A 70,759-nucleotide genomic window follows, 5' to 3' on the forward strand; every position below is an offset into this window, starting at 1 on the left:
TGTGTCCCAGAACAGCAGACTGCTTTACCTTCCCCTTGGCTGAGGGGTGCTAAGTTCCTTCCATGTCACCGGTGTATTTGGGGGTTTAATTCTTAATAACATTAGCTGTGGGCAGGGGAGGCTAAAAGACACAGTAAAGAAGCAATCAATCAAGTCTGGAATACGGAACATTCTATAATCTGATGGTCAGTAAATAGTACAGAGGATGAAGAACGGATGATGCAAAATTTCAGTGACAAAGCACAATGCAGTATATGGTAAAACTCTTATTGACCCAAACTGGCAATAAAAACGAACATTTGAAGCTATTGGGAAAGTTAAAGATGGACAGGGTATCAGATATGGAAGAATTATTCCTGCTTTTCATAGCTGTAGTCACATCTACCTCATGGTTACATAAATAAGGAAAACTATATCTTAGGAGTGCATAATGGAATATGAACAAAATAAAACTGATAAAATGTTAGCTTTGCAGCTGGGTGTTCAGCAGTTTTCCTCTGACTTTTGTGTGTATTTAAAATTTTTAATCATTTTTAAGGCAGGTCAACTAAAAGAGAAAAAAAGAGACATAAGGAGAAGAGGGAGGGGAGGCTGTGGTCAGGATGCAAATTAATTTTTTTTTTACGATAAAAACAGGGAAATGAATTTCTTTCCCAACCCACAATGTGTGTGAATGAGAGAGAATCCTGCCCTCCTGGGGATTCTTGTTTATAGAACCAAAGTGCTATCTGGTGAAAGTCCTTGACTCCAGCAATCAATCCTGGCAACAAACTTGGGTTTATCTCATGCACATGTCCTTTGTTTTTTTGAAACACACATGAAGCACTCAGATGACTTCTCGGGGGCAGGAAACAGTGAGGCTTGTTTTTTTTTTTTTTTTTTTTTTTTTTTTTTTTCTGTTAAAAGCATTGCCCTGCCCTGAGAGTCCCACGGCCATCCATCACCACCACCAAACCAGGGCGTAGGAAGCTAGTGGTCAGCTGCCTGGGTCCTCATGTGAGAGTAACTAACTGCATGCTGAGATCCACGCAATCCCTTGTTTACCTGCAACTCCTGCGGGACCACGTGTTTATGATCACAATCTAGTAATTAGCATTGCCCTGGCTCGTAGTAAGCACTCATCTTGAAATGTGCCCTTAGAAGACAGAAGCCACAGTAACTTGGGAAAAGTAAAGTTAACCGGAAGCTTCTGGCTTTGGGGCTTTAGATGTTGGACTGGGAAAGAAAATGTGTCTACCTCAGATCTGTTTAAAATAGAGATAAGGAGGAGGAGGAGGAGGAGGAGGAGGAGGAGGAGGAGGAGGAGGAGGAGGAGGAGAAGAAGAAGAAGAAGAAGAAGAAGAAGAAGAAGAAGAAGAAGAAGAAGAAGAAGAAGAAGAAGAAGAAGAAGAAGAAGAAGAAGAAGAAGAAGAAGAAGAAGAATTTATTTATTTTACATCCCAACCAAAACCTCTCCCTCTCTCCTCCTACTCTCTCACTCTCTCCTCCCTCCACCCCTCTGCCCCTCCCAATCTACCCCTCCTCTATATTCATTCAGAAAGGGACAGGCTCTCCTGGGCATCAGCAAGTCACAGCATATCAAGCTGCCACAAGACTAAGCATCTTTCCCCATATTCAGGCTGGGCAAGGCAACCCAGCATGAGGAATAGGTTAACCAAGAGCAGCCAAAGCACCAGGGACAGCTCTTGATCCCATTGCCAGGAGTCCCGCAAATAGATCAAGCCACACAGCTGTCTGATGAATGCAGAGGGCCTAGGTCAGTCCCACGCAGGTCCCTGGCTGTTGGTTCAGACTCTATGAGTTCCCATGAGCCTGGCTAGCCTTTTCTGTGGGTTTTTCTGTGAGGTCTCTGACCCCGTGGCTCCTACAATCTCTCCTCCCTCTCCTCAGCAGGACTCCCCAAGGTCAGCCCAATGTTTGGCCATGGGTCTTTGAATCTGCCTCCATCTGTCACTGGATGAGGGCTCTCTGGTGATTTCTGACCTACCCCTCCAATCTTCCCCTCCGCATGGTCTTTTATTGGAATTGCTGTTTCTCTGTGTCCACAGTCTAAAATACCAGGAACCTTCAAACCCTCACACCTACAATGCTACCGCCATCAGGCCTGGTGGCATGTCATGTGAGAGTCCTCAGAGGTCCCCTCTTTGGTCAAAAGTACAACTCCAGCCAGGTAGTGGTGGTGCATGCCTTTAATCCCAGCACTTGGAAGGCAGAGGAAGAGAAAAGAAAAACTCTTGGCAATTTTGAACTTTCCAGGATTTTGTTAATTTAATGGTAGCTCTTAGTTTTAAGTCCCTGCCCCTAGTTTAGTGTGAGAATTGGTGAAAACAATAATCCCTAACACCTCTGTTACGTGGGGAAGAAATGTATCATAACAACACCAGGCTCTACCACTGGGGTTGATGATGCCCGCGTGGAGGTCCCTACTTAGGAGACCTCGAGACGGGAGACCAGAATAAGACAAACCTAGGAGCTATCTTGAGAGAATGCCAGCCCCTCTCAGGCTCCTCGCGACCTCGTGTGTGCTCCTGTCAGCTCCTGGACCGTCAGATTGAGACATGTCCTCAATCACAAGTTCCGACTAAGTGGCTTATCCCGTTCCCACTGGGGGAGCCTGAACAATGCCGTGGCTGCAGCATCAGGAAGCCAGTTCCTAGAAGTCACCAAACAAGATTTTGACATGAGGGGATGTTGCTCAGTAAGAGTTCCCTTCTGGATAAGATAGCAAAGACTCCATTACAGCGAATTCTTCAGAGAAAAACAAAAAAAACAATAGAAGGATGAGGGGTGTTGAGGTGGGGTTTTTCCCGCCTCTGAAGACATCTATCAGGACAATAGCGCTGTTGGCAGTGGAAAGCAGGCTCTATCTGGGGTCAAGGCCAGAGCGGCCGGCTCCTAGTCCCACTCACCCTCCTGTGCTGCACCGTAAGGTCCCAGCCAGCGCTGATACAGACTCGCTTCCTAAGAGCCCAAAGGGAATTTTTCCCCTAAGTACTCGAAGAAAGCACAAAGGAAAAATAGTGTTAAGAGGGTTTCCACTCTGTTCCTGGCAGCTGGATGAGAAAGATGCCCCTGTTCCTGCTGCTCACCTGCCTCTTCAGCGCCGTCACCCCAGGGTGGCCCAGAGGTGAGTCTTGGGTCAAGAATGTGATACCATGCACTTTTTGTTGTTGCTGTTTGCTATTGTATGCCAAATGTTAGGACTATATAATGGGGCCTTAAAAACTGACCCCCACATTTGTGTAAAAAGTCACTGGGCCTACAAGGATCTATGCCTGGAGAATTTTTGCTGCTTGCTCCTTTATCTTCCCTCCTGAGTGTCCAGACCTCCATGGCTCTCTGTTGTCGCTCAACCTTCCTGGAGCTAACTCGTTCTTGGAGCGCGCGTGGAAAGGAATTGTAATCCCTTTCTCGTGGAAACACTCGAGTTCCCACTTAAAGAATGGAAATGATTCTCTTCTCTTAGAGATGAGGGCAGGGCCTTTCCCTTAACGAATAAAAGGGGCCAAACATTCTGTCCCTGTAAAGGGCACAGATCTGGATAACATGTTCGTTAAGTTTGGCCTTTAAAACTATGAATGGCTTTTTGCACAGACCAAACAACTCTTAAGCTGTTCCTCTCAGGCTTGGCAGAAAACTGGCCAACGAGGATCCTTCTGGGCACTTCTGTTTGGTATGTGACTGGAATAGATTTGTTTCTCTGCAGTGACTTGGGCCAAGCTCTGGCACCTTTGAGTATATACATTAAAAATAAGTTTGAGCCCTGAGGAGAAATGAAGGCTACATGTAACGCCGTGTTCTGGATGGCATCCTGGGACAGGCGACGATGTAGATAAAACCTAAGACATTGTGAGCAACTATAGGCTTCAGTTAATAAGATGCCAGCCAGTTCACTGACTGGAACACAAGAAAGGAGAGGAGGTAGAACGGAAGAGGCAAGGGGTGGGGAGCTTCCAGACGCAGCAAAGATACAGGGGCCACAAAGACTACAATCTGGGTAGTGAAGGGAGGCTCGCAGGTATGCCAGTCTCTAGGATGACAAGATGGGGACACAGATGTCTGCTCACACCCTGTGGTTGGTCCTTGTACAGGAGCCAAGATGCTCCTGAGTGTCCTGAGACACCGGGCCCTCTAGAGGGGAGCCGGATTTTGAGAGGAACACATAGGGCTCTTCTCTTTCCCGCCCCGGTGTTAAGGATGGTATGAGCTAATTAGGATCAATTTGTGTAACACCACGTTCTTGGCTCCACGTTGAGACTGAAATCGGGATTTGACACAGAATGGATGTTTTAAAAGAGGGTGGAAGCATTTAGTGTTAGACAATATCTAGCGGCTGTTTGTGTGGCATTCCCTGTGGGGTTGCACAGCATATGCCAGGGCCGTTTCTCTTCTTCCTGCCGTCATTCCTCTGCAACGGGAAGGCATGAGCTTTGCAACAGTAGAAGAAATGGCATTTAGCTGTAAGGAAAACTTTAGAAATCATGGAAGAGTCATTATGAGACTTGCTGCCGATGCCGTTAGAGGTTGAGCGACTAACCATTTCTCGTAAAATATGAGCAGGGGAGGAGTGGAATGTCCCTGTGAGCTTATAATCACCTGTGGAATTGCGCTGGCAGTCTCGCTTGGCCAAAGCACCATAGCCAGCGGGGCAGAGGAGGAAATTTTTCCCTTGGAGAGGTGAGGGAATTTGAGGAGGAAATTTTTCCCTTGGAGAGGTGAGGGAATTTGAGGACATATCTTCCGCTCCAGGGAACACTGAATTGCCAGCTAGCACTCAGCCGGGACAGCTTAAGGAGGTTTTTAAAGACTTTGGGAGGAGCCGCAGAACTTGAAGAAAAGGTTGCTTGTGCCACGGACAACTCTGCAAATGTCATTTCCAGAAAGTTCAGTGTCCTAATCACTTCTTTCCCCAGACTGTCAAGTTATTTCCCCTGTCCACCTGCCAGGTTGCTGTGTATTTCAAAGCTCCGGGCTGTGTGCCTCGGACCTTTTCCCTTTCCGTGGAACGAGCTTGCCATACTCTTTATCCCGTCAGACTTCACACCGATGCAAGATTCTGACTGTCATTTTTGCAAAAGTAATTCAAGGCTTTCCTTCTTTCTCTTCTTTCTTAATTTCCCCAAATGGGATGCTAACTGCATTGCAACACAGTCTCTCACGTGAGTGGAGAGCTGGATTGAAATATGCTTTTCCATAATCCTTATCTTCGAATCAAAATGCCTAATTCCTCTTATACATGATTCTCTTGGTATATTGATTTATTTTCTCTTTCATTTGTTTATCCACTCTGGTGCTAGTGGCAATGCTGGCCCTCATACACACCCAGCTCAGCTGTAACACTACCAGGCATGGCACATACTTTTAATCCCAGCACTAAGGAGGTGGAGACAGGAGGATTCTTGGGGCTCTCTAGTCAGACAGTCTAGCCTAACCAATGAGCCCCAGGCCAGAGAGAGACCCGTCTAAAGAAAAGAAAGGAAATGGCTTCTAAGGAAGGATGCCTGAGATTGACATCTGGCTACACACACACACACACACTTTTTGTTTGAAAAAGACCGAGGTGGATGTAGCTGTTGGCACTGTGAGCTGAAACACCACCAGGTCTCTCTGAGTCCCCTTTCCTTCCCAGCCCTAGATCCCTGCTCAGCTTACATCAGCCTGAACGAGCCCTGGAGGAACACCGACCACCAGTTCGACGAGTCTCAAAGCCAGCCTCTCTGTGACAACCATATGAATGGGGAATGGTATCGCTTCACGGGTATGGCAGGAGATGCCATGCCCACCTTCTGCATACCAGAAAACCACTGTGGGACCCATGCACCTGTCTGGCTCAATGGCAGCCACCCCCTAGAAAGTGACGGCATCGTGGAACGCCAGGCCTGTGCCAGCTTCAAAGGGAACTGCTGCCTTTGGAACACCACGGTGGAGGTCAAGGCCTGCCCCGGAGGCTACTATGTTTATCGGCTGGCCAAGCCCACTGTCTGCTTCCACGTCTACTGTGGCCGTAAGTACCTTCCTCGCCCTCTTCCTTCCCCAGCAAGGCCACCGATGGCGTTAAAGAGAAAAGCACCAAATGAACCCCAGTTATTGTGACCCAAGTTTATTTTAAGTCTATTCGTTCAAACATTATCGAATTAGAAGTGATGGATTTCCAACCTTCTGAGCACGCAAGAGCCCTCTGGAGATACTTGTTGATGCGTGATCAATCAATAGGTGGACAGATAAATGCCCAGACATCCGCATGGTGCTGCTCACTGTCATTGCTTTTCAGAAATGATATTCAATGAGAAGAGGTGGTGTGATATCAAAAATACTTTTTTAAAAAATATTTATTTATTTATTTACTTATTATGTATACAATATTCTGTCTGCGTGTATGCCTGCAGGCCAGAAGAGGGCACCAGACCTCATTACAGATGGTTGTGAGCCACCAAGTGGTTGCTGGAAATTGAACTCAGGACCTTAGAAGAGCAGGCAATGCTCTTAACCTCTGAGCCATCTCTCCAGCCCCCGACATCAATAATACTTTTAAGTGAATTTCTATATCATTAATCACATCAAAATCTGGAGATTTTTTAAAAATAAAGATTTATTTATTATTTATACAGTGTTCTGCCTGTATGTCTGCCTTCAGGTCAGAAGAGAGCACTAGATCTCATAACAGATGGTTGTGAACCATCATGTGGTTGCTGGGAATTGAACTCAGGACCTCTGGAAGAACAGCCAGTGCTCTTAACCTCTGATCCATCTCTCCAGCCCCCTAAAGCTGGAGACTTTGTAAGCATCCTTGAGGGCAGAGCTCAAACCAAGGGCCTCTCAGAAGCTGGTGTCCCCAGTTCCTGTGCACATTTTGGAGAGTCCACGATGGAGCATGCCCTCACCCGTAGTCCCTAGCTCTTCCGCACTAGTCCTCTGGCCACCAGTGGGTCACTCCCACTCTAGCTGGGGGTCCGTTATCTGAACCGCTAATCTCTCTCCAGTGGGCAATGCAGCCCTGAGCCATGAAAAACGTCAGGATGGTGTTCTGGGAATTGGAGCCCATGGCTGCATTCATGAGACTACTCCAAAGAGAGAGTCCCCTGAGCCTCGCCACTCACAGCAAATAATCGTTGTCCTTCCGTAGATTTCTATGACATCTGTGATGAGGTCTGCCATGGCAGCTGCGAGGACGCCACCGAGTGCGCATGCTCCCCGGGAACCTCGCTGGGCCCAGATGGACAGACATGCCTTGGTAAGAAAGAACTACTCACAGGATGGAAAGGGGCCCTCAGGAGTGGAGGGACAAATCAGGGCCCTGCGGCCATCTCTCAGTCTCATAGCATTTGAAATTGAGCTGGTCACAGTCGGTCATAACTAAAGCGCCTTACAAGCGCCTGGTGTGGAGAGGGAGGTCGGAAACGCACTATTGTCTCTTGTGTCCGCTGGTCCCTTGTGATTATGGAGCCATTGAAAAGCGGCCAGCGTGCCTGAGGATTTGAATATTAATTTTACTAAATTTTAATATAAAAATCGATTTTTGATTCGGTCATTGGCAAACGAAAAATGCCTGGGATAACTCAAATGACTAAATTCTGTCTGTTTTTACTAACTGTAAATACAGACTAAGTGTTTCTGCTAAAAGTTGGCATCCATTAAGGTGTGGTGCATTCCTGTAACCCTAGCGCTGAGGAGACTGAGGCAGGGAAATGGTGAGTTCAAGACCACCCTGAGCTACATAGACAAAACTCTGTCTCAAAAAAAGAAAAAAAAAAGAAAGAAAAAATGAAAAATTGGACATTCAAATTGAGATGTGTTATAAAGTCATTTCAAAGTAGGTTCCAAAACGTGTTATCTCCGGCCCATAGTTCTTTTCTTTCTTTCATTTTTTTTTTCTAGTTTAAAAAGATGCTTGTACAGACTTCGGGGTTGTTCTTTTATTACCAGTTCAAAGCCCCCAGGTATCTTGACTGACCACTTTCACTGTGAGCTGTCTGCGGTGTTTTATGGTAGACCCTTGTTTAGCATTAGGGGATTTCTGTGGCTCTCTGCCCCTCCCACCTGCTCCAAGGATGCTCTACTCCAGAGCAGCTTTCCAGGCCCGACTGCACATCAGTTTCTGAGATCAAGATCTACATCCCGAGTGAGTGGGAAGTGTGAATCCATGCTGTAACCATGGCAGCACCCTGGCCCAGGGGGTCCACTGCACAGCAGATCTCTCCCTTTGGGCCTCCCAGAGGGAGCCTCCTAATTGCTACCTGCAGCAGAATTTTACCCTCGATTTTATTAAAACATGTATTAGTCCCTCTTGTTACTATAATGTAATAGCTGACACTCAGTAGGTTATGAAGAAAAAGAAGCGGGGTTCACAATTCAGGGAGGCTCAGGGGTGGGTTGCCGGCAGTGGCTCAGCTCCCGGGAAGGTCTGGTGGGAGATGGCATTCCAGGAGCACAAGCGAAGACTGGACAGGGACCCCACAAGAACCACATCAGTCACCTCCAATGGCCACTACCTCATAACATCGCCCTGGGGGCCAAACTTCCAACACGTGAACTTTTGGGTTTGCTTAGACCATGCCCAAAGCCTCAGAGGGAGGCACCTACTCTGGGGCTCTGGATATAAATGGAACTCCCCCCACCTCATCTCCTTTCCTGGGTCCAAAACAATGTTTTGATTCACTGTGAGCATTTAGCTCCAGCCCTTGGCTCACATCCTGAATCCAGGTTCCTTCCTAGGAGCTGAGACACACTTCATTCTCAGCTTCCTCTGCTCTGCAGGAGGAGGCAGGCATTTCGTGTCCATTTTGTGTGTGTGTGTGTGTGTGTTCAGCAAGAATCTATGCATAGCTCATCAGATGTTTTATAGACTAAAAATCATTTCTTAAATATAATGTGAGAATATTTTTTGAAAAAAAATTTGGGTTTTACTATGTAGCCCTGGTTGTCCTGGAACTCACTCTGTAGACCAGGCTGGGTGCCAACTCACAGAGATCCACCTGTCTCTGCCTCTCAAGTGCTGGGATTAAAGGTGTGTACCACCAAGCCCGGCTGAGAATATTTTAATTTTTAAAGTTGATTTTTGAGAGTGGTTTGCCATGCAGTACCAGAAGAGTGTCTCCCATAATGTTTTGCTAGCTATTTCCTTCTGCACTGTAAGCTCCTTCTTTGCATTAAAACAAAACCCAATATATAATCTTGCATTTAACAATTTTTCATGAACTCATTGGAGAAAGAGGGTTTCCATTAAAATGATTAAGCATACCCAGCTGACAAAAGGAACCTCATTTTCTCCCATAGTCTTACCTTATTACATTCCTGTATTTATTGTGCATGCATGCCCGTGTGCCATGCCATGCGTGTGAAGATCACAGGACAACTTCTAGATGTCCACTCTTACCTTTCACCATGTGAGCCCCAATCAAACTCAGGCTGGAGGGGTTAGCAGAGGGCGCCTGTATCTGCTGAGCCATCTTGCCAGCCCCGTAGTTTCTACCCTGAAAGATGGGAACTCAACAAGTGTTCAGATACCCTCCGCTTGGCAGAGAATGAGTAGAAGGCAGGTGAACGAACAGCTTGGCAGGGTAGACCAGGCCAGTGCATGTGTCTGTGCTGATCCACAGTAGGAGATTCAGCAGCAGCTGAGAAGGGGCGGGGATTCAGTTCAGGGGCTGGGAACAGGGCGAGGTTGCTCAGCGATGTGTCAGCGTCAGCGGTATGGTTTCCCTTCTACAGATGACAACGAATGTGAGCAGAATAATGGCGGCTGCAGTGAGATCTGTGTAAACCTCAAAAACTCACACCGCTGCGCGTGCGGGGTCGGCCGCGTGCTGAGGAGCGACGGGAAAACGTGCGAAGGTAAGACCGGATAAGGAGGGGAGGCAAACTGAGCGTCCAAAGCGAGCCGCTGGCTTGCTCTTTGGAGTTTGGGAAGGTGCCCTGTTGTTAGAGGCAGATAACAGTTTGTCAGCATGAGGTGACTAACGGGGTTTTGGGCACTGAGGGCGCTTTAGCTGTGGACAGAACTCAGTATTGATTTTGTCTTCAAGATTGAAGAGGAGGTGTTTCCAAGATGTCAGAGTCCCTGGAACTGGAGTTACAGATTGTTGTGAGCCACTATGTGGGTGCAGGGAATCAAACCCAGGTCCTCTAGAAAGCAGCAAGTGCTCTAACCACTGAGCCACCTCGCTAACCCCATTGTCCACTTTTAGTAACAGAGATATTGTGTGTACATGGCTTAGTAGCCAGAAACTTAACGACGAACTTCAAGGAATAGAGATGAAATTGTCTATTATTACTCTCACTTTTTAGTTGATGTAGTCTTACACGTGGCTATGGGGTACCAGGTATGATTCAGTAATCTGCTACTGTTTTGTGGGACTCAGGTCACGAGCTTGTCACAGCTAAAGTGGCATAGCAGCTGCTTTCACAAATCTGAGTTCCCTAACGTTCTCTGCAGAGGGCGCCGTGGAGAGGTAGATGGCAGAGTTGTTATTATTTATAGATTATTATAATTATAGTTGTTATTATTTATAGATTATTATTTATGATTTGTCCTTCAGGGGAATTGAGCTTGCATATTAATAGAGCTGTAATCTGTATATTAAAATTCATTGTATTTTCATCACATTCAAAATAATAAAATACCCTCCCAAAGAGAAAACTTATGAGTACCGTCCAACAAAGTTTGCATTATTAATACAGAACACATTAACTGGAACATTAAATTGCTGTCCTTGTAACAAGGCTAAATTATTATAAATTTTATTGAATAAGGATAATGTGTGGGATCTTCCCTAAATCTTAATAATTTTGTGTAAGCATTTTTGCATATTTGAATAGTAATAAAATAGTCCATAAAGAACATTTGTAATTATTCATGAGCACTTTATTGAGACTATCATGGTTAATACTCATATAACCTTAAAACCTAATAACTATAACTGAAAAATATTTAGCACATGATAAAAATTTTATGTGTCTATATGAGCAATACTTCAGGAATACTGTTTCTATTTATAACATTTAACTTTTACTGAAAGGCTGAATGTATTTGTTTCTTTAGTGTGGCTATTAAATGATTATAGCTTCTTAAAAAATAATTGTACTTTTAAATTTTTAAGTAAATTTTAATAGTTTGTGATATAAATAGGAAAACACAGAAGAGTAAAAGGGGCATTTGTAAATGATGCCCAATCTCTGTTGCTAGGGTATTTCCGCTTTGAACATCTTGTTCCACCTTCCCAAGGTTGAAACCCTTTAAAGCAGTTTGGGTTCTTTGGTCTGCTTTTCCTCTTGAATTTTTACAACTGAAAATGCCCATTGTGATAAGTTAGGGTTAGCCCTTCATCTTACAAATATTGAAATCACAACTCAGAAAAATAAAACGACTTTGGAAAGGTCATTTTTGCAGGTGGGGGTACCAGGGTGCTGGCTAAGTGTGGTGAGCACCTGGGTTATCCCCAGGACTGAAGAGAAGCCTTCTTTTAAAAAGAAAAACGCATACCAGTGTTGGGGATTTTTGTTTGCATGTTTGTTTGAGACAGGCCCTCACTAGGTTCCCTCAACTGGCCTGGAGCTTGATCTCAAGACCCACCTGCCTCCGCCTCCAAAGTGCTGGGACTAAAGGCGCGTACCACCACCACTCCTACTGATTTTAACACTCCCTAGCGTAGTAGCATAGTTTATATTTTCTCCCAACTTTGTTATCCATAATCTCAACTAGCCTAAAAATCTACAAAGTGCCTAAATCCTCTAAAAATATATGGGTTTTCTAGAGCTTGTGAGATGTCTCAGCGGGTAAGGCTGATTAACACCAGACCTGACAGCCTGATTTGATCTCTAGAACCCATATGGTAGCGGAAGGGAACCAACTCCCACAACCCCTGACCTCACACACTGTGGCTTTGCTAGACACACACATACACATGCACACACGCTGCATAAATGTTTTACGTATTACAGCTGGGTTTCTAAACAGTTAACAAAGATTCATTTGTTGTGACTTTATTACATTTCCTAAGCACACTGATTTGTGTGTATCAAGTTAACTTACTGCTGGCTCCACTAACATTTTTTTTTTTTTTTTTTTTTTTTGAGATGAGATTTCTCTGTGTAGCCCTGGCTGTCCTGGAACTCAGCTGTAGACCAGACTGGCCTCAAACTCTCTGAGATCCACCTGCCTCTGCCTCCCGAGTGCTGGCATTAAAGGCGTGCGCCACCATCACCTGGCCTTTTTTAAACTTTTTTTCACTAACCTGTTTTTAGTATCATCCTTCAGAATCAGCTTCCATCTCTCCCTGAGCAGTTTAGGTGATCCAAAACATCTCCTTCCATCATCTTAACTTAGAACAGGGCTCAGCAAAACTTTTCCATAATGTCCTGATGGTAAATATTTTACGTTTCATGGACCATCCAGAATCAATCAAAACTGCCCAGTTCTGCCCTTGTAGTTTAAAACAAGCAAGCAAGCAAACAAGCAAACAAAAAAGTCCAGCCATACACAATTGTCAACAAATAGTCATGCCTATGTGTGCTTTATTTATAACACTGTGTAGCAGGTCGGAATTTGACAGCCCTCAACCTAAAAGATAATGTTCAGTTCTCATAAAAGTAGTGATGGTGAAGATTATTATCATTGGCATGCTAGGGCAGGGATGGTAGGCAGACACCCTGTGACTGAGCTATGTCTCCAGCCCCAAGTCTACCCAAGACCTTTCATATCCAGAGAGAGCCCTTATTCCTAGGGAGACTAGGAGAGGGGCCAGCGATCCAATCAGTCTGCCGCAACTCTGACCCACCCAGCTGGTCCAGGTGAACTGTTACTCAATCTCTTTTTATCCACCAATAAGCCTGTCAAATTATAACATATAAATAGATTAAATGTTACAACAGTTAAGAAATGGTTGTTGGGTCTTAGCCATACATGTTCATGACCTCACTGTAAGCATGCGAGAAACAACAGAGAGATGTGGAAAACTTTGAAAGACACTCTGAAATGCCTGGAGCGCCTCGGTAAGTGTCGCTGTGGACGGACTCTTGGCAGTCACGGCGTTTAATAAATGTTTGCGGGTTGCCTCATGTTTCGCTGACCGCATAAGACCTCAGGGGTTCCGTCATGAATCGAGAATAGTCTCCAGTGATCGACGCTAGGATTCCTGCAGAAGAGGGTCTCATGGGGACTCATTTTTGTTGGTTCCCTCTGCAGACATCGAAGGATGCCACAATAACAATGGCGGTTGCAGTCATTCTTGCCTGGGCTCCGCGAAGGGCTATCAGTGCGCATGTCCCAGGGGCTTGGTGCTGTCTGAAGATAACCACACCTGCCAAGGTAGGGCGAGGTTTGACTCCCTTCGGGGTTTACACACCCTCCTCCCCTTACCTTTGCCCTCCCTCCCGCAAGACTGTCAGAGTCTTATCTTTCGGGTGCCAGGAGTTGCCTGAGTCACCATTCCGGAACCGTGCAACAGAGAACACCCTGGCCGGGGGTGATGGCTCACGTCTGTAGTCTCAGCCCTTGGGAGGTGGAGGCCAGGGGAGCCCCGCCTGAGAGCAAAGCCAACCTGAGCCACACAGTGAGACCTTGTCTCAAAAACAGACAGGAGTGGAAGAAGGTCTCTTTTTTTAAAGTCAAGAAAAGCTAACTTTCCCTTGCTGGTTGCCTCTGAGTTGTTCTCTGACTTCCATAAGCAACAGTACGGCGACCGCTCAACTTGGAAGTATCAGCACTGTCCTTATTCCACGGTTTCATGGGCCCAAACTAGCTAGAATGAGGAGGAATGACGGATCGTCCCCCATCAGCAGTGTTCGGAGAACTGTTTTCTAGTTCTTGGTGTCTGCGATAATAATTCCAGCACCCAGCAGACACCGACCAGGCGCCCGTTTCTGATTTCTTGGCGCATCTCATTGCTCAGATGTCTGCTCACAGGCGGGACTCTGGAAGTATCTAGAATCCTTCTGGGTGTTTGCAGGGTCAGAGGAAATAGACGCGGGACCGCCACAGAAAAGCAGGCTCTTTTTTAATATTAAGGTCAAGTGGAATTTTATAGTCAGCGTTTACATTTGCTGAGGAGCTCACGGACAATTTGGAAGGCTTCCAGAGTGCGGGAACACTGTTTATTACCCGGTTAATGGGGCAGTAACTAGTGGTCAAAACCCAGCAGCGCTGTTGTGCCGCTTAGACCCGTGTCAGCTGTGTCTTCCCTGTGTTGCCAGTCAACCGTGCTGGCGCCAAAGTTCATCCTCGGGGTGCCTCACTCCATGGAATCATGCCAGCTGCACCTCGGGCTGGCGTTTGTCGAGCTGAAGCTTGACCCCACTGTTAAAAGGAATATGTGGTTTGAGAGCACCAATCTATTTGGCTATAATCTTGGGAGCTAGGGATCCTGGTGGTGTTCATCACCTTGCTTCGAGCCCTTTCCTGGAGGAAAGAACAAAAGGGCAGGCTGTGTGGAGGAGAAAGCGTCCCCCTGGGACTTTTGTAGCCTTTTCCCCAAGCCGGGTTTCATGTTCTAACCGAGTCCCCTTTCTCACAGTCCCCGTGTTGTGCAAGTCCAGCGCCATCGAAGTGAGTGTCCCCAGGGAGCTGGTTGGTGGCCTGGAGCTCTTCCTGACCAACAACTCCTGCCGAGGAGTGTCCAATGGCACCCACGTCAACATCGTCTTCTCCCTCAAGACCTGCGGCACCGTGGTTGACGTAGGTTCCCTGGCGGATACGTAGGGAAGGTGGTTCACAGAGGGCAGAAGGACGGTGTGGCTTGTGTTGGTGAGATAGATTCACAGAAAAGAACTGAGCTCAAAACACCCTGTGCCCCGCACCAGGGTCCTGGAACACAGGGAATGGAATGAAGAATTCAGCCGTCCCTGTTTTCACGCAACCTGTATGCAAGGTGTTTTCCTACACCATCCCCAGCGGTACCAAGAGGCAGATGCACCCACTGTAGTTATTTGGAGACTGAGGATGATAGGGACCAAGGGGCTGGTGGTTCATTTGTGACGAGTGAGTGAGTTCAGGCATTGATCCAGGCTGAGGTTAAAAGGTGGTTTTTGTTTTTGTTTTCCCTCAAACATGCTCACACCCCCATGCTGGAAACTCAGACAGGGATCTGGAATAAGATAGCTGCCTGTCAGCAAGCACACAGCTGTACTGAGATAACAATACATAAAATGTAAATAAGGTCTGGGCTGTCCTCTAGGAGGCCATGAAAAGGACGCCTCGCTTAGATGTGGGTAGAAGTGTGTGTGGCTCACACAAGCAAAGAAGCAAGGAGCCTTTTGGCTGGGGTTCAGGAGCAGAATCTTAAGGGATTCTCCAGGTCATGCTAAGTAAGGTAAATTCCTCGCAGGCTGCCCTGCAAGGAATCCTCACCAGAAAAAGACACTGGAAAGGACACAGGATAGAGATTGCTTCCGAAGGTCCCGCGTGGGTGCTAGGGAGGGCTGGGGAGACAGCAGGTTTGAGTCCACAAAGACGGGATTGAGCTGGGAACTGTGGTCCCACAGTGTGCAAGATGGATGCTGTACAGAGGACTGGATACAGGTCCATGAAGAAGCCTTAGTGATCATGTGTTTATGAGTCCTGAGAAGTGAGTCAGAGGGTGAATCACTGTGGGTGACAATCGAGGTAGCTACAGAAGAGCAGGGCTTCCCCATTTAGGCAAGTGGTATGGATTGTTTCTATGGAGAGCCTGATGAAACAGCCTTGTAACTGCCTGGTACCTCTCCCTGGTGGTAGAGTAGAATTGCAGAGGGGGGCGCGGTAAACAGCTGAAACCCCTTGGCACCTATGCAGGTGCCGATTTGGGATGGATCCAGGATTCCTTAGAAGCAGCGGCATCCCAAATCTGGTATTCCTGCCCAGAGCATATTGTGCTGTCCTCTTCCGGATGCCAGAGCTTGGGATTTGCTGAATATCTCCCTAGATCAGGTTTCATGCCTAATGCACTAGAGGGATGCCTGTAAGGAAGCCTTCTGGCTCGCTCGGCCTGTCTTACTAACCGACAAAGAGAAATCTGCTTAGGCAGATTTACTTGAGGCCAGTTCAGGCCAACCTGGGCAAGATAAACAGCCCCCATTTCAAAACACTCTCACTCAAGCCCAAAGTCCCTCTGGTGCAGGAAATGAAATCCTGATGATGTTCAACATACCAGGTGTTTGGAGGATGTTAAGGTAAGAAGAGCGATAACTAGAAATAAATCTCACAGTCTCACTTCACCCCGGACTGGCGCAGGTGGTGAATGACAAGATCGTGGCCAGCAACCTCGTGACGGGTCTGCCCAAGCAGACCCCTGGGAGCAGCGGGGACATTATCATTCGGACCAGCGAACTGCTGATCCCTGTGATCTGCGAGTTCCCACGACTCTACACCATCTCTGAAGGCTACGTGCCCAACCTGCGCAACGCCCCTCTGGAAATCAGGAGTCGAAACCACGGCATCTTCCCCTTCACACTGGAGATCTTCAAGGACCACGAGTTCGAGGAGCCTTACCGGGAGACTCTGCCCTCGCTCAAGCTTCGCGACTCGCTCTACTTCGGCATTGAGCCCCTCGTGCATGTGAGCGGCCTGGAGAGCCTGGTGGAGAGCTGCTTCGCCACACCCACTGCCAAGATGGACGAGATACTCAAGTACTACCTGATCCAGGACGGGTGAGTACTGCTGGCCACAGCCTCTGTGTGTGTGTGTGTGTGTGTGTGTGTGTGTGTGTGTGTGAAATATTATATATTATATTTTCAATTATATTTTAATAACAAATAATGATATTTGTTAATGTTTATTATTAATAATAAATTATAAAATAATTTAATTATTATTTTACAATTTGAGGTATGATTGGATTTAATCAAAAACGGTGAATAATTTTACACTTGAAATGCCCATGGAATGCCTAGGAAGAAGTTCAGCAGGCCACTAGCAGTGTGTGTCAGTCTCAACAAGATCAGAACTACAGGCAAAGAGAATTACCTACGTGTGACTAGGATCCACTAACTTGCCCAGAGGGACCGGAAGTCAGGAAGGAGGAGGGCTGTGGGAAGACACCGAAACAGCTAGTTTCCAGAACTTTGATAGTGGGGACTAGGAAAATGGCTCAGTGTGTGAAGTGCCTGCCACAAGAGCGAGGCTGTGAGTTCAGATCTCCAGAACCAAGGAGCTCCCTGCCCTGGGGTTAAACAGTCTGCCTAATCTTTGAACTCCAGGTTCAGGGAGAGACCTTGCTTCAAAAATTAAGGTGAAAGCTGGGCGTTGGTGGCGCACGCCTTTAACTCCAGCACTTGGGAGGCAGAAGCAGGCGGATCTCTGTGAAAGTTCGAGGTCAACCTGGTCTACAGAGTGAGTTTCAGGACAGGCTCAAAAAACAAAAAGCAAAACAAAACAAATCAAAGGTGGCGAATGACTCAGGAAGACACCCGACATTGACCTTTCTCCTCCACACATGCACGCATCTGTACCCACACGGACACATGCATACACACATATGAACATGAACATACATCTCACACATACACATACACAAAAATAAAATTAAGAAATGAAGTTGGTAGTGTTGCCAAGGGAAGAAATTCTGGGTTGATCCTAGGGAATAAATATTGAGATTTCTGTGGCATCACGGAAAGGTCCCAGACTGGGATCTGTAGGTGTGTGTGACATCAGTGAAAACCTATCTGCTCCCCTACTTTATGTCAAGATTTTGTTCTTCCTTGGCCTAAATGGCAGCCAGGTCACATCTTAGGTGATCAGGGGCTGCAGCCTTCTAGACAGGGGAAGGGAATAGTGTGTGTCACAACATTCCTCGGCTTCTTCTCTTCCCTGGTTAACCCAGTTCCCTTGGGAATTTCTAGCTTGCTTCATCTTCTTGTTTTGCTCTTACACATGTGGCTATCAGTGCCTTGAACGGTGACTCCTTGGTGCATTGAGGTCAGCTTAGAAGCCGATTTTTTTACATATTCTGGGAATGAGTCACCTCTTATCTCAATGCTGGGGAAATCGGCTTATGTATTAGTTATTTGGACCCTGGGTGAAGGACTTTTCTTTCTGTTTAAATAGTTCAAAGAAGCTGTGCCCTTTCTTCCTTGATCCTCAGCACATACAGAAGAGAAAAACATATATCTGTGTGTGTGCACTGTCGTGTACATGTGTGCACACATGCACCAAGATGCAAACTGAGTTAGAATGGGCCAAAGCACACAAAGACAGTCCTTGGCTCCTTAGGAGAAAATGTGCCTTGGTATCTAAAGTCCCAGCCTTAGCTTGTCCGATACTGTGTCCTTCCCTAGTTTACCCTGACAGCAACCTCAGAGCAATGTGTCAAACTGATCTACGATGAAAGCCACAGACTCTGTGAAATGGCAGCTTGCTGTAATATTTGGGAAAAGAGAAATTAAACCGTTTGAGGCCAGTTGTCACGCATCAAGTTTAAATGTGTGTGCAGCGATGGCTCATTGCCCTTTGTACCCCCTCCAGGAGTGTGTGTCCCCTATAGGAAATCGGTGTTAAGTTAAAAAAGAGCCTTCTCACACCAGTAAATACCTAAACCCAGACTCGAATAATACGTAACCAACGGAAAGACGACCTTACTAGCCTAAGGTCTCTCTGAAGCACACTTTGTGCTTCTAATACCTACAGCTCTTAATCAAGCAGGAAGTATTGTACTCTCTGCGGCTCCATGAATGAAGGATGGGAAGACTTGATACTTAGCACAGCTTCATGAGCTCTGGAGATGCCTTTGCCAGGAAGGGATGCCATTTCCCCTTTATTCTCCCCAGGCTGGCATGCAGCCCAGCACGCTGCACCCACTTCACATCTCCTGGCCCAAATGCCCTAGCTGGGATTGCTTTCTGCCTCTGTGGGGGCGATCGGATCTGACGTCCTATCTCTCCCACCTCCAGCTGTGTTTCCGATGACTCTGTGAAGCAGTACTCATCCCGGGACCACCTAGCAAAGCACTTTCAAGTCCCCGTCTTCAAGTTTGTGGGCAAAGATCACAAGGTAAGCAAACCGAATACCGTTGTCTCCCAGCCCCATGCCTGAGCCTGCCTTCGCGTTGTCCCGATGCGTTGACATTCTGAGAGTCTGTGGTCAGCTTCCTCATGACCTCTGGGATAATATAGTTAATCTATCAAAAAACTCAGCATCCATATATGTCACAGTTGCCTGCCCCACCCAACTCCCACATCAAATGACTGCATACAGAGAGTATTATAGGACCGTAATTTGAAATCTTTGTGGGCAAATAAGGGGAAAAGCCAGTGTTATCATCAGTTCAACCAAAGATTTAGGCAGGAATCTCACAGAATGGCAGTGATGGATTGGGAAGAGACTAGAACTCACAACACTAATCGTAGGACACAGCTTCGCAATATGGCATGCTCCACACGGAATGTAAAGGAAATGACAAATTACCAAGCTTTCAAAGCCATGGGAAGCGAACAGCAACAGTATAACTTGAGGTTTTAAAAGTAAGTTACCTGCTAGTATGCCATAATCATTAACTCAGCATGATTTTATCTAGATACATTTTTGGCAATTTCACAAGGACAAAACAGTTTGCTGGATATGTTTATAGAACATGGTCATAAGAGCGGGAAAGAGGCCCCCAAATAAACATAACGACTCTTTCAATTTAGTGCAACATTAGGCAGTTTCTTACATTGCGAACACAAGAAAAACAAACTTGAAGAAAGTGTCCTAGCAGCCTGTGTTTATGAGGGTCAGGATGGCAAGAGGCTGTCCCAAGAGGCTGGGTGACAAACTCGAGCTTTCGCTGATGTCACCAGTGTCGAAACACAACCCAAATGAAGCGGCCCTCTCTTCCACATTGCCACCAAGTGTCCTTTCAAGCCGTCTTATTGTTCCAGAACTCCAGCTCAATAGCTGAACCTGCCCTAGGCAGATCCTTCTAGAGAGGACCTACTGCTTCACAACAGAAGTACTTGGCCCCAGTGTTACTCCAGCCCAGGACAGACACGCTAATGCCAGGAGATGCCGTTTCCCTAAAGTCCCTTCAGCATGCCAAAGCTATGGGTCTAGGTTTTGAGGGCACCCACGTGACTCCCTTCCAACTCAGCCAATGTTTCTAAGTGTGTGAACTGGACAACTTCCTTATCCGACGTCTCGCCTTCCAGTCCATAAACACAAGAGTGTCACTGCCACCTCAAGTTGTTGCTGCTGTGGCTGAGATGGCACTTGGGGTCCTGTGGGGTGGCTCTCAGCCGTTGCCCACAGTGACAGTTGGTACCACAGCTTAACCATGATTCCCTTCCCTCCAGGAGGTATTTCTTCACTGCCGCGTCCTTGTTTGTGGGGTTCTGGATGAACGCTCCCGCTGTGCCCAGGGGTGCCACCGCCGAGTGCGTCGTGAGGTGGGGGAAGACGAGGACTCTGCTGGGCTTCGGAGCCAGACACTGACTGGAGGTCCCATCACCATCGACTGGGAGGACTAGCCCCACTTCCAGCCACCCTCCTCTCTGGACCATCTTCCTATGTCCTCTAGAACATCAGAGACCCTCCCAGACCACCTGGCTTCCTTAAGTCATATACTGTGAGTTTAGACAACCCTTCCCCCCACACGAAAGGATTGACAAGCTGGTTTTGTCCCTGGGTTGGTACAAATCACAGACACCACTGCTGACCCGTGTGGCCAAATCAGTTTCTGGATTTGAAGAACTATGTTGTCCTCATGGAAGGACACCTCTCTCGTTTCCTCCATTTCTTTCTAACAATGAAATACCTCGTTTATGGTATAATAGGGCCACTAAAATGAGGTGCTGGGAATAACATTCCAATTTACAAACCTAAAGAAATTAATTACTAAAACTATAACCCATGAGCTCCTAAACATATAATAATTATGTCTTAAAATTCCAACCCCAATATGGAATATTATAGGAGATTTGAAAGCTATCAATAAAATAATGTATAAGAGAAAATATAATAGGTTGGATGTTGCATAGGAATTTTCAGTGTTTTCATATTGCCTTGGGTGAAATGTTTTCACCTAAAGATAAATTCAGAAGGTGCTTGTGAACATTGGCTGCTCTTGCAGAGAATCTGAGTTTGATTCCCACATGTTGGCTCACAACTGTCTGTAACCCCAGTTCCAGGGGATTCAATAGCCTCTTCTGACCTCCTCAGGCACCAGACATGTGGTGCAGAGACACACATGCAAGCCGAGCACTCATACATATGAAATAAAATAATTTTTAAAATTATCAACATGCATGTAAGTGGTTCAGTACAGCCACTAAATTTAGCAAAACTAAATTTTGGTCCCGTGTGCCCTGAGCATTGGTATTCTGTTTCTTCATCTAGGTAAGACAATAGGAAAGGGTATAAAATTATACCATACTCTTACTTTGCAGGTGCTCGATACATTTTATTGAAATAAATATCAAACTACAAAGATAAATGTTATCTGCAGTTGAATTTGGCTCCTTGATATTCCAATTAGCTCCTGACATTATGTATGATCAACAAAGTTTTCTTTTTCTTTCTCAAAGTGGTTACAATGAATAGTTCCTTCTTTTTCTCTTTTATTACCACATGGGATGGTTGACAATTCTGGTTCAACTTAATGAAACTAGGAAAGGGATAAGGAGTGGGAATTTGGGGTCAGAGATCAGAAATGCTTCTCTATAAATGGCCAAAGGTGACGACAGTCTTAGACTGTGGGGCTTTTCAGTCTTTGTCATAACCTGTCTCTCTGATTTAACAGGGTGAGAGCAGCAAGCCAGGCGGTGGTGGCGGCGCACACTTTTAATCCCAGCACTCGGGAGGCAGAGGCAGGCAGATCTCTGTGAGTTCGAGACCAGCCTGGTCTACAAGAGCTAGGTCCAGGACAGGCTCCAAAGCTACACAGAAACCCTGTCTCAAAAAAACAAAAACCAAAACAAAACAGCAGGGCTTGAACTGAAGCTGACCTGTGTGACTTTGTTGGCTCATTATGATACAGACTGATGACCTTCTCAGGGTAATAGAATACCTGTAGACTGTCCTAAGCGGCCTAGGAACAGCCCACAGAGTCTTCTCAGGGTAACAGAATACCTGCAGACTGCCCTAAGCAGCCTAGGAACAGCCCACAGAGTCTTGGCTGGCTCCATTTAAAGGGTCCACAAGAACTCCTAATCCACAGCCAGTACTGAGGACCACAATTTAGGGAATAGCCTGTCACTCCCTGCCAGGGGTAAGCAATTCTTCTACCCCTAACCAGACACATCTCAAGTCTCCAAATGACTCACACAGCTTGGAGTGTGAGCATCCAACCGGTCAGGCCACTAGAGGGAGAAGTGGGGTGTCAGGGGCCCTAATTCTAACCCACCTTCATCAGCCAAGCCTTCATCCTTCTACCTTTGCCTCTGGAGCCCATTGGCAGAACTTACCGGGTCAGATTCTGTTTCCATTAAGTAAAATAGAACTATCGTTGAGAACGGAATTCATTCATCTCTCTTCAGGTTTTCTAAAAAGTGCACTTTATTAAATGTGAGGTGCTGACTGGCAACCGAAACAGGGGCCAGAGGAAAGTCCTTGTCTCCCAAATGTTTGGGCTCGCCCAGATTTCATTTGTGAATGGCGGGATCTGCTTGCTGTTCTAAGAACTGAATTTCCAGGCACACGTGTCTTGTCTGGGAGACCAGCGTTGGAGTGGACAGTCGTCAGCCTCGGCATCTCTTTTCCTTAACCTTCCTCAAAGGACAAGGCATGCCGCATGTCTCCCTTCTCCAATTCGCAGTCTCCAAAGGTAGACAGAGCGGCGCTTCCGTCACACGGCCGTCTCGGAAACGGAGCCGAGGAGTCACTCAGAGCCTGGAAGAATCTCGTCTTCATAGCTCTTCTTTCTCCTCCTCCGCACAGATACAGGCTGCCCGCTGACTGTTCATAAAGGGTCGGCAGCCCAGGGTCCACACGGTGTTGAACACGGTGTCAGCCAGAGAATCACAGGCTGCTTGAAAAGACGAATAGAGACAGCAGGGTCAGCAGAGGCCACCCCGTAGCACGTGAGGCCATGTATTTCCCAGGCGATCCCCAGAGGATGACAGAGACAGAGTGAAGAATTGAGAGGACCAGCAAACCTTTAAGAGAAGCGCTTTCAGAAAAGCCCCTCTCTAGTCAAGTAAGGCAGATGCACTTGCTGGAGTCTCCCGTTTGTGGTGCCCTGGGAAAAGTCATTAGAAATACTCACTCAGACTACACTACGTGTTTCCCATAGCTTGCCCTGCTCAAGCATGGGGTATATAGTCATTTATTTACTGAAGAACTGTATATGAGAGATAGGCTTATTCTTGGGGAAAAAAATACATCATCCCCCGCAACTCAAGGATATCATAGTTTGGACCAAGAGGTGGAGCAAGCAAACAGGACAAAGCTAATTATACTACACCATGAAGACAGTGACCATGAGGTGTTGGAAACTCACAGAAAGGTTCCTGTCCCTTGGGAGAAGGGGGTTGCTCTGAGGGAAGGAAGACCTCTGGCTCATTACTATAAGGGATACCAAGGACATGCCAGAAAAATTAGACAATTTAGAGGAAATGGAAATTCCGTGAACTGAACTGACTCAATGAACTAGAAAATGAATATAGATTGTTAATTACCCAAAAATATACCTCTTAAGGAAATCTACTTCCGTGCTTCAAGGGAATTTTTGCTAGATATTTAAAGAACTAATAGAAATCCCTTCTAAACACTTCCAGAAATTAGGATTATATATTTCATCTATGAGTATTATGTTGATAACAAAAATCAGACAGAGAAACCAAAGGAATAACAAACCAAGGATAAGCATCTCTCAAGACTAAATGCAAAGTCTTCAACAGATACCAGCCAACTAGACTCAGAAACACAGAAGAGGACTCACACCATCCCCACAATAGTTTATCCTAAGCATGCAAGCTCCTTTAACACACCAAAATCAGTATACCACACCACCTACCAAGAAAATAAAAGCCACACACCACATTCTGCAGAAACTCTAGAAAGAACTCAACAACCCAGGAAGAGGACTTCCACCCCTGGCAGGGGTCACCTAGACAGATGCAGGGTCAGTCTCATGCTCAGAGTGAATGCTGGTGCCTCTTCCCTTGCAGGCCAGGGAAAAGATACAAGGACATGCACTCTTAATGCTGCCGTGGGGTGTTTCAAGTTCTAGCGAGAAAGGTATCCAAGTTACAGCGGGAAAGGATGTGCTAGCGGCAGCATGTAAAGACTCAGAGATGCTCTGAAATCCTACCAGAGCTAATCAATTCATTCAGATCACAGAATAAAGCAATTGGCAGAAGCCAATCAATGGTCTTTCTGTACAGCACCGTAAATCACCTGTCAAACATTAAAAAGGCAGGAGAAAGGGCACAATGGGTAAAATCCCTTGACTGACGTGGCCTAGGTCTGTTCCTTGGAGCCCACATAAAAAGGCTTGGGTAGAGCTGGAGAGATGGCTCAGCAGTTAAGAGCACTGGCTGCTCTTCCAGAGGACCCAGGTTCAGTTCCCAGCACCCACATGGTAGCTCACAATTGTCTGTAACTCCAAAATCTGACACCCTCCCACAGACACACATGTAAGCAAAACACCAATGCACATAAAATAAAAATAAACTAAATAAAACAAATTAAAATTTTAAAAAGAAAATTAAGAATGCTGTAAAATCACAAAGGAAGAAAAAATTACCAAAAAAATGCAAGACCTATGCTATGGAAATGGTAACACCATGGAAAGAAATGAGTGGAGAGAGAAGCAAATAGAAAGACGTTCATATTCATATTTTGTACTAAACAGTATAATTTTATAAAAGTGGCAATACTGGAATTTATCCACAGATACAATCAAAGCTCTGAGAAGCACAGCTGTCATTCTTGCAGAAATTAACAAGCGGATCCTAAAATTCCATAGAAATGACAGAAATCTAGAGTGTGCAGAGAGACCTGGACAAAGAGCAAGGGTCAAGAACACATGTCCATTTCAGAGTCACTGCGATACTATGGAGCTAGGCATGCAGGGTCCTGGCGCAGGTCAGTGGAATAGAATAGGGTCAAAGGTCGAGAGACCATGTTTACACTTTACGGGTTAATGTGGAGAAAAGTGGTATTCCCAACACCAGTGCTAAATCACCTGGGAACCCACACAATGAAGGTGGACCCCATTTTCATACCGTCCACAAATAATCCTCAAAATGGATTACAAACCTAAACCAAGAGCTAAGACGATAAAATGCTCACAAGAAAAGATCTGGGCCTCAAAAAATAAATAAATAAATAAATAGAAGCTGCTGTGGTGGTGGTGGTGCCCACCTCGAACTCCAGACCCAGGAGGCTGAGGCAGGGAAATCCGCAAGTTTGACATCATGCTGGGCTATATGGAGACCCCGTCTCAAAGTGGGGCAGGGGAGGGGGACGGTGAATGCTTGTAAACCATAGATCTGACAAAGGACTAGAAACAAGGGGCTCCCCCCACTCTGTGTTGAAAGCAAATACTAAGGGGGCAATGGGCCTGGATAGACACAGCGCATCAGTGGCCAGGGAGATGCTCAGGGGCCTGTAACGAAACGATAATGAACGTTGACAAAGGCGTGAAGAAACTGGGACTTTGGGGGAACACTAAATGGTGCAGCTGTTTAAGAAGACAATTCACCAGGTTATCCAACAGTTCAACCTATATTAACCCTATATTCCATCAATCCCTCGTATGAATGTTTACGCATACATATACATATATGCAGAAGAATTAAAACATGGTTCCTGCAGATATTCGCATGTCTATGTTCATGGTAGCAGAATTAATTCTAAAACCAACCCAAATATCAACTGATGGACAGAGAAAGACAATGTGGGAAGGCATACAATGAACTATTATTTGGCCATAAAGAGGAATGACCTTCGGATGCATTCTACAGGAGTAGTTCTCAACCTGTGGGTCTTGATCCCTTTGGGAGTCAAATTACTCCTTCATAGGGTTTGTCTAAGACACAAATGTTTACATTATGGTTCATAACAGAGAAAAATTACAGTTATGAAGTAACAATGAAAATGATTTTTTGGCTGGGGGTCACCACAACGTGAGGAACTGTATGAAAGAGTCGCAGCATTAGGAAGATTGAGAACCACTGTCCTACAGCACAGACAAGTGAAAGAAATTGTTCACAGAAACCCATGTATTTTGATTCCATTATATAAAAATTGGAAAATCAATAGAGGTAGAAATTAGATTCCTAGTTGCCTTCGGCTGAGCAGGGGGAGCTCAAGGGAAATGGTTATGAGATTTCTTTGAGAGATGATGAATAGGGGTTGATTGTGTGACTCTATTCATCTGGCATTTAAACGAGTTAACTCGTATGTAAATTACATCACTGTCTTCCGTACCACCAACAAATGCTCAGGCTGTTTCCTGCAGAAGGAAGTCAAGGGTGGAAAGCCTGGGCCTTCAACCCAGGTAGATTTCAGTGCAGGGGTCCAAAGGGAGGGCTGGGCATCTGCGATGATGCTAAGGGAGTAGCTAGGGCTGACCTAGGAGAGCTGGACAAGCTGCGCTTTTAGTTAATCCATAGGGAAGAAAATATCAAGCGGCTTCAACTGTGGGCAGAAGCGATCAGAGTTTGCTGATCTTACGAGGTAGTTGCTCCCAGTGGGTGGCCCCCACTTGGCTGGGACATAAATACCGGACTTACAGCGCCCTGGTCAGTGGGAGAGCAGTAAGACCCTTAGGAAGGAAAAATCAATAGGACGTTGGCCTGCAGCAGTTCCCTGACCTGAGCCTACATCAGCAACAGTTCTTTCCTACCCTGTGTGGACACAGGAGAGAGAGGCCTCCCTTTCCCAGGCCCAGCTCACTACCCATACTCTCATATTCCACGGACCACCTCCAAGATTGTTCCCACAGTCGGTGTCTCTGGTTTTCAACCTTTCCCATCTGGAAGCTTTGAGCATTAATACCAGGCTATCGTGTTCTGGCTTCGGAAGTAGAGAGATTAAAACCATTAGGATGGCAAATTATGGGAAAAAAAAAGAATTACAGAGTTGGAGCTAGAAGCTCAGTAGTTAGGAGTGTTTAAACACAGTTATCTGGAAGCACACACAGAAGAGGAATTTTAAAGTTCCTACCCAGACCAAGAGCAAAGTTTGAATGGGGGGAGCTTCAGCCAAACCATGTGGTCCTATAGAGAGGGACTACCGAGTGGAAAGTCATTTAGCAGACACATGAAAGCTCTTCCCCAGTCTTAAAGGAAAGGTTTTTGTTCTGCGGAAGCATCGCTGTGGCCTCTTCCAGCAGGAAGGATGCCAACGGTGCGCAGGAACTTCCGTGAAAGAGCACCGAGTCTCTCCTTCTGCTGCATGCTCCGACCACTTCCTCCAGTAAAGGGGGCCCTGACTCCCTGTGTGAAGACAGGAGCGAAACTCCCTGTCACCAGAAAGTGTCCTTAAGAGACCTACCTTCCACGTTGGAGACAAAGCCGAGGCTCCGCTTGAGGTCAGAGCAGATGGAGTGGAGACACCATCGGAATTTTGCATCGCAGCGGTACTTGTTGGCACCGCAGGTGTCGTAGCAGACATCCAGCTGGTTGCAGCATTTGGTCATGGCTGGAATGCCCAAGTCCATCTGGAAAAGTGAAGCAGGAGAGTGCCACGTTTAGACCAAGGACCTGAGGCAACCCTGTCCACCTCACTAGGAGCTAGCCACTTCTCGAGTGTGTGCCACAACCTAGATCCATTCAGAAACACCGAGGGGCTCAGAAAAATTAGCTCCGAGTCATAGGATGCTGGATTTTAATGTTATTAGCTTCATATGTGACTCCAGCCAATTTTCTCATCTTTCCTTTTATGAGATTAGTTATTTTCAAATCCACACCCAGATATGGCGATGAAAACAGAAACCAGAGGGGCAACGAGATGGCAGAGCCCCAGGAGATTCACATTTGCTGAAAGCTTTACATTTTGGTCTGAGAGTCTGCTGAAGAAAAAGGTTCCATGACTACTCTGAAAAGTTCAGCCTCAAGTAAATGGAACATGGCTGGCCGTTTTAGGGACCTGCCCTCTCCAGCTCTGTCTTAAGGTTGTATCTGAGCTGGGGAGAAAAACAGGGTGCAGGACACTGAGTTCTCAACCACAAGAGGAATGACGTCAGTGTATTGCTTGCACTAAGCATCTTATAAATAGCTATAGAGATTGTGGCATGAGATGGGAGAGCATCACTTAGAGCTGGGACACGGCAACTGTGGGGACAGTGGGAGAAAGACATAGAGCATTATGGGAAATGAGGGTACAAGGGCTTGGAATGTGGCTCATCTGGGAGAGTGCTTGCCTGGCATGCATCACGCCTTAAGTTTTATCCCTAGGTGCCAACTCACTTGTTGTTTGTTTGCTTAAGTCAGGGTCCATCTTTAGCCAGGAACTTTCCAAATAGATTAGTTTGCTGACTAGAGAGCCCTGGGCACCTGGTTGTCTTCACCCCACAGTGCTGGCATTACAAGTAAGTGCCGCATGACCAGGTTTTTAATGTGGATTCTGGGGACCAAACTCAGGTTCTCTTGGTTGCAAGACAAGCACTTTGCTGACTCAGCTGTCACCCAACCCAGCCCCCGATTTTTGAGACAGAGTCTCATGTAGCCCAGGCTGGCCCCAAATTCACTGTGTAGTCAAAGATGGCCTTGGAGTTCTGATCCTCCTGTTTCAGCCTCCGGAGAGCTGGCATTACAAGCATGTGCCACTTCACCTGGTTTATGTGGCACTACCTGGGGCTTCACGCGTGCGGGGCAAGCACACTACAAAACCCAGACCTTTTCAAGACACCTTCAAGGAGACCAAGTCGTTGCTTGCTTCTAGGAGAAGCTGGCAGTTTGAGAAAGGGACAGCGATATACTAACAAATCTCAGCCAACAGTGGGTGTGTCAAACCCCAAACTTTGTTGCTTTGACACTTTCAACAGGAAGTCTGCTTGCAGAGGTCAGCCGATATAATAATCCATACTTTCTGGCCAGTACCAGCCACTCTAGTCCATGGCTGGAATGAATGACTAGTTTCAACAAGTCCACAGCATCCAGTCACCTTTAAATTGTGTCTTGATGCCATAAATCATAGCCAATGCTTATAGAGGTGATTTTAAAGTTTGCAGAAGTTTAAAGAAGCTTAGCTGAGGGACAGTAGTCTTTGAGAAAAAGAACTCAAGTGTCTGCCTTGAAAATTCTCTCCCTTCCCCCAGTCTAGTTTAAAATAACAAATCACACTGTCCGAATAGACTCCACAAATGATCACTTCCACCAATGATTATAGCTCCTGGGTTGCTCTTCCTCAAAACCACATCAATCACGAAGGGAAGATTATTGGTACATACACTTCCTGGTACCTTAATACCCAGGAAATAGGAACCGCAGCCATTGGGCTCCTGGGGTTTGTAGCCTGGTCTGGGCATCGGTGCCTTTCCTAGAAGGAAGAAAGGAGAAAAGTAGAAGTCAGACATTCGACATTCATTTATCCAATAAAAATGTCCTAAAAGCACATCCCATTGTTCCTTTAGATGTCACTGTCCCCATAAGATAATTACATTAAATCGGTAGTGAGAAGAAAGTCACTGAAAGAATCACTGTACCATAACTTTACAAACTGAATGATCAGTTTTCCTCCAGCGTTGACAGAGGCTGCTTGTTTGTTTCCCGGCCACCCAGACCCGAAATAATTACACTGAAACTATATTAATTGCAATACTGTTTGGACAATAGCTTAAGCATATTTCTAAGTAGCTCTTGCATCTTAAATTAACCCATTTCTATTATTTTATATTTTACTATGAGGCTCAAAGTTTATTGCGAGGTTCTGGCTGGTGGCTCGCATCTTTCTGTCTGACTCTGCCTACTCTCTCTAAATAATCTCTGTTCAGATTTCCCGACTGACTTTGCTCTGCTAAGCCATTGGCCCAAAGCAGCTTCTTTATTAATCCATGGTAACAAAACACATTTACAGCATCCAGAGGGGAATCCCACATCACTCCAGAACTACCTCCCCACAATTCAGAGCAGCATATTGCCTGGTCACACATGGACAGAATCAGAATCATAGCTGTCATCAAAGAGATTAACTTTGCACTGAAGGAAGCTTAGGGAGTCTCTGTAGGTGCAGGCAGAGCATCACTGACCACAGAACAAAGCAAACAACTGGTGTTCTGGATGCTTTGCTTTGTTTATGGGGCTTAAGAATTGTAAGAATCATTATATGGTCTTGCATATGTATTAAAGAAGCTGGTTCAATTAGATTACGGGACTAGGAGGCAGACATCCCATGATGTTGACCCGACTGCTTCCTGCTGTGACAGGACAGGAGGAACCTCTGCCACGTGCTCCTATCTTCATGAGCTCTGCCATGCCTTCCTTGCCACTTGGAACTGCCGAGCCCTCTGAGACCGTGAGCCAAGACAAATCTTCCCAGATTTGAATGACTTCTCCAGGGTGTTTATGGCAGAGATGAGATGCTCAGTTAAATACTGGGTGAAGTGTTTTCCTTTCCCGTGTATGAAGTATGATCATTTCCTGTGTATGAAGTGTGATCATTTCCTGTGTATGAAGTGTGCTCATTTCCTGTGTATGAAGTGTGCTCATTTCCCGTGTAAGAAGTGTGATCGTTTACTCTGTATGAAGAAGTGGTTAATTTCCTGTGTATGAAGTGTGCAAGGGTTGGAAGTGTTTCAGGTAGATATTCTTCACCTTCATTACCTACCTTCTTCCTTCAGGTAGATGGAAGCATCTTGCTTCTTCCTTGTAATATCAGGTCGAGACTTTGTAATCTCTCTGTGCATGTGGGTGAGTCTGGGCGTGTATGTGTGTGTGTGTGTGCATGTGGTGGTGTGCACATGTGCGTATGGAATGTGTGTGTTGTATGTTGTGTGGGTGGTGCTGTGGGTGGAGCATGTGTGGTGTGGATGTGCACATGTGTGGGCGTGCAAGTATGTGGCATGTGGGTGTGGTGTGTGGTGGTGTGTGTGGAGTGTGTGAGTGGTATGTATGTGTAATGTAGTATTGCAGTGTATAGTGTGGTGTGTATGTGGTCTACAGTGTGTGTGATGTGTATGTACGGTATGTGTAGTGTGATGTATACATGTTTGTGTGTATGATGCACGTGGAGGAAGGTGCCCGGATTTGCCTGTTTCTGCCTTGCAGTGTGAGATGAGAGGAACCAGGCAAGGCGCGTGCCTCTGCCCCCCATGCTTTTACACAGGTCCTGGGATCTGAACGTGGGTCTTCATAACCAGGTGTTCGTGCCGGTGCCACCAGCACTAAGGGATGGCACTGCCTTCCCAGCTCGGAACCCTAATACACCACTAGACCAAACCCCAGGCTCCCAGAAAGTATTTCTACAGCAGACACAACTTTTGTGGAAATGAAAGAAACTCAAGTCCTTTCGCAACTGTTCAGGCCAGCATCCCGGTTCTCATAAGTGCAGGTCACCTCTCCTCCAAACACTAGACACCCTGAGCTCGGTCCCAAGTTTCCTTCTGCTCTCGAGCCCAAGACCAGGATCCTGCCTCTGTCTGCCATCTTCTTCTCATGGTCTCCTCAGAGCTGAAGATTTCCCTTCTCATCCTGCCGTGTGTGTGTGTGTGTGTGTGTGTGTGTGTGTGTGTGCGCGAGAGAGAGAGAGGGGGGGGGAGAGCGAGAGGGAGAGGGAGAAATAGAAAGAGAGAGAGTATATGAGAGAGAGGGCGTGTGTGTATGAGTGAGAGAATGTGGTATGTGGGGGGGTGTATATGTGATGTGACTATGTGGAGGGGTGAGAATGGGTGGTGTGGGGGGGTGGGTCTATCACAATGGGGGACAGAGTCTGATATCAATAATTGAGTCACACATGGGCAAACAATTGAACCGCACAGTATAATTCAATGTGGTTGCTCCTAAGATTATGGGCCTTTTATCTTTTCTTCAGATTGTTCTTTTACAAGTTACTTTCTTAGATATTAGGGAAACTTAAAGGAACAAATACTTGAATTCACAGACATTGCATTTTTTTTTAAATTTTCTTTCTAAATTGTTTCTTATTAATTTGTATGTGGGGATGTTTTGCCTACATATATGTTTACGTATGCCTATGTATGCATGTCTGGTGTTCTTGGAGACCAGTTACAAATTGTAAGCCAACCTGTAGGTACTGGGAATTGAACCCCAGTCCCCTGGAAGAACATCAAATGCTCTTAACCACTGAACCACCTCTCCATCCCCCAAAGGCATCTTTTTAATGAGTGCTGGAGAGGTTTCCCAAGTCACCCATGGTCCTTTTGCACTTAAGAAAGCACAGAAGAGAAACATGGCATCAGTTTGGAAGATAGCGGAATGGCCATCTTGCCTGCAGTGCAGGTGATGTGGGCTGAGCATGAATTGCAGGAAGCAGCTTCCAAGAGAAGTGCAGAGTCTCAGGTTTTGAGGGATGTGGCTGTTGGATCTAGGCAATGGAATCTAGGTGATAACACACCCTAGCCTCGAGCTGTCCCTTCTGGTTGAATGCTCTGAGCCTAGGCATCAGCAATTTGCTACGTTGACACGTAGATGTTTTTTCCTGGTGTGAAAGTTGAAACTCTTAGCTTCTTGGCAAACGGAGGCTCCACACAGTGCCAGTCTTTTGTAACCTGCCAACTAGAAATGGGCTTCATCTATTTTAATGATCGGAGGCAGGAGTCAAAACAAGAATAATATTTTATGACATGTGAAAATGATATGAAATTCAAATTTTAGTGCCCATAAAGAAGTTTTATCAGGGCACAGCCACGCTCATTTGTTATGCATTAGCTCTGGCTGTGTTCACGGGAAAAGAAATCACAGAATATTGCTACAATCTTGAACCGAGGATGCTTTTCTAATCAAGATGTAAAAGTCGGATGCCATAAAGCGATTGACAAATTTGGTCTCATAAAACGTCAAACCTTCTAAACAAAGTTAACATCATAAAACACTTGAGAGGCATCAGGAGGGAGGTTCAGGGCAGAGTGAGCCTCAACACCCAGAAACGCTGCTTCCAGCCACGTGTCCTGCGCTCTTGGCCAACGTTTCCTCTCTCTCATTTTTTGTCAACAGAAAGATTGGGAGGAAGGTATATCACAGACCAGGGGTCTGAGCATCTCCCGTGGAGGGTGAGGCTTTCCCTGAGGTGCCGGGGACAGCACTATGCACAGACACTCGGCAACCTCCAGGGCTGCGCACACGAGCAGCACCCTGATGGAAGACAGCAGAACAGTGTTCATGCCATCAACACAGAGACTAAAATGGATTAAGTTGCTTCCTGCTTCTCTTGTCTTGGTCTACCTAGTCCTGTCTCTGTTTAAATACCAACAGCCCTGGGACCTTCAGTAAACTAGGAGACCCATCACCTTAGCGTGAGATGTAGCTGCTGGTTCCTACATCTATGGGTGTTTCCCTTTTCACAGGTTCCTGAGAATCCCGTGAAGGCTGTAAGAAAGTCCTTTGCTAGGAAATAGGCAAACTCACAAGTGTGTGGAGTTTTTCTATGAAATTTCAGACAGACAAAAACGTCTCCAGAAATTAAAGACGACAGAGCTAGGAATGGGGTTCAGTTGGTAGAATGTTCACCAACATGAATCCTTGGATTTGAGCCCCAGTCCAGACTAAACCTGGCTTGTTGGCATATGTTTATAATCTCAGTAGGACCATTGGAGGAGGTGGAGGCAAGAGGATCAGAAGTTGAAGGTCATCCTTGGCTGCATAGAAAGTTTGAAGCTAGCCTGGGTTATGTAAGACAGTGTCTCAAATTATTTTAAAAGGTAGAGATTTGCTATAATGAAAAGCTTTTGAACATCAACAGGAGTGATGGCAGAGCAGAGACAATGGAGGGATTCACAAACTGCAGCTAACAGAGGGATAGCTAGCATCCAAAATACAGAAGGGAGCCATAGCAGAAACTCAACCCAACCTTAAAATAGCCAAAAGCTGGTTCTCAAAACAAAACAAGCCAACAGGGGACTGGAGAGACAGCTCAGTGATTAATAGCAGTGACTGCTCTTGCAGAGAACCTGGGCTCAAGCCCCAGCGCTCAGTTGGTGGTACCTCCAGTGCCAGGGACTCCGGTGCCCCCTTCTGGCCTCCACAGGCACCAGACACACATGTGATAAACAGACATGCAAGCAAAACACCCATACACATAAAATAAAGTTAAAAAAAGAAAAAGTTTGAAGAAGACAAACGAGTGATCGGTGGACAGGAAGAGAGATGCACCTCCCGTTTAGTAGGGAAACAGAAGCGGAGACCACAAGGAACCAACACCTTGCGCTTGCTAGAACGGCTCTTAGTGATAGACAAAAGTGGTGAGCGTGCAGCAAAACGGAACTCATACCCCACTAGTGCAAATGTCAATGAGTATAGCCATTTTGGAACGCACTATGGAGGCTCCTCAGAAAACTAAAGACTAAAAACAGAATCGCTAGACAATCCAGCAACCCTACTTCTGGTACCTGTCCAACAGAACTGGAGAGAGCATGTTGGAAAGATGTCTATGCTCTCTTGCTCACTGTAGCATAACGAACAAGACCCAGAAACCACCTAGACACATGTCAACATGGGAGTAGATAAGGAAGGCGTGTCTACGCAATGGAGAGCTACTCTACCTTAAAGAGGGAATCCAGTCTTTCTAGAACTGGAAATCATTACGCAGGGTGGAAAAAAATCAGAAAAACTCAGACTCTGCGATCGCTAATGTGGAACCTAAGGAAGAAAAGTCAGTTTCTTAGAAACCGGGAGTAGAAAGGCTGAGAGGAGGGGGGATTGAGAAAAAGGAGATCTTCAGCAAAGGCTGGTTCTTGATGAAGGACTAAGTTTTAGTAATCTCTGTACTGGTGATCACAGCAAAGGACAATTATGGTTTGGACTGAAAATGTTCCGTGGGGACTGGGAAAATGCCTCGGTGGGTAAGAATGCACACCTGATGCCTGGTGGGCAGAGCCAGGATCTGAGGTCAAATTGGTAGCATCTGTGCAGAAAGCTGGGCATGGCTGCTCATGCACCTCTACCCCCAAGGCTGTGAGAATACAGAGACAGGACGGCTGGGGCTTCCTGACTGCCAGCCGAGCTCCACGGTCAGTGAGAGACCCTGTCTCCGGGAACAAGGTGACGCATGATGACTGGAGATACAGCTGTCCTCCTCTGGCCTCCATGCAAACATACGGGTGCATTCACACGCGCACGCATTACCCCCGTGGGTTCATGTTTTGAGTCAGTTTTCTGGCTGATAATACTCTGTGGCGAAGCTGAGGAGCCCTCAGAGAGAGGGCCAGTGCGTGTCGGAAGTAACCGTCCAGGACCAGGCCTCTGATACACCCAGCCTGGCTATCTGTTTCCCAATAGTACCTGGTGAACCAGCCTCCACTTCAAGCTCCTTCCACCCACCGTTCCTTCCCCAGCCTTACTGCCCCCCCTTAATAAGCAGAGATCTCTGAAACCTTGAGCCAACATCCCCCCCCCCTTAATTTTTACTAGCAAGTGTCTTGTCACGGCTGTGAGCAAAGAGATGCGATCTCAACACTTTGAAAGAATAGACTTTTAACCCTCTCACGACAAACGAAAGGAAGGTTGGGAGGAGGCAGTGGCTACGGCAATCGGCTGTGGAACCTTTCCACAATGAATCAGAGCACTGGGCTTTCTCCACAGATATCCACTATTGTTTTTGTTGATTTAAAAATTCTAAAAAGATTGACGTTTAAGCATCCTTTGTGGGGGAGGTGGGTTGAGAGGGAATCTCAGGTGTCTCATTATGTAGCCAGGCTAGCCTGGAACTCAAGTCTGTCCTGTCACAGCCTCCCCAGGAGCCTCGATTGGATGGGGAGTCGGCTGGCCCTTCCCAGTTAGAGGCTGTCTAAGCAAAAATTTACTGAAGTCTTTTGATGACCATTTTGCTAGACAAGGGAGAGCAGGGTTGGGCTCACAGTTTTACAAGAAGTCCTACTGTTAGATGTTTGCTAAACCTTGGGTATTATTGACAACATCTGTGTTGATTCAGACGGCAGGCATTAACCCTTTGCTGCCTCATCGGGGGAAACTAGGCTGGCTTACGGCAGTGTCTGGCTTCTGCCTTCACACACCTAATTCTGGGTAAGTACGAGGTTGAGGAACCCAGGGCTTGATCCCAGGACATTCTCACAGGGAGCTGCAGGCCCTTTTGCCTGTGCCCAGGGATGTTAAGCCTACTGGGAACAATGGCTTAACTATTATCTCCTGGTTGGACACTTTTAGTACATAAGGAAGCCATTTCTCTCCCCACAAAGATGAGGGCCAGAGGTGTAGGTCGTGTATGTATGCCCCAGCTGTTCTGAGTGTCTCTGGAAAGCTCGTGTTGTCCCAGCCTAAGCAGACTTGGCATTTTCACCTGGGAACCCACTGCAGGGTATCTGCATAAACTAAACCATCGGAGGAGGTCTGTGTTGAGTGCTTTAAAGGACATTTTCAGGTCCAGGTGCAGCTCATTGGTGAACCATGCGCCTGGCAAACAAGGCCTGAGGTAAAATTCCCAGCACCACATTAAGCACAGGTTTTTCACCCACTGTGCGAGCTGCCAAGCCTGGGCAGGAGCTCGGCTCCGGCCTTTTCCGAGCGGGTGAAGGGGAAACTGGCCTTCTGTGCAACTGAGACAAGGTAGGCCTGGGTGTCCACTCCAGTGCCCAAATCGGCCTCTGTGTCTGGTTCTGGGACGGCGCTTGGGACCCTGGTGGGCAGCGGTGGTGCTACTGACTGGAGCAGGGAGGGACCCCTCCCTTAGGGCAGGGACCCCTCCCTTAGGAGCGTCTAGGCAAAACCCTGCCAGTCCGAGGTCTGCGGGTGGGCCGAGAGAGTTATTTGGAGCTTTTGGGATTCTGAGGAGTTGTTTGACCCCAGGCAGAATCTCCAAACATCAGGTTCCAGTTCCATTTCCTTCCCGAGAACATCTCAGAGCCCGTGAGTGAGGTCCCTCTCGCCATGCCCTCGCTTCCACGCTGCTCACTACCTCCCCTTAAGCCCCAGGCTCCCAGCAAACCCATAAAGGCCTCCGCGAAGACTCCCAGGCTGAGTGGAGCTTGAGTTTCAGTTAAAGCATAATTGATCAGGAGATAGAGGTCCCAAATGCACCCCAGGCTCCGTGTAGGAATTTGTTGTCTGCTTGGATTTCTGACGTTACTACACCTGATTTGCTCAGTCTGGTAACCTGGCCTACCTGGTGTAGGACAGACGTGACCTGCTGAGCTGCCCATGACCCAACACCCTCCCCCACTCCCACCCCAGAGAAGGCACCCGGGTACTCACCATATCGGCACCGGTACTGACAGACTCCATTCTTCCCTCCCAGCAACTCCATGAAGGAATCGACATAGCTGTTGACGGACTCGAAGCTGCCCCGCAGGTGCCGCAGGCCCCAGTCCGAATACGACTCCTCTCCCTTGAGGCTGGGGTCGTTCTCTGCCAGGCTGCCCACCAGGCCAAACCACAGGAGGAAGAAGCCGCAGGGCAGCTTCATCCTGCACACAGGTAGGACGCTGCTCTCGTCCCCCACCACCCCAGCCAGGGTCCCAGGAAGCCTGGGGAAACACACACAGCCCCGTGCCTGGCCTTATCGGAACAGTCAGCCTGTGTTCCCCAGAGGTGGACTTTAAACACAGCCATGGAGGCCGGGAGCAGATCCGAGCGATTAGAGAGGACAAAGGTGAGACCGTGGGAGGGCTTGTATGAGGATGGCCTAAGAGGGGACTTCCAGTGGACCCCGAAGAGCTGGAGGGGGATGGCTGCACTCTGGGGATGGGGGAAGGGAGCCCGGGGATTCTGCAGTACACTTGGGCTCCTCAGGCTTCTGGACTGCAGAGCTTGTCCAGAGATAACAGCCACACCCCTGAGCCGCTTCCTCCTCTACACGCGTCCAGAGGACGCCCAGGAGGGTGTGTGCAAGGCTCGGGCGGCCTGACTTGGGATCACCTTCACAGACAGACAGGTTGCCAGAGCCTAAACTCTTTAAGCGTGCCTCGGTGAGGTTCAGATTTTGAGCCCAGTTTCTGCCTGGGTCCCTTCTTGTCTCTAACTGAGATCCTTCCATCTGGTAAAGGTCCGGATAATCCTCCCAGGGATGAGTCCGGTTCCGAATCTGCAGTGCTGTGTCCTAAGATTCTGAGGCCTACGGGAGGCCCCAGGACTGTTAGGGAACAACCCGCTCTGGTGGTGATGAGTTTTTCCTTTGAGGCAGATAAAAGTCCAGGCCACTATCAGAAAGCCTGTTTGAGATTCCAAGCGTTGAGACTGCTCACGGCAGCCCGAGGTTTGGGCATCACTTTCTGGGTAGTTTGCTCTTGGTCGCGTGAATAAATACCTATAAAGTCACTAGTCTGGAAAACGACACCGTTGTGTACCAAGTAATCCTTCGGCTGCTCTCTCAGATGTCATGAAAGCCCTGTAGAAAATATTAAAACTAAGAACATCTTCGTTTTAGATAAGAAATGTGTTCATCTAAAGACTTAACGTCCAGGAAGAGTAGTAGTTAAAATGCGTTTCTCGTGTGCACGATTGTTGTGTGAACTTAAAGAGAAAACAGTAATAATGCCACCCAGTGTTTAAAACACGTACACATTCCAAACCAATCAGTCTCTTGTCTGTCTCGACCTCGCTCCCCTCCTGTCTCCCGTCTGACTTTCTGTTTCTCTGTGTCTCTCTGTCTCTGTCCCCTCCCTTCCTCCAGCCCTCCAGATATTCACGCCTATTCTAGGCAAGGTTGATATAGCTTCCATTTGAGTCATAAGAAATCACGCAGAGGTTAAGTGACTTCATCACGCTGGGCTGGAGGCCAGCCAAGGCCAGTGACATAACTGAAGAGATCATAACAAAACCGTGGAACTCTTTTTATTCCCCCCAAAGTAAGGAAATCTGGGGCAGACTCAGTGGTGGGCCACATGGTGTGTGTGTGTGTGTGTGTGTGTGTGTGTGTGTGTGTGTGTGCATGCGCGCGCGCGCGCACGCGCACGCGCGATGCCCCGAGTTCCTCCTCTAGCTACCCCAAACAGAAAAAGTCATTAAAGATACGATAAATGCAAAGGGTTTGGAAAAGATTTTATAAATTTATTTTTAGTTGTGTGTGTTCGTGTGATGATGGTGGTGTGAGCATAGGAGCCTGTGGCGCACAGAGGATGTCCTGGAGCTGGAGGCTGTGAGTCACGTGATACAGGTGTCAGGATCTGAACTCAGGCCTCTGTAAAAAGCAATATGGGCTATTTACTGCTAAACCTTCCTGTTTTTTCCCTTAAAAAATAAAGTCTGCTTATTTTTTGTAAGTGCAATGATAATAGTGATACATGAAGAACATGTATATAAAACAATGTTTTAATAATGTATGTTATGCTGGTCATGAGAACTTTACTGAAAATTCATTTGCATCAACAAAGCTTAGATTTACCACTGACTCAGTTCCAATATAACTGAAATGCCAACTTCTCTAAATAGACACAAGTAATACTATATAATTTTTTTAGTTTCAAGTAGGATTTTTTTGTGCTTATACTATTGTTAGTGGCATTATTGATAGAATATTTCCCTTGTGGTTGTTTTGTTTTGTTTTTGGTGCTTTGAGACACAGTTTCTCTGTGTAACAGCCCTAGCTATCCTGGATCTAGCTCTTGTAGACCAGGCTGGCCTCGAATTTACAGAGATCCACCTGCCTCTACTTCCCGAGTGCTGGGATTAAAGGCGTGTGCCACCACCACCCAGCAGATTTTTTAAGCTAAATTTTGAGGGGGTGCATGTTATCTGAAGTATTTTTGAGGGTATAGTGCATGAATGGTGTTAAGGATATTAATGTATTGTCGTGTGACAGGCACCAGGACCATCTCCAAAGCTTTTTTATCCTAAACTGAAATTCTCCACCTGCATTTTCCTCTCCCCTCTACCTCTGTTTTTCTAATGAACTTGAATAGTCTTGGTGCTTCAGAAAAACAGAATCCTGTAATGTGGTCTCGGGTGTTGGCTTCTTTCTCTTAGCGAGGTGGTTTTTAGCCATCTGTATGGTGTCTGCCAGTGCCTCCTTACAGTGGATGAAGCCCCTGTGAGCGCTAGAGTAGATTCTCACCTCCCAGTTCTTTGACGTGTTTGTCTGGAGTTGAATTTTCTGGGTGTGTTATTAGCCGTTTGAAGATCTGTTACCCAGGCCTTTAACTGTGGCTCTACTGACCCAGTGAGATTAGAGGGTCCCCATTCCTCCACAACTTTCTAAACAATGTATTACTTGGCAGTTTTCTATTTTATGTAGTACATTAGGGTCACACTTATCCCCTTCCTCCTTCCACCAACCTTCCATCCTTCCACCAAGTGACCATCCTCCTTTCTTGTCTTTCTGGCTTTGCTTTGAGATCCATGGTAAGCAGGCACCCTCATGGGCGTGGGTGTGGAATTATCCACTGAAGTATGGCTCACTCTCTAGGGGCCATATCACTGGGGCAGTGACTTCCTCTCTCCCAGTCCCCCTTCCTTGATTGCCGGCAGTTCTCCTGGGTGTGGCTGGGCCCCATCACCTCATTCCCCATTTCAATGGAGTCTCGAGCACACCCTACACAGGCAGCTCTGGGAGCGACTCTTAGCGGCTGTGAGGTGAGTTTGTGAGTGCCGTGGGCATAAAACAGCCTTTTATGGCATGTCTTCCCACCTATTAGATTCTTTCTGCACCCTCTTCTGTAATGTTCTGAGCCTCAGAGGGGGTGCGTTGGGTTTTCTCATTTTTCCTTCTGCTTCAGTTGTCGAAGGGCTTGTATCTCTTATTATTTCAAAGAACCAAATATCTTGGTTCATTGATTCTTTGTATCTTTATTTCTGTTTCTATTACACTGATTTTGGCCTATATCATAATTATTTCCCTCATGCTACTGGTGTGTTCTTGTTTTTCCAGGGTCTTAAGGTACATCATTAGGATACCAATTTGAGATCTTTCTGATTTTTTTATGTAGGCACTCACTGATATATAAAATTCTCTTATGACTTCTTTCTTTGTGTCACATTGAATTTAGTATGCTGCATTTTCATTTTCATCCTGTCCTAGGTAGGTTTTTTTTTTTTAAGATTTATTTATTTATTATGTGTACAGCATTCCTTCCATGTGTGCCCGCAGGCCAGAAGGGGGCACCGGGTCTCATTACAGATGGTTGTGAGCCACCATGTGGTTGCTGGGAATTGAACTCAGGACCTCTGGAAGAGCAGTCAGTGCTCTTAACCACTGAGCCATCTCTCCAGCCCCCTAGGTAGGTTTTAAATCGCCTTTATTTCTTCAGTATTTCTTTGGTATTCACATGCGGTAGTGTGCCATTCTCTAGTGTGCCATTCCATCTCCATGAGCTTGTGTTTGCTGTCGTTCCTCTTGTTTTCTCTACTTTTAGTCCACTATGGTCAGATAAATTTAGTGTTGTTTCAGTTTTCCTATGTTTGTGGAGATTTGCTTTTATCCTACTATGTGACCTATCTTTGAAGAAAGTACCATGGATTGCAGAGAATCCTTTAGGATTTAGGTGGAATGTTCTATGGATGACTATTAAGTCCATTTGATCTATGATGTAATTTAATTTCACTGTTTCTTTGTTGATTTTTTTTTCTGGGTGGCCTGTCTCTAGTTGAGAATGGGGTACTGAAGTCACCCACTGATACTGTTCAGGGCTGATCTGTGACTTTATATTTAATGGTATTTATGAAATTTAGTACATCTGTGTTTGGAGCATATATGTTCAGAATTCTCTCTCTTTTTCTTTCTTTTTTTGGGGTGTGTGTGTGGGATTTCTCTGTGTAGACCCACCTGTCATGGAATTCACTCTGTAGTCTAGGCTGGCCTCACACTCATAGAGATCCACTTGCCTCTTCCTCCAGAGTGCTGGGATTAATGGTGTGTAGCCACCACCACCATGCCCAGCTTGTTAGTCTATTTTTTATCATGGGAAAGTTTTATTTTCCCTTCCATGATAACAGTTAGTTTTGCTGGGTATAGAAGTCTGGTTTGGCATTTGTCATCTCTGGGATTTTCTAGCTTTTAAAGTTTCAGTTAATGATCTACTACTGTTATCCTACTGGGCCTTCCTTTATATGTGACTTGGTGTTTCTCTCTCGCCACTTCAGTATGTTTTTGTTGTTGTTGTTGTTTATATTTATAATATGATAAGAGGGGGTTCTTTCTTGGTCTTGGGGCATTTGGGATCCTAAATACGTCTTGTTTTTAACTCTGTTTTTAACACTGATATACTGTCTCTTATGATTATTTTGAAAATGTTTACTCTGCTTTTAGAATGCAATTCTTCTATGCCTATTATCCATAGGTTGGAATCACTACTGATACCTGATTTTATCCTTGTCCTCGTTTGATGGCTACAGTTCTTCTGCTTTGCCTCCAAGCTCAGACAGTCTGTCTTCATCTTCATTTGTTCCATTGCTGACACATTCCACCGAGTTTTCTTTTGTTTTATCTCTTCCTGTGTTTTGTTTCATTTCCAGCATTTCAGGTGGGTTTTTCTTCAACAGTTTTCTCTGTTGAATTCCTCTGTCTTTAAATAATTTCTTTTAACTTTGTTTGGGGGAGGTGCACACACATGCCCCTGCATGTGGAAGAAGTCAGAGGTTAGGGAGCCTGTTCTCCCCTTCCACCAAGTGGGTTCCAGGGGTCCCACTCAGCAATCAGGCTGGGCACAAGGCACAGTTACCTGCCAAGCCGTCTCACTGGCCCTTGGACTCTGCTTTCTTACCTTGGGCTGGCTTTCTTATTTCTCCCAGCTCTGTCAGGAGTCTATTATTTTCTTCTTCTTCTTCTTCTTCTTCTTCTTCTTCTTCTTCTTCTTCTTCTTCTTCTTCTTCTTCTTCTTCTTCACATTTCCTTTCTTTCAAAGATTTATTTATTTATTATGTATACAGTGTTCTGCCTGCATGATGCCTGCAGGCCAGAAGAGGGCACCAGATCTCATTACAGATGGTTATAGGCCTTCAGGTGATTGCTGGGAATTGAACTTAGGACCTCTGAAAGAGCAGCCAGAGCTCATAACCATTGAACCATCTTTCCAGCCCTCTTAATTTTTTGAACATACTTGAAATCATTATTTTGAGTTCTTTGGGATTTCATTTAACTCTCACTAGATTCCATGACTGTAGAAATAGTGGTTTTGGGGGGCATTGTCCTGGTCTTAGTGCTTTCGGTGTTTACTGCATTGGGGTTGACTTGGCTGGTGCTATTTTGCCGATGTATTCTTTCAGTTTAAATATTTGCAAAGTTTGTGTAAGACTTGCATGAGACAGAGCTGAGTGTATAGTTTAGAAAACTCAGTCCAGGGGCTTGGTACCTGGGATAAAGTTTGTTATTTTCTGAGGGAGGCTATTAACTGGGAAAGCATCCACAGCTGTGTGGCATTACCACTACGCAGATATCCCGCTAGCCAACGAACAACAGCGGCCTCTTTAACTTCAATAACTGTTGGATAAACACCCAAGGGATCATATGATGTCTACGCAGATTTCGGTTCATACAATTTGGAGTGGGAGTAGAGAATGCTGGGCAGGGATAACAGGAACTATTAGATTGACTTTGAAAAGAAAACGTTGATGCAGGTAAAGCAGCAGAGATGTTTGGGATCCTGTTAGGATCTGCAGCTGACAGAAATGAGTAAAGCTGTGGAAGGGTACAGTTAAGCAAAAAGGAGACGAGATGCGTGGCCTGGAGAATAAAACACGCCTTATAGGAAACAACTGTCTTAATATACAAACAGACACAAAGCCATCATGAGACAACAAGAGTTGGCGTTATGCAATAGGAAAGGATAACAGAACAATACTTGCAGCGTGAATGGCTGCACAGCCGTGTGACCTGAAAGGCGATCTTCTCAGCTCTCTGAGGCTCCAGCAGACTGCAGGTGGTTCTGTGGGGGCAGGGAGGGCTGCATTTTTCTATGTATGTGTATCTCATTTCCTTAATGTTTCTCAATCTGTTTGTTCTGGCCTTTATTGAAAGAGGCGTATTGAATTTTGAAGCTATGATTATAGGACTATTTGTCTCTTCAAGTCTGTCAATATTTTTTTTTCCATGCTGGGATGTTAGGCGACAGTGCTTATATTTGTTTCATCTTATTGAAATGGCTGTTTTATCAGCTACAATGGCGTTTTTCACTTGTAATTGATTTTTTACCTTTTCACTATCCTTACGTGAGGCAAAATAGAAAGCCATTATAGCAGATAGAGAACATTATGTTCCATTCATCTCTGCATCGAATGTTTTTCTCGGTCTTTTCATTTTCAAACCATTTTTGTCTTTAGGCATAATACTCCCTCTCCCTTTTGAGGCAGGCTTCACCCTGTAGCCCTGGCTGACCTGAAACTTGCTATATTGATGGAGGTGGGTCTTGTATCTTATCTGTTGCTTTCATTGGTTAATAATAAAGAAACTGCCTCGGCCCTCATAGGACAGAAAATTAGGTAGACGGAGTAGACAGAAGAGAATGCTGGGAAAAAGAAGCTTAATAGGAGGCGCCATGATGCTCCCACTCCAGACAGACGCAGGTTAAGATCCTCCCTGGTAAGCCAGCTCGTGGGCTACACAGAATATTAGAAATGGGTTAGAACAATATGTAAGAGCTGGCCAATAAGAAACTGGAACTAGCCGGCCGGGCAGTGTTTGAAAGAATACAGTTTCCGTGTAATTATTTCGGGCATAAGCCTGCCATGTGGGAGCCAGGGCTGCGGGGACACAGGCCCGCCGCTCCTATTTCAACACTATATAAACCAGGCTGACCTCAAGCTCACAGAGATGCCTCTGCCTCCTGAGTGCTGGCATCATGGATGTGTGAGACTGCGCCCAGTACATTTTAGTTTTCATTCTGTGTTTGGGTGCGGATACGTTCTGGTGTCTGCGGAGACCGGAAGAAAACACTGGATCTCCTGGAGCTGGAGTTGCAGGCAGCTGGGAGCCATGCTGGGGGCCAAACTTGGGTCCTCTGCAGGAGCAGCAAGTGCTCTTAACCCCCAAGTCGGCTCTCCAGTCTGATAAAAGACAGCAAGTATTTGGATCAAGCATCTTTCCATTCTTCGCTTTTCGATTGGAGACCTTAACCCACTCACACTGACTGACGAGGATTTTCTCGGGTTGTTTCACTATTGTTGTGCATGTCACTGCTTTTGCCCTTCATCTTTGTCCTCCCCCCGCCCCGTCACTTCCTTCTCTGTGCTTAGTTGATATTTCTGCAGCGACACCTTTTCATTCCCTTGTCATCGTGCGTACCAGCGGTTCTCAGCCTTTGGGGGTTGCATACCATATACCCTGTAAATCAAATATTCATGTTATGATTCAGAACAGTAACAACATTACAGTTATGGAGTAGCAACGAAATAGTTTTATGGTTGGCGGTCACCACAACATGAGGAGCTGTATTAAAAGGTTGCTGCTTTGGGAAGGTCGAGAGCTACTAATATACACACTATAAGTAGCTTATTTGTGAGATTTGTGTTTAGCTTTTAAGTATTTTACTTGTGGTTACCAGGAGGTTACATACAACATATTCACGCCACACTGGAGAGGTGGCTCAGCAGCCGAGAGTGCTTACTGCTGTTGCAGAAGACCAGCGTTAGGTCCCGGTACTCACACTGGGCTCCCAACCCTCTGTAACTCCAGTTTCAGGGAATCGGATACCTTCTTCTGGATCCTGCAGGCACATGTGCTCAGGTACATATAGACATACAGGGGCGCACGTGCATGCACGCACGCGCACACACACACACACACACACACATATGCAAAGGTACTGAAGTTATAACCCAGCTCTGTCTCCATTTAACAAAGTCACAAATTGCATCTTTATCTGGTTTATGCTCAGAAACAGATTTATAATGATTTCCAGGCATTTGTCTTCAAGGTTATTTTTTTTAAAAGTTACAAATCAAAATTAGAATATTTTCTATGTGTCTTTGCTTCCCATCCCTCTGAGTGACTGTCTAGAGTTCAGCTTATGGCGGGCCTGCAAAGTTCCCTGTGGGTCAGGTCAAGTGGGAGTGTGTTCCTTCAGTTTTTATTTTTCTAGGAAAGTGTCGTTTCCCTCAGTTTTGAAGGCTACTTTTGCCAGTCATAGAATTCTCTGCTATAGAATCTTCCTCCTTTCCACACGTGAGACACACGGCTCCTGTCCTCTGCTGCAGCCCTTTGCCGAGACATGGGATAATCCTATGGAGGCTGAGCCCTGCTGGGCTGTTCCACAAACCCTGCACAACCCTGGTGCCAACTGCTTGGCACTGGGAACTCCTCCTGTGTCCACAGATCTGGTTTCATCACCAATGCTTGGAGACATGCCCCACTGCCATCCGACTTCACTTATAAAACATAAAATTCAAAGGTAATAGTTTTAAGAACATGAGGATAGCTGGGTGGTAGAGGCGCACGCCTTTAATCCCAGAATCAGAGGCAGAGGCAGGAGGTCTCTGTGTGTTCAAGGTGAGGCTGGTCTACAGAGTAAGTTCCAGGACTGTCAGGGATACACAGAGAAACCCTGTCTCAAAAGCAAGCAAACAAAAGACAAGAAGAAAAACACAAAGTTAGTGGTCCATCTTAATGTACAGGGCACACACAACAGGCAGGGGACAAAAGTTCTTGCATGCAGGACAGCCTGGTTAGAAATGGACAGTGATGAAGGGCTCTACACAGTACAGACATTCTCTGCTTGCTGGCACCAAGAAATCAGTTTATTTTTTTTAGAACAGGATTTATGTGTGTTTATGACCAGTGTTCCATAAGCAGAAAAACCCAACTGCTTGAGTTTGATTTATGAGTCTATCTACAAATCTCACATAGCAGAGTTGTCATTTGCTCTAACCTCCAGCTGTGAATTTACAAACAGAATCATGTAGGAAAATACGTTTACAACTTTAGATTTTACAACGGGAAATGAACATTAAAACTGGAAACCTGGAAAACATTGGCATTTTGTTAGATAACACTTGAAAAATGTCGAAAGTGCCTTCAAACATTTTATAGCTCAGTGCGCAGGGCTCAGTGCTCAGTGGTTCATTTCATTCCCACGACTCAGACACCCAAATCTACAAACCGAATGGCCCACAACCCTTTCACAGGGCTCTAGAGACTGCTGGAAGATTTGGGTTGCTTGATTACTCATTTAGAGATAGGCTCATATGTAGCCCAGACTGATTTTGAACTCCTGATTCCCCACCCCACCCCCCAGCCTGCCCCTTGGGTGCAGAGTCTGCAGGCAGCTCTCAGTCACGTACACACCACACAGAGACACGCCCACACTGCCCTGTTGAAATTTGCCTCTATCTGGCTCTTTTCAACTAACTTGAAAACCCCTCCGGTCCTATTTTCCCTCCCTGCTTTCTCAGTAGACCCTCGAAGAGGGATTGAGGATTTGTATTGAAGTTTAGCGCTAAGGATAGTTGGTTCCCTGTAAGAGGGACGTAATCAGGGAGTAACTAAGCCGAAAGGTTTCCTGGAAGCTGAGTCACTCGAGGGACTCCGTACCAATTTATCAAGCAGGTGGAGGACAACGCTGGCGTGGAATGCCAGGGAGGTTCTCCCAGGCCTGGTGTCTTGCTTGGTTCTTAGCATCTGATACTTTGTTTCCTCTTGGAATGAGGCGCTGGACTCCCAAATGGAGCCAGGTGGCTCCCTTGTCTTTTAGCGCAACTGCTTCCCCCTACTGAGTCGAAGGCAAGGAGTGGGTTTGATTGCTTTGACCACGGATGGAACTCTGGTCTTCAGGTTTGGAGGCAAGCACCTTTATCGGTGGAACTTTCTTAGCGGCCCTTGCTTGCTCATACACAATTGTTACACAGGACACAGCTCAGCAGCCTCAGAAGTTTTTTTTTTTTTTTTTTTTTTTTTTTTTTGGTTTTTCGAGACAGGGTTTCTCTGTGGTTGTGGCTTTGGAGCCTGTCCTGGAACTAGCTCTTGTAGACCAGTCTGGTCTCGAACTCACAGAGATCCGCCTGCCTCTGCCTCCCAAGTGCTGGGATTAAAGGCGTGCGCCACCACCGCCCGGCCTGCCTCAGAAGTTTTATTCACAGGCCCAGAGATACTACCATTTCCACGGCACTTCCATGGATGCCTTCGTGGTCTTTCCCAACTTGAGCCCAAATGTTCACCATCTTTGCCCCTAGATTTGTGTGTTCTCAACTGACTTTTTAAAAAAAAAAAAAAGTCCAAATAATGATATTGTCCAGAAAAATCATGGTTGAATGAAAAAAAATAAGAAAAGGACATAACTCCTAGGTATAGAGGAGAAGAAAGTTTATTGTAGACACGTGGGAAAGCATAGTCAGAGACAGGGACATCTGGCAGAGTCCAGTGGACAAGATCAGGCTGAGCTGGGCCATGTGAGAGAGAGGAGGGGGAGGGAGAGAGGGGAACCACGTACAGCAGCCAGGAGGCCAAATGTACAAAAGGAATGGGTAACCAAAATGTCTGGATTCTATAGGGAAGAGCCTCTGGGGAAAGGCAGCCCAGCCCCAGGGCTGGAGAGTTCAGGGTAGAGGGCACACTCGTGAGAGCAGCTTCTCAAGCATTTCTTCCCGGGTGCTCCGCCTCTTGTGCGGTCTGCTCACCCAGGAGCTGGGGACCGCTTCAGCTGCAGCTGTGTGAGCTAGAAAGAGCTGGTTTCTGGGCTAGGGAGTGATGGGGGAGAGCACATAGAACACATATGTGATGTGATGTATGTGCGAGTGTGAGAGAGGGTGTGCGTGAGAACATGGGTGTGTGTGTGTATGTGTGGTGGTCTGAATAGAATGGTCTCCGTAGGCTCATGCATTTGAATGTTTTGTCATCAGGGAGTCGACCTGTTTGAAAGGATTAGAAGAAGGCTTACGAGGTTTGGCCTTGTTGGAGGAAGTGTGTCCCTGGAGGTAGGGTCTGAGGTTTCAGAAGCCCATGCCAGGCTGCGTGTCTGTGTCTGTGTGTCATGTCCTTCTCTCTGCCTGCTGCCTGTGGCTCAGGATACAAATCACTCAGCTACTTCTCCTGCATGCCAGTACGCTCCCCAGCGCTGAAACCAGAGCAAGTCCCCACTCAAATGGTTCCTTTTGTAAGAGATGCCTTAGTTGTGCTGGCTCTCAGTGATAGGATGGCGACCAAGACGGTAGGCATGTGTCTTTCCTCAGGTGCCAGCTACCTTATTTACATGCATGCATGCATACATACATACTTATATACACATATACATAGATACATACTTACTTATATACCTACATACACACATACTTATATGTAAACATACATACATAATACACATACATACATACTCATATACATACATACTCATATACATACACACATACTTACTTACCTATAATGCATATGTGCATACATACATACTTACTTACTTATAGGATCTCACCATGTTATCCTAACCCCCATGGGACTCACTATGTAGACCAGGCTGGGGAACTCACCGAGATCCACCTGCTTGTGTTAAATTGATTTCTGGAGGGTAAGATGAATCTTTAACCCTGGGCTCAAGGTCCCGACCCCACCACAGTTTCCCAGGGCCAAGTGTGCCCACACACACGTCCATATATTGTATTCGAGATCTCACTGTACTCGGGACACTGGACCACAGCCACTACTGTTGCTCTGTGAGCCTGCTGGAGGGCTGTGAAAATGGAGGACAAAACGGCCATGGGAACCCATAGCACCCACTTTAGGTCAACACGGACAGAGAGATGGACGTACGAGGGTCCTAGCAGGAAGCCGTGAACAGGGAGGGAGCACAGTGTCCTCTGTCGGAGTTTGTGTCCCTCCTGTCCCATCTTCTATCCATGTCACCCCATCCGCAGCGCCTAAAGCCTCCTGCATGGTGGGCACGCATTCTACCCATGACCTCCAAGCTCAGCTATCCACATGGTCTAGAATCACTTCCTGGAAAGCTTGCCTGTGTCTGTGTCTGTCGAACTCATGTGTGTGTGTGTGTGTGTGTGTGTGTGTGTAGTTTAATAATAATGGCCATCGCTCACTGAACATGGAGTCTCTACATGGCCTTGTACTAAAAATGTTCTATCTGTACTTCCGGTGTGTTTCTCCCAGCTGGGTGAGGTAGATATTGTTCCCATTGTTTGTGGGAAACACAGTGAGGCATCCAGACAGGCTTGAGGGATCTGAGGTCAGCTGAGGCCTGGTCCTCACCTGCAGAGCGCTGTTCTCATGCCCTCCTGTGCCAAGGTCCACTCCTGGGACCAGGTGGCAACATCTGGAATCTAACCCTGGAGCAGCTGCTCACAACGACACCAGGCAGATAGGGGACAAATCTACCGGGCCTCTGCCCTGGGTGTGCGAGAACTTTGAGGAGTGTTTTTAGGGTGCATCCAAAGGCTCCTTGCCAGGTCCGTTAGTAGCAGTTCGCCATTTTGGCTTTTTTTCTCTCTTAGGTACCTCACAAAGAACCTTCTGGTACACCCTCACCCCACTCTACCTCTGCGTTAGGAGCTGCCGCTGTAGGAAATTTGAACCTGAGACCCCACCCCATCCCACCGTCTGGTGTTGCTCTTTATTTCATTCAGACGTCCCCTGCAAGGCCGACTGTTACCTTCTCAAACTTGTCACCCCATCTCCACGCCCCCCACCGGCCCCGGGGGTGGAGACCGAAGAAACACATTTCACTTGATTGGCGGGCTTGGTTCTTTATTTTCTTTAACCTGAGCGCTTGTGCCAACGAGCACAAGAAATGGTGTGGGTGAAATCCGGACTGCCTGGGCAGGCCGGGTGGGAGCTGCAGGAGGTCTGCGTCTTTGGAGAGACTGTCAGTCACAGGTTGGATGGAGCATCTGCAGAAAAGCTAGGACCTGGCCCGTGTTTGCCAAGGGCTTAAGGGAGGAGACGGAAAACAGCCTCTTCCTGGCCCTGGTGAGGGACTAAGCAGGCAGTGGACTGCGGTAGGAGAAAGAGTATCTGATGTCTGTTATTAAAGTCAGCTATCTAGAGGCCCCAGCAAGGGTGAATGAGCTTAAAGGCAACCCCTGCAGTAGCGCTCTCCTTATACAGCAAGTTTCCACAAGCATACCCCACCTCACTGCAGGGGGGCTGATTTTAACCATCAGAGAGCTGACCTTAGGCAGATCATAGACATCCTTCCAGCTACAGTCCCATCCGTCTGTGGTGCCTCCCCTCGGGGTGTCCCCCCCTCCCTGTATTTTATTTCTGCTCAGCTCAGCCTATGAACTGCCATCAGAGCATCAGTGCGTCTGTCAGTTTGTCTCCGCTCGACGATACAGACATACTCTCGCACACGGGCAGGCAGAGAGCACCCTCCCTACTCAGCTCACTTCATTCTTCCCTCAAGTCGAAATCGATTTCCTCACTTTACCGTTGTTTCTTTTACAGCCGGCTCCTCTGCGCTAACTTCCTTCCCACTGAGCCCTGGAAGTTCCTTTACTACTTTCCAATTCCTATGGCCTGTCTGTATTCTGACTCTCAGGCATTTAAGTAGCCAGCTTTCCAGCCTCTCTTCCTCCCTGGACCTCTCCCAGCATCACCAGGTCCCCCTAAAACTAGGCCTGATCTTTCTGTTCTCAACAACCTAACATTGTTTCTCCTCTATCTTGAGACTTTTTAATCCTGATACTGTAATTATCTACTTTGAAGGTGTCGTTATGTGATATGGGATTCCCCTTGTATGCTGTGAATATGTTTTATTAACCATTGGTTAATAAAGAAACTGCTTTGGCCTACGGCAGGGCAGAATAGAGCAAGGTGGAAAATCCAAACAGAAATAGAGGAGAAAAGAAGGCAGAGTCATGCAGACACCTTTTGGCAGTCCACGAAGCAAGAGATAACAAACCATGTGCCTTGTGGTAAAATATAAAATAATAGAAATGGCATAATTTAGGACAAGTGGTGGTGGCGCATGCCTTTAATCCCAGCACTTGGGAGGCAGAGGCAGAGGGATTTCCGTGAGTTTGAGGCCAGCCGGGTCTACAAAGTGAGTTTCAGGACAGCCACGGCTGTTACATGAAGAAACCCTGTCTTGAAAGACAGAGAGAGAGAGAGAGAGAGAGAGAGAGAGAGAGAGAGAGAGAGAGAGAGAGAGAGAGAAATGGGTTAATTTAAGATGTAAGAGTTAGTTAATAAAAAGCCTGAACTAGTAGGCCAAAGAGTATGTAATGAATATTAAGCCTCAGAATGGTTATTTCTTAAGTGACTGCAGGAGCTAGTGAGCAGGACCCAATGAATGGAGAGAAACAGGGTCCAGGGACAGCGGAATGGAATCCAGTTACGTGTGTATGGTATATGTGCATGAATGGGCACAGATGTGCACACGTGTGTGAAGGACAGAGTCAACCGTCTTCCTGTCACTCCCCTTTACCTTCTGAGTCAGAGTCAGTCACCCAACCTGGCAGGACCAATTTGGGAAAACTATCTGGCCAGTAAGCTCTGGGAATTGTCTTGTCCTTGTCTCTTTAGCACAGGGACCACAGGTGGCTGCTGTCCCCCTCGCTGATGTTGTGAAGGGTTCTGAACCCAGGTCTTCAAGCTTGTGCAGCAAGCATTTGCCCCATGAAGCGCTCTCCCCAGACCGTACAATTACTTTTATATAACATGTAGCTCAATTTCTTCTATATATACCCAGTCATGTGATAATGCAAATAAAGAGATATTAATTTCCCTTTAGTTATTATTACTTTTCTGGGCTAAGACTGCTAACTTGTTAACATTTTAAGAAAAAAATAATTAACACTAATAATAAGTTGAAAAATGCTAAGTAGCTGGGGACATAAATCAGCAGTTACGAGCACTTGGTACTCTTCAAGAGGACCAGAGTTCAATTCTTGGTACCCCACACTGGGCTGCTCACAATCACCTGTAACTCCAGCACCAGAGGATCTGATGCCCTCTTCTGGCCATCTTAGGCACTGCACTAAAATTCACAAATCTCACCCCACCCCTAAAAAAAAAAAAAGCAACAGACACAATTAAAAGAAAAGAATTTTTAATTAAAAAAAAATTTTTTTTTAGAATGATTAGGTCTTAGACTGGGGCTGTAGCTTAGTTGGTGGAGTGGCCAGAACTAGACACTGGCAGCACAAAACATAGTGGCAAACATCTGGAATCGCAGCGTTTGGGACGTAGTGGCCAGAGGATCACAAATTGAAGGGCATTCTCCACAACATAACAAGTTCAAAGACAGCCTGGGATGCATAAGAACCTGCCTCAGAACATAGGACAGAACAAAAGCCCATGATTAGGTTGTAAAACCTATGAACATGTCGAGTTTGGGCACTGCATGGCAAGTGAAATGTCCAGCCTGCCACGACTGCCAAGGCAATGTCACAAACTGGCTCTAGAAACCCTGGAAGATCGAGATGCCACCACCTCAAGGCTTTCCAAAAGACCAGAGGCTGGGTACAAATCATTGCCTGGAGGGGAGTCTGTGGGGTGAAGTCTAGGCCAATCCTTACAGTCTGCTGGGAAAGGAAGTGGAGAGTACAGAGTGAGCCCTTGGACTTGTTCTCCTGTATCATCCCGTCTGAGACTTGTGATCTCCTCCAGAACCATTTGTGATGTCTGGGATGTGGCTGAGGGTCTGTCTGACACGTCTGAGGCCCTGGAGTTAATCCCCAGTTCCAGAAAAAAAACCAAGCCAAACTCCAGCAGCATTCGAACCAGGAGTGCTGACATGAGCCCCGGCCCTGTGCCTGGCAATTAAGTAGAATATTTCAAAATGAGCGTCACAGCCTCCCGTGATCCTTGCCAGGAACTTACAGCAGGTTCCAGTTCCACGCATTTGATCAGGGAGGCCCCGTTCCCACAGGGCAGTGTGCAGGACCGTGATGGGAGATAAAGACAGGATCAGGAATTCAAGACCTTCCCCCACCACAAAGCAATTCAAGGCCAGCCTTGGGCAACTAGATTTTTATTAGTTTGTAAGACTTTAGTTTTGTCTTCTTTGATACAAGCCTACGAGGATCTAAAGTTGTCCCCCCCCTTCCAGGGATAAAATGTTAGATATCTTTTTACCTAACAAAAACATCTGTTTGATAGGGATTTTATTAACAAATATTTATATTTAAAATATTTGATATTTTAACCATCATTACAGAGTCATGGACCAAACAATACTTCTTTCTTTCTTTCTTTCTTTTTTTTTAAAGGGCAGGGTCTCACTAGGTAACTCACCAGCTGGTCTGGAACTCACTACATAGACCAGGCTGGCCTTGAACTCACAGAGATCCACCTGCCTCTGCCCCCAGTGCTGGGATTAAAGACATGCCTGGCTGTTTCTGGCATTTTTAAGTCTTGACCTGCCTAGCTGTTTGCTAATGTTTTTGAATGTTTTATTAGCTTGATGTGGTAATTCACACCTGTGATCCAGACATGCAAGCGCACGCGTGCACGCGCACACACACACATACACACCCCCCCAAACCTTACTGACAAACTCCATAGAAATGCACGTATTCAGAATACACTATAAAATGTTTCTGACAGATATAGACTCCTCAGTACTACCAGCAGGACACAGGGCATTTTCTCACCAGAAAATGGTCCTTTCTTGTCTCCACGCAGTACTCTAGCGTTTCTTGGCAGTCATATTTTTAAGTATACAGTTCTCATTTGTATGTCACAAATTAATTTATCAATTAGTTAATTTCAGTTTTTTCCAGACAGGGTTTCTCTGTAGCTTTTGGAGCCTGTCCCTGGCACTCGCTCTGCAGATCAGACTGGGCCTCAGACTCACAGAGATCCATCTGCCTCTGCCTCCCGAGTGCTGGGATTAAAGGCGTGCGCCACCACCTAGCGAAATGGCCCTTTCTTGTTTACGTGCACTTTACCCTAACTTTTCTCGGCAGTCACATGCTTAAGCACACAGCTCTCATTTGTAATCTGCACATTTTACTTGGAAGTACACTTTTGAGGCCTTTCCACACTGTCTTTAGAAGTTCAGTTTGTCTTCATTTCTGCACCTAGAGTTGGCGTGCTGCCTGCGGCCTAAGAGTTCTGCAGATTCTCTGGGATGCTTCACAAGCATGCTCGTGCCACCGCTGGGGAAAGCTGCTGCTTTTCCGCTGTGAGCCTCTCTTCTTCCTGTCTGGCGCGATACTAAATAACCCCGGGGAGAGTGGACCCTTGGCCGTACTGCAAGCAGCCTCCAGTGTCTTACTGGAAAGTAGGGCAGAGCAAGGTTTCTGAAAAGCCACCCGTCAGTTCAGGATATTTGAGGAAGGCTCTGTCGTGTGAAACTTGCCAAAGAGCACAGGTTGACCTTGATCCTGGGGCAAGCTCTACCTGTGCCAAGGATCACAGACACTTAAAAACCCCAGCAGTACTGAGATTTGTTATATGCATGCTCTGCATCTTTTGAAATGACCATATTTCTTTTCTCCTCCTTTAACATGCTAATATGATGAATTACTCAGGTAGAATTTGGATCTTTAATCCAATTTTAGAGGTTTTTGAGATGGACATGACTTTGCATTTTTTGTTGTATTTACTTCTCTGTGTGTGCATGTGTGTGTGTGTGCGCATGTGTGCACGTGCGTGCCACAGCTGTGTATGAAGTCACAGTACAGTTTGTGGGAGTCAGTTCTTTCCTACCCTCTGAACTCCTGGGACTGAACTCTGGTAGTCAGGCTTAGCAGCAAGTTCCTTCACCCGCAGAGCCATCTCGCTGGCCCCAACTTTGTGATTTAATTGTTGACGTGAACTTGTTGGTGTACTGTTAAGCACGTTTCAGTAAGCTTTGTTTTTCACTTAAACATTAATTTCCCCCTTATTTTTGGTGAGATGCAATAATATTTTGTATCTATGTTCCTGGGAGATATGGATTGTTCCTTCCTTATACTTTCTTAGTCTGGTTAGAGATCAGGGACAACTTTTCTTTTTTTGTTTGTGTGCGGGGGGAGGAGGGGGGAGTCTCTGTAGCCCTTGCTGTTCTGGAACTCATTCTATAGACCAGGCTGGCCTCTAGCTCACAGAGATCCGCCTGCCTCTGCCTCCCCGAGTGCTGGGATTAAAGTCACGCGCCACCACTGCTTGACCAGTGTTTCTTAAAGTGAGTTGGAAATCATGCATTTTCCGAAGCCATTTGTGGAGGGCATTCCTTAACACGGCAGGGATTGGCGATGCCATCAAGAACTCTGCATTGCTTTTTGGTTAAAAAAAAAATTAAGCCCTTAATTTCTTTACTCAATAATGGGGCTATTCAGGATTTTCTTGAGATTTTGGTGATTTGTTACCTGCACACCAAAATCTGTCCGAACAGTCCCGAAGAGGTTAGTAATCTACCATTACCCTTTCCAGCTCTGTAGGACCTGTAGTTTTGTCCCTGTCATGCCTGATGCTGGCAGTTTGCTTGTGTCAGCTCAGCTGCAGACTCACCATTTCTATCTGTGTGGGTTTGGGCTTCTTCAAACTTCTCTACAGTGGGCCGAACTTACGTTTCATTTATTTCTGACGTCTTGCTAGTGTTTTAGAAACAGCTTTGAGATACATATTTCATACCGTCCAGCTCACTAACCTGACGTGTGTGTTTTATACAGTTCTTAAACTCTAGTTCTCGCTCAGTGGCTTAGCCACCGGGTTGCAGTCATCACAACTTAGAACATTTATTAATGACCCAATAGTTACTGTTTTTGAGACAAGTTCTCTTATGTTCCAGGCTAGCCTCTAACTCACTAGGTAAAGGGAAACCTTGAATTTCTGATCCTTCTAGCTACACCACCCCTGGTTTGCACAACTTAAGAAATGTTTTTATGACCAGCTGAGGAAAACGTAATCCCTTTAGCTATTGGGCCTATTCTCCTCCCCATCCCTGTTTTCTCTCTGTATAGATTTGCTTGGTCTGGACATTTCAGACCTATGGACTCACACAGATTCTTGGTGATTACAACTTTTCTCATCTGTACTGCACAATAAAATTTCACTGTATGCTCTAGCTAGTTTTGTAGGGTGGAAAATGTCTTCTTTCTCTAACAACGTTCTCCTAAGGTTTTCCTATTCCACCGGCTTTGGGTGTCTTCTGTACTTTAACAGGCTACTATAACACGACACTACAGACAGATTTAAAATTCACCAGCAGTAGCTGAACATGATGGTACAGGCCCACAACCCGCCCCAGGGCCAGAGGGCATCGAGTGAGGCTAGCCTGAACTGCACACTGAAAAACATTCTTTGGTGGTATACACCTTTAATTACCCCAGCACTAGGGAGGCAGAGGCAGGAAGGTGTTCAAGTTCAAGGCCAGCCTGGTCTACAGAGCGAGTTCCAGGACAGCCATGACTACACAGAGAAACCCTATCTAGAATAAAAAAAAAAATCATAAAAATAAAAATAATCACAAACACTAACTGACACTATCCTTTGTGGATACCGATATATTCCATAGATTTGGTAGCATAATCACTGTCTTTGGTATTTATTCCACACCTCTATTCTAGAGGTCACAGCTTGTCTTCTGGAAGATTCCTTAGAAAAAGGGTTTGACAACATGTCAGATTTCCAGTGTTGACAGATTTGTCTGTGCTCAGTGGATATAGATCTTTTGTGTGTTTATGCACCTACCTGTATGTTACAGAGCAGGTGCCTAGTGCACATGTGGAGGCCAGAAACTGGTACTGGGCGTATTCCCAGATGGCTGTAAGTCAGGGACCTGGAGCTCAGCGATTCCAACTGCTGGATTGTTCTGGGGATTCCATCTCCATCTTTCAAGAGGGCTGTCATGCCCACCTGACATGGATGTGGATTCTGGGCTCCAAACTCCAGTCTTGAGCCATCACCCCTGCTGGTACTAAGAATATTCTTGTTCTATGCAAGTGTTGCTGCCAAAGCCTTATCTAATTTCCTCTCTTCTAAGTTGCGAAGTTCACTTATTCAACCAGTTTTCAGTATCTTTAAGATCTGGTGAATTTACAAGTGTATTCATGGCCATTCTGAGTCTGTTCTCAGATACGCAGTATCTGTTTCTAAACTGTAGCGTTAAAAGTTTTTTTAAAAGTTGTCTTGAATTTGAAGCAGTCTCTCACTATGTAGACCGGGCTGGCTTCAAAGTCTGTATCTGTCTCTCCCTTGAGTGTTGTAAATAAAGGTGTGTAGCACCATACCTGGCTTACTTTTTCTTCTTTAAAAGCTGTTCTCATCCTTTAGTCTTGCTTTGGCATTCTCTGCTAATTTTCAGTGTTTGTCAATTCTCTTGAGCTCTATAATTCCAAATCCATCTCTGTTTTTACCTTTGCTCATCTGTTCAGCTGCAGATAGATACTCAAAGCGGTTGCTTCCACCTTTGGCCACCGCGAATGCTGCTGCTATAAACAGAAGCACGGGTGTACAGATGCCCTTGCTTTCAATTTGGATGGCTTACAAGAGCTGGAACGTAACTGTTAAGTTGTCAAACATTCAAAATGTGATACTGCTTTTTGTTCTTTTATGGAGAGGGTTGAGGATTGAACCCAGGACCGTGGGCACGCTCAACCACTGAGCGACAACTCTGGCACGTTTACCTTTAAGAGTGTTTTTAGGGGCTGGAGACACGGCTTGGCTCACAGATTTCAGAACATTTTTTGGACCAGAGTTCAACTCCAGCACCTACATGATGGTTACCTAACAACCATAACTAGTTCTAGGGGGTCCAATGGCCTTGCCTGATCTCCGAGGGCACCAAGTTCACATGTGGTACACATACATACATGCAGGCAAAACACTCATGCATACAAAATAAGTCTAAAATCAAAGAGTATATTTAGATCACATTAAGTGTATATTCTTGGCAAACACCCAATAAATACTAAGTCCCAAGCGTCTCCTCTCCACCCAGACAACCACGTACATCCCCGGCATTCGATTACTCTAGGTACCACGTGAGTGGCCGAGAGCATCTGTGTGGCTTATTTCGCCAAGCTTCAACCATGCTGAGCGTGTGTTGGTGTTTCCTTTTCTGGCTTGAATGTTTTTCGAATGTATATGCCCTTTCCCCCACTCATCTATTTCTGTACTTAGGTTGCTTCCATTTTACGGTGACTACAAACGATCCTGCTATGAGCATGGGTGTAAACACGTCAACTCTTTGCCTTCATTTCCTACCCAGAAACAGAAATTCCGCAGGTTCTGAAGAACTTTTACATAATAACAGTCTTCACACATCTTCGACAACACTTTCTTTTCCTGACTGGAATCCTGTAACACTGCTGACTTCCTTAAAGGAGCAGCGAGGCTGAGTGTCTCCCCCATGTGTGTACAGGCCATTCCTGGGTTCAACTACTTGCCCCTTTTCCTCATGAACCCTGTGGTTTTCTAGGTGGGGAGCAGCCACTGGCCCCAGTCACCTCAGACTGCAAACGGCACTCCCGCCAAGGGCACCTTTCTAACCACCAGATGTTCTCATGAGAACATCAGGCAGGGGCAGGCCACACATAGCTTATAAAGTTCTTATAGAAGATGTATATATTGTTGTCTTCCTAATTTATCATCTGGTTCCTAACACTTCGTGACAAACCTATTTTCTGGCCTTGAAATCCCTATTTTACTTGTTGCTTCCATATTAACCAGTGTGGGGTTTTAGTAGCGGAATGGGACCCAAGGGCTCACACGTGTTACTCTATGTTCTAACTATACCACTGGCCTAAAAGAAGTTGTTCTGTTTGTTTTTGAGGTAAGATCTCTCAATGTAGCCCTGGCTGACCTAGAACTTACTATGTAGACCGTGCTGTTTTTGAACTTAGAGATGCTTCTGTCTTTGCCTTCCAAGTGCTGGAACCAAAGATGTGGACCACCATACCCATCCTTTTTTTGTTTTCAAGACAAGGTTTCTCTATAGCTTTTGGAGCCTGTCCTGGAACTCCCTGTGAAGATCAGGTTGGCCTCGAATTCACAGAGATCTGCCTGCCTCTGCCTCCTGAGTGCTGGGATTAAAGGTGTGCCACCACCACCCGGCTCCATCCTGTTTTTAAAGCATCTAAAATCAGTTTAAAGTGGTGAACTTGTTTTTTTGTTAAAAATCTTTGTGATGGAACAGTTCATTTTAATCCCTACTTTCCCAGAGAATTAAAAAGAAAGAGCCAGAGCCCTGGATGAAAAAAAATTCCCAAAGTGTTTAAGTATCATTATTGTAACAACTCATAAAGCAAGACTGTGTCTGAAGAAAGTACACTTTTTGTGAGTGTCTCATAAAAGGCTGAAGTGGGCCAGGCAAGCTAGACTCCAAAGAAACATGTTTTGATTGACTAAAAGTCTAACCACAAATACTAAACTGTAGCTCTATGTAGTAAAGGAGTAACATACCTGTGAGCAGTGTTATTTTACATGAAAAATACCACACAGAAACATTTTTTTAAAAAAGATTTAAGATCATAAATAGGTCACTGTTATAACACGTTTCAGAAAGAAAAAACATTTTGGCTTTTTATAAAACAGATTTCTTTTTTAAAATCAACTCCCTCACTCGTCATTACAAGAACCTGTAACTCCCTGTCTCCTAAGGCACAGTATTTAATCAGAATGCCAACACCACCACCTGCTGTAGGAGGAACACAGGCAGGGTCCTGGCACTTGGAACAGCAAGTCTCTGGACACCATCAGTCACTGAAGAAAAAGTCTGAGCACTGTAGCTGTAGGGCAGTTCTGCTAAGCAGAACTTTTTGAATGAAGTAATTTTCTCAAACCAATTGAATTCACCACTGTTGAGGAGGGAGATCTGGTAAAAATACAGTTTCTTTAAATAATAAGAAATAGGAACGTGGATTAATAGATGGAGGCAAAGCCCTTAGGACCCAGACTAAGGGTCCTAGTTTATTACTGGTGCACACACTCCAGAGAAGGAAGAGCAGGTGGACAGGCTCCTGCACCCCACGCATAGCCTCGCTGGGACCACCATCTACACAGATGCGCTGAAATCTACAATTGGATTTTTTTTTTTAAATCTAAACCAAAAAGCTCTTTTAAACAACAGAATTAGGATTCATAATTTTAAATGTCCAGTACTCTGTGATAATGAACTGTAAAATTTTACATAATGTGGTGACTGAGTGTTAATTAAATAAACAAAAAAGCCCATACAATAAGTGATTGTCCACAGACAAAACACGGGACGAGGTTCATGATTGAGTTAACCATGGAGTGTTAGTCAGCTGTAAACGTCTGAAAGTTATCAGCGATTGTGCCGGGCGCATTAGAGGACAACAGGAGCGAGGGGAGCCGGTCTGTCATTCCAGTTCTGACAGGGTGCATGGCCTTCGGAATTCCTGTCCACGTTCATGCAGCCATTTGTTGGATACTGTGAGGAGAAAAAAAAAATTATTCTCATCTGAAAGCGCAACTAGAACAGTTTCAGCACGGGTTAAAAGCTTAAGATTAAAACTCAGATAAACTTGACAATGCTGGAAAAATCAGATTTCATGTTTCTCTGCTGAGGCTGAAATGAGCTGCAAGGGGGACAACATGGATGGAACACAGCGCTTTCCCTACTCCAAGTTCTGCCCCCGAAACCCAGACAGTCCTCTCATCAGCTGATGCTATCACATCCTCAGTCAGCTGTCTTAGTTACAGAAGGTTTTGGTTTTGAGATGGGCTTTTCTGCGTAGCCCTGACTATTCTGGAATCCACTCTGTATACCAGACAGGCTATCCTTGAACTCAAAGATCTGCCCGATTCTACCTCCTGAGTGCTGGGATTAAAAGGCATACACCACTACAGCTGTTTTATATATATCCTTTTTATATACATTTTTAATTGATATTTATTGAGCTCTACATTTTTCTCTGTTCCCCATGCTCCCAATTTACTCAGAAGATCTTGTCTTTTTATACTTTCTACTTCCCATGTAGATTAGATTTATGTAAGTCTCAGTGTCCTCATTGTTGTCTAGGTTCTCTGGGATTGTGGTTTGTAGGCTGGTTTTCTTTGCTTTATGTTTAAAAACCACCTGAGTGAGTACATGTGATAATTGTCTTTCTGTGTCTGGGTTACCTCACTCAAAATAATGTTTTCTAGCTCCATCCATTTTCCCCTCAAAATTCAAGCTGTCGTTATTTTTCTGCTGTGTAGTACTCCACTATGTAAATGGTACCACATTTTTCTTATCCATTCTTCGGTCGAGGGGCATTTGGGTTGTTTCCGGGTTCTGGCTAGGATAAACAAAGCTGCTATGAACACATGTCCTTGTGGCACGATTGGGCATCCTTTGAATATATACCCAAAAGTGGTATTACTGGGTCTTGAGGAAGGTTGTTTCCTAATTTTCTTAGAAATCACCACACTGACATCCAAAGGGGTTTGTACCAGCTTGCATTCCCACCAGCAATGCAGAAGTGTTCCCTTTTCCCCATAGCCTCTCCAGCATAAGTTGTCATCAGTGTTTTTGAGCTTGGCCATTCTTTCAGGTGTAAGATAGAGAATCTCTGTCTGATGTGGGGTTAGTGAAGATCTTTTCCCATTCTGTAGGCTGTTGTTTTATCTTGTTGACCATGCCCTTTGCTTTAAAGAAGCTTTTCTGTTTCAGGAGGTTCCATTTATTAATTGTTTCTCTCAGTGTCTGTGCTGCTGGGGTTATATTTAGGAAGTGGTTCCCTGTGCCAATGTGTTCAAGTGTACTTCCACTTTCTCTTCTATAAGGTTCAGTGTGGCTGGATTTATGTTGTCTTTGATCCATTTTGGACTTGAGTTTTGTGCATGGTGATAGATATGGGTCTATTTTCATTCTTCTACATGTTGACATCCAGTTACGCCAGCACCATTTGTTAAATATGCTTTCTTTTTTCCATTTGGTATTTTTTGCTTCTTTGTCAAAAAGTGTTCGAAGACGTGTGGATTGATATCCGGGTCTTCTATTTTAGATTCCATTGGTCCTCCTGTCTGTTCTTATGCGAATACCAGGTTGTTTTCAGCACTGTAGCTCTGCAGTAGAGTTTGAAGTCAGAGATTGTGATGCCTCCAGAAGTTCTTTTATTGTACAGGATTGTTTGGCTATCCTGGGTTTTTTGCTTTTCCAAATGAAGTTGAGTACTGTTCTTTTGAGATCCTTGAAGAATTTTGCTGGAATATATATATATGGATTTCTTCTCCCAAATTTTCTACCCCATTTCTGGTATTACAGAATAAGTCAATGTCACTGACTTGGACAAAATACTTGAACTAGGTTGCCTACACTGGTTACTGTTAACTCCCTGGTACATAGTCTTCATCAGCTGGCCATTTTTTCTTGTATCTTTGAGTCAAAACCCTTTGCTGCTGCTTTAGAGCACTCACATGATGAAGAAGAGCCTTCAGAGCTATTTCCTTCCCAGCCAGCCTGTGCTCACTGAGGTCCAGCAGTTCCCAAGCATCATTTTCAGTGGGGGATTGTAAGGTCTTCCAACCAAGCCTCCTTACAGTGGTTCTCACCAATGGACACATGTAGATGTGAGCATCTAACATGTGGTCACTGACATACTGTAATGTACACACTGGATTAATATGTATTAAACTTGTTTCGTTTCCTATTTTAGTTGTTAATGGAGGCAATCCTATGCCTGTATGGTCTGAGAGGAGGGCCTCTTAGGTGCTGCCTGAGCTTTAGCCCAAATCGTTTCTGGCATTTAACACACCTAAAAAGTAACTGATGTGCTGAGGAAACAAAAATAAGCCTTCTCGGGCATTGGTCTGCGCTCTGCCACATTCTGATTACCCATTAGTTCACGCTCTCAGACTGTGACCTTTTGAGGGCAAGATTCTAACTTTTCAACTTGGGAGTCAACTAATCTAATGCTTCTGGAAAACTAGGTGAAACAGAGCACCCACCCTCAAACAATCTCACCAAAATGCTCATCTAAGGGGTGCAAACTTATACTCAGATCAGGGACAGGCTGAGTTGGATCCTGTACAACGTGAAGCCAGATGGCAAATCATGCGAGGAGGCATTTTGTTTTAAGGTGCAGGTTATAAAATTTCTAAGAGAATACAGGAACTATTTACCCCATTTGTTTCCAACTAGCACGGGACAGGCTGCATGCCGTGTACTGTAATCTCCTTCTCCACTGGCAAACAGATTATACCAGAAGACAGCAGTGCCCTGTGGAGAACAATTCAAAATTATCATCAAATAAAACGCTAGGTTCTCACTTTTCACAGCACTTCTGTTTCCTGCTCCTTCTACGGTAGCTCACGCAGTTCACTAATTCTGTGAGTCTATGGCTTGGAGGCGTTGTCTTGATCATCTGGGAGTTATCATAAGGGTGGATGACAAGAGAGTGTTTCAGTCGGGCATGGTGGCGCACGCCTTTAATCCCAGCCCTCGGAAGGTGGAGGCAGGCGGATCTCTGTAGACCAGGCTGGCCTCAAACTCACAGAGTGAGAACAGTCCAGCAATATGGAGAGAATTATATGAAATCAAATCCTGGGAATTAGAACTCAGTTATTATACTTGTTCCTCACCCAACCTTTACTTTGAGATGAATGTAGTCTGCAAATGTAACTCAGGGCTGGAAAGATGGTCCATGGGACCCAAGTTCAGTTCCTAGCACCCACACGGCAGCTCACAACTGTCTGTAACGCCAGGATCTAACACACATATACAGAAAAAGACCAATAAGATAAAAATAAATACAAGAAAATGTAACTCATTTCCTGGGCCACAAACTGCACGTGCAACTCTACTTTAGGAGGAAAATACCCAACAAAACTAAGCCCCACAAACCAAGTGAGCTTACTTTTTTGGGCCAAACACTAGCCCCCACTTCAGGAAACACAGTGGCTCCTCCGGCAGACACGTCACTCATCTGCAAGGGAAACAATTACCTTCAGATAAAATTACATGAAAAACCACAAGATTAAAGAATTTATATTTATTATAAAGGTAGCCTAGAACAAAAGCACAAACCTTAATTGAAAAAGCACACGCATCAAGGAAATCCATCCTAGTGAAGAGTTTTAAATACCACCACAGGCAGAAAATACCAAACACAGCCCAACTATGGGATGTATACGCCACCTCTAAAACAAATGACTTAAAAACATTGTGCCACCATGCCCTGCTAAACCACGTATTCATTCATTTCCGAGACAGGGTTTCTCTGTAGCTTTGGAGCCTGTCCTGGAACTAGCTCTGTAGATCAGGCTGCCCTCGAACTCATGGAGATCTGCCTGCCTCTGCCTTCCAAGTGCTGGGATTAAAGGCGTGCGCCACCACCACCTGGCAAACCACATTTTTTTTAAAGACTTATTTATTATGTATACAACACTCTGCCTACATGTATGCCAGAGGAGGGCACAAGATCTCATTACAGATGGTTGTGAGCCACCATGTGGTTGCTGGGAATTGAACTCAGGTCCTCTGGAAGAGCAGCCCGTGCTCTTAACCACTGAGCCATCTCTCCAGCCTTCAAACCACATATTTTAAAAGTAAGGGTTACACCACTAGCAGATTTTATTTTCTAAATGTAGTAATATCCTAACTACATGTTTTGTTTTTCCCAGTGCTCAAGATCCAGCCCAGACTTTGAGCTACAGCCTCAGTCACCACCTGCTCTTTTTACGTGACTGTGACTTCGGAATTCATTTCAAATGGTGCATGGTGCGAGCCCATGCCCCTCATCCTGAACCTGGGCAGAACTGAGGGTGTGGTTTAGAGGTGGAGTGCTTCCCTGGCAGGTGTGATTTAAAAACAGAAAAAGGACACTGTATGACTTCTAAAAACAGGCTGTAAAAATATCATGTCCATGTAGAATTTTCTTTTTGGGAGACAGGGGATTTGTGAGAACCACGAGTTGTGAGTAGGGTGGCCAACAGAGACCCTTTTGCCTAAGCCTTCCAGAAGGGCCAAGTGCTGGACAAATGAACGCGACTGCACGAGAGATCAACAGCATCGTGATGTTAAACCCAGTTAAGACCTCTGCTATAGGAGGAAATAAATGACAGCTATTTAAAACCATTCAGAACATGCATGAGACCATAGGTTTGACCCCTCTCCCTCACTGAAGGAAAAATCATTTGCGGGTGATCTGTTATGTAACAGAAAGTTGGATGAAGTGGAACAAATATTAATTCTAGAGTTGGGCATGTAGCTCAGAGGCAGAGTGCTTAGCATATTTTAGGTCCTGAGTTTAACTATTCTCTCCCTCTCCCTCTCTCTGATATGTTCTAGTCTGGGTGCTGATTAGCAGACATGCTCAGTTTGTGAAAAGCCGTAAAGCTGCACATTATAAAGTGTGCACATGTAGAGAACGTGTATGGGCAAACAGTCCATATTCTAAAATGTGGAACATCTCCAAGTACTGGAACTATCAATAATTTTGTTGTTTGTTTTTTTCTTTAAGATTTATTTATTTCTTGTGTATAAAACATTCCATGTATGCCTGCACACCAGAAGAGGGCACCAGATCTAATTTCAGATGGTTGCAAGCCACCATGTGGTTGCTGGGAATTGAATTTAGGACCTCTGGAAGAGCAGTCAGTACTCTTAACCTCTGAGCCATCTCTCCAGCCCCTGGTTTTGTTTTTCAAGACAGGGTTTCTCAGTATAGCCCTGGCTGTCCTGGTACTAACTCTGTAGATCAGGCTGGCCTTGAATTCAGAGATCCACCTGCCTCTACCTCCTGAGTGCTGGGATTAAAGGCAGGCATCACCACCACCAGGCAATAATTTTTAAAGAACACCCCTTCCACTTTGAGACAAGCTCTCATAGTCAATGCTGGCCTCAAACTCACTATACTATATACCCAAGGATGGCCTTGATCCTTCTGCCTTCCAAGTACTAGGACTACAAGCATGCACCCCCAAGCCTGGTTTGTGACATGCTAGAAATCAAACCCAGGCCTTCCTGCATGCTAAACATATCATAGAGACACACCTCCAGCCCTTTTTCTATTTTGAGACCCAGGTTGGCTTTGAAGGCACTATGTAGTCAATAGGAGTGATACCAAATCAACTTCATATAACCTACCAAAAAATCAGTTGAGTCATGAAATGTAGCTGTAACTTACATAGAACAGCCATGTAGCAATTCTATTTCCTGTCCCAAGCTCTCTGAAAGCATCCGGCTCATCTTTCTGTGGATAAAGCAGTAAACGTAAGTAAAGAACACACCCCAAATATACGGCCAGTGTTCTGTGTCCAAACTAGCCTCTCAAGTGCTTGACTCAGCCCTCACCCTGAAGACTTTTGGGACAATTACTCCAAACTCCAGACCTGTCTTCCGAGTGAATTAGTGTGTTGTATAATGGTGTTAGCAGAAATTCAGGACGGGGGAAGGAAGGGACTGTGTAGTAGGTGAGCAGAACTGCAGGGAGGCTTGTGATGTATAGTGAGATGCCTTAAACGTGACAGGAATTACACTAAGTCACGAGTATTAGAGTGCAGAGCCCGCTCAGAAATGAGAACTGGTGAAACAGTACTGAGCATTGTGAGCACACCGACTGCGTGCTCCTGGTTGGTACTGTGCTGCAGTTATACAGACACCAGTCCTAGGGTGGGGAAGGTACATACAAGGACCTCATAAAATGTTTTAGTATCAGGATTTAGAGGAAGAAACAAAAGTGTTATTTTTGCAGGATTCCCTAGAAAAAGCACACTGGGACCTGAGAGAAGCAGTAAGGCAGCTGCTCCAGGACGCTCTACCCTGAAGAGTGAAGGGGCTTGTGGATCACACGGCAGTGTTAAGAGGGTCAGTGATTATGTGAGACCTGATTAAATGAAGATTTGATAATGACACACTTAGTCTCTCATTCAATGAGCTCTGTTTCATACCTATTGCCCAATTCAATCACTTATCTTTCTAAAAGTTAACATTTTTCTATTTAGAATTTCCCTTTGCTTATTTTTCAAATTTTTGCTGCCCCTATCTCTTACGGCTCTCACATAGTATACAGTATTTAGTGTCCGGCTGCACCTTATCGATTCAGTTTTTCTTTTGCTTGCTCCTGCCACACTGAGGAACATTACCAAACTGAGCAACTTTAATCCTTCTCATCTACGCATCAGTAAAAGTCCCAGAGAACAGCTCCCCTCTCTTTCAAGCCACTCTTTCCGTTCCTGACGATGACTCTGAGGGTTATGGGAAACCTCAGGCTGGTAACCTGAGCTCCAGGTGCTGACAGCAGTGCCGCTGGACACCTCACCCCCACTGTCCAGTGTGACTAGGGAACAGTCTTCCCCTTCTTCCAGGCTCACCAATGCATTGAACGGAATGTCTTTTTTGAGTGGTTTTGTTGTTTTCTGCAGACTTCTCAGGATCTCCTGGCACAACTTCCCAGCAGGCGGTGGATTTTTATAGGTGGACGGAATCAACAAAGATATTCTTCCTGACCACACCTAACCAAGTCCTCTGAGCGGTCTCCTCAGCTGGGCCTGGTTTCAAAGCATCTCCCTACCTTATCTCCTCTCTCTTCAGGCTCCAGTCCCTACTGTAGTGAGATAGCCCACTTACTGCTCAGTTATTGTCTAGGTACTGCCCCAGCCGGGCTGGCCCGTAACCTGGAGTGGAACTTAGTCTCTCACTGAAATCATCATTACAATTACACTCTGCCCACTCCCCCAGTAAAGTCTACCTGTATTAAACAAGCATTGTGAAGATGTCTTTAACTAAATCCATTTACGTTTAGCTATGCCATGTTTATAGTTTCACATACCCGTGCAAAGTCAAAATGGGGTTCATATTGTCCTCCAACTCCATAATTTGCTACCTGAGGGAAAGAAACAAAATATGAATAAGAACTATTAGTATATATATTAAACATATATATATATAAAACCCAAAAAAAATTCCTGAGAACCCCCATTTTGACCTCTTATATTGTAAGGTAAACTTAAAAAAATTTTTTTTTTTTAATTTTTAGACAAAAAAGGGGAAAAACAGTGGTATAGTATTTGGTGGTTTTGTTTGCTTGGTTGGTTTTTCCAGACAGGGTTTCTCTGTGGTTTTGGAGCCTGTCCTGGAACTAGCTCTTGTAAACCAGGCTGGCCTCGAACTCACAGAGATCCGCCTGCCTCTGTCTCACCTCTACCAAGGCTGGGCGACCATAGACTAAGCAAACTAAGCCTCTCTCTCCTCCCATTTTAGATTCCCTCTAGTGCTGGGATTAAAGGCGTGCGCCACCACCCGGCAGTATTTGTATTTTAATAAATCTGGCCTGAAGACCAGAGGTAAAGCTAAAACCACTGGAGGTTATGATGACACACACCTTTAATCCCAGTGGGGGACAGAGGCAAATGGATCTCTGAGTTCAAGACCACCCTGGGCTACACAAGATCAATGAAGAAACAAATCCGATGGTGGTGGCTCACACTTTTAATCCCAGCACTAGAGGGAATCTAAAATGGGAAGAGAGAGAGGCTTTTTTTGCTTAGTCTATGGTCGCCCAGCCTTGGTAGAGGTGAGACTTTCTGTAGTGGCTTTAGCTTTGCCTCTGGTCTTCAGGCCAGATTTATTTATCAAAATACAAATACTATACCACTACACATCACGTGTGTTGGAACCTGTGAAGGCAAGAAGCGGGGCATCAGATCCTCTAGAAATGGAGTTTAGCAGATATTGTGAGCTACCATGTGGGTGCTGGGAACTGAACCCTGATTCCCTAGAAAAGCAACAAGTGCTCTTAAACACTCAGCCATCTCTCCAGCCCACACTTTAACAAAAATAAGTTTTCTTTTACATAATTTTAAAAAATTATTTTAGGTTAAAGGGAAGAGGCTCACACCAATTCCTGCTGTAAGGTCCTAATACTTCAGATGGTGACCAGGATGCCCCAGTAAAGGAGGCATTTGGTCTAACTCCACTTCATAGGTGTAACTTAGGACACAATATAAAATGAGGATTTTTTTAACACTATTCTCCAACACAAATAGACAGTTAAGAGCACTACTATGACAAAGAACAAGCCATCTGTAAATTATTACACTGTACACGTTACTGTTATGTTGAGGAAAAAACTGGATCCTCTATGAAGGAGAAAAGTAACAATTCTCGAAGGTTTTAAAAGTAGGGTAAACCGATTAGGGAAGAAAAAACACCTCACAATGAATGGTTTCTAAAACCATCAGACAAATACTGAGGAAGAGGACTGCCACAGAGTGAGTGACAATTTCAGCAGCTCTCAGGCAGGTGCCCTGCTCTGCAGTGACCGTCAGCTCAGCTGCTGTGCTGTATTAGCTGCAGCGGCATAAAGCACAGACCGCGCTGCTAGTTCTTCATTTAACAACTTACTACGCTAACCTACACAGGAGGACCAAGGACCAATCCAAACCCTTTCCAAGGCTGACACTGAGTACTCTGCAGGTCACACACAGCACAGCTGTACTTGTGTCGTCTGCTTATGCCCAGTGATAAAGCTATGGCAGTCTACTTAGGAAAACAGCCTGAAGGCTCTTCAGAGGTTAAGTGCAGGGCTGCCACATGAGTCCACTCTCATTTGTACACACACTCACAAAACACATGTGGGAAGCTCCCATGTTTGGTCCTACAAAAACTTGTATGTAGAATTATTCACAGCAGCAAAAAAGCAGAAGTAACCCAGATATCCACCAACCGATGAGCAGACAGCTCAAAGGAGACTCCAAAAGTGGGGATCCATGCTTCTTAGCAGCATAATGCTTAGTCAAAGAAACCTGACATAAAAGCCACATAATAAGTAAATCCTATATATAAAATATCCAGAATAAGTATATTCATAGAAGCACAAAGTAGCTAGTGGTTGCCAGGGGCTTGGGAAGTGGAAAAGGAAGAAGTTACTGCTCAGGGCATGGACAGTTTCTTGCTAGGGTGATGGAAATGTCTGAAAATCAAGGTGATGAGGTCATAACCAAGTAAATATACCTAAACCAAGGTAAAGTGTATGACATACAAATTATGTCAATTTAAAGAATACCTTTTAAAAAGCCAAATTTACCCCAGCCACTCAACAAGCAGAATGGGTCTAGAAATTATCA

General features: G+C 45.6%; 3 protein-coding genes across 6 annotated transcripts in view; 1 reads left to right on the forward strand and 2 right to left on the reverse strand.

Moving 5' to 3' along the window:
• The first annotated feature begins 2,922 nt into the window (after positions 1-2,922).
• On the forward strand, positions 2,923-21,335 carry Oit3 (oncoprotein induced transcript 3). The gene is made up of 9 exons (XM_050143113.1): positions 2,923-3,127; positions 5,630-6,004; positions 7,124-7,231; positions 9,709-9,831; positions 13,181-13,303; positions 14,508-14,668; positions 16,202-16,617; positions 18,856-18,955; positions 20,236-21,335. Exons 1-9 carry the CDS (start codon positions 3,058-3,060, stop codon positions 20,407-20,409), a joined length of 1,650 nt encoding a protein of 549 aa, XP_049999070.1. The 5' UTR covers positions 2,923-3,057; the 3' UTR covers positions 20,410-21,335.
• A 1,076-nt stretch (positions 21,336-22,411) lies between these two features.
• Pla2g12b (phospholipase A2 group XIIB) lies at positions 22,412-37,573 on the reverse strand. 3 transcript variants are annotated; one of them, XM_050143158.1, is made up of 4 exons: positions 37,210-37,573; positions 29,292-29,368; positions 27,383-27,548; positions 22,412-22,907 (listed from the first exon to the last, which is right to left on the reverse strand). In XM_050143158.1, the coding sequence occupies exons 1-4, from the start codon at positions 37,418-37,420 to the stop codon at positions 22,786-22,788; spliced, it is 576 nt and encodes a 191-aa protein (XP_049999115.1). In that variant the 5' UTR covers positions 37,421-37,573; the 3' UTR covers positions 22,412-22,785. The 3 variants fall into 3 exon arrangements, with proteins under 3 accessions (XP_049999115.1, XP_049999108.1, XP_049999101.1); XM_050143151.1 differs by having other exon boundaries at positions 22,412-22,904; positions 29,280-29,368; positions 37,210-37,568; XM_050143144.1 differs by having other exon boundaries at positions 29,280-29,368; positions 37,210-37,565.
• Positions 37,574-59,932: 22,359 nt separating this feature from the next.
• The window catches only part of P4ha1 (prolyl 4-hydroxylase subunit alpha 1), a 53,097-nt gene continuing 42,270 nt past the window's right edge, over positions 59,933-70,759 (reverse strand). For both annotated transcript variants that reach the window (XM_050143123.1, XM_050143130.1), the window contains exons 11-15: positions 68,464-68,517; positions 66,820-66,885; positions 64,549-64,617; positions 63,815-63,911; positions 59,933-61,139 (exon numbers count right to left, since the gene is read on the reverse strand). In XM_050143123.1, coding sequence (XP_049999080.1) covers positions 61,069-61,139; positions 63,815-63,911; positions 64,549-64,617; positions 66,820-66,885; positions 68,464-68,517 — 357 coding nt within the window. In that variant the 3' untranslated portion in view covers positions 59,933-61,068. The remainder of the gene's footprint in view (positions 61,140-63,814; positions 63,912-64,548; positions 64,618-66,819; positions 66,886-68,463; positions 68,518-70,759) is intronic.

The sequence above is a fragment of the Alexandromys fortis genome, unplaced genomic scaffold (genome assembly GCF_014885135.2).
Source record: "Alexandromys fortis isolate MF-2015 unplaced genomic scaffold, M_Fortis_MF-2015_v1.1 scaffold_9, whole genome shotgun sequence".
Lineage (NCBI taxonomy): Eukaryota > Metazoa > Chordata > Mammalia > Rodentia > Cricetidae > Alexandromys > Alexandromys fortis.

Bases quoted from the DNA above. Each gene is read 5' to 3' on its own strand.
- Pla2g12b (XM_050143144.1), bottom strand. From the start codon at position 37,420: ATGAAGCTGCCCTGCGGCTTCTTCCTCCTGTGGTTTGGCCTGGTGGGC. The intron at 29,369-37,209 runs GTGAGTACCCGG...TCTTCCTTCTAG, and splicing joins TCAGTACCGGTGCCGATATG to GAAAGGCACCGATGCCCAGA. The intron at 27,549-29,279 runs GTATGTACCAAT...TCACTTTTCCAG, and splicing joins GTATTAAGGTACCAGGAAGT to ATGGACTTGGGCATTCCAGC.
- Oit3 (XM_050143113.1), top strand. From the start codon at position 3,058: ATGAGAAAGATGCCCCTGTTCCTGCTGCTCACCTGCCTCTTCAGCGCC. The intron at 13,304-14,507 runs GTAGGGCGAGGT...CCTTTCTCACAG, and splicing joins AGATAACCACACCTGCCAAG to TCCCCGTGTTGTGCAAGTCC. The intron at 16,618-18,855 runs GTGAGTACTGCT...TCCCACCTCCAG, and splicing joins TACTACCTGATCCAGGACGG to CTGTGTTTCCGATGACTCTG.